Source organism: Lathyrus oleraceus, chromosome 3 (assembly GCF_024323335.1).
Source record: "Lathyrus oleraceus cultivar Zhongwan6 chromosome 3, CAAS_Psat_ZW6_1.0, whole genome shotgun sequence".
Lineage (NCBI taxonomy): Eukaryota > Viridiplantae > Streptophyta > Magnoliopsida > Fabales > Fabaceae > Lathyrus > Lathyrus oleraceus.
The window spans coordinates 108,496,656-108,568,744 of NC_066581.1; the positions used below are offsets into that span (position 1 = coordinate 108,496,656).

The 72,089-nt window shown below is 35.4% G+C and overlaps 1 protein-coding gene and 1 non-coding gene across 4 annotated transcripts; one reads left to right on the forward strand and one right to left on the reverse strand.

Annotated features, from left to right (window-relative positions):
- The first annotated feature begins 23,154 nt into the window (after nucleotides 1-23,154).
- On the forward strand, nucleotides 23,155-34,208 carry LOC127125672 (BTB/POZ domain-containing protein FBL11). 3 transcript variants are annotated; one of them, XM_051054468.1, is made up of 20 exons: nucleotides 23,155-23,480; nucleotides 24,682-24,732; nucleotides 24,839-24,959; nucleotides 25,148-25,289; nucleotides 25,419-25,468; nucleotides 25,665-25,753; nucleotides 25,834-25,957; nucleotides 26,875-26,911; nucleotides 27,007-27,161; nucleotides 27,484-27,772; nucleotides 27,878-28,042; nucleotides 28,159-28,440; nucleotides 29,078-29,223; nucleotides 29,668-30,015; nucleotides 31,517-31,760; nucleotides 32,113-32,168; nucleotides 32,615-32,695; nucleotides 33,445-33,489; nucleotides 33,589-33,657; nucleotides 33,797-34,208. In XM_051054468.1, the coding sequence occupies exons 1-20, from the start codon at nucleotides 23,296-23,298 to the stop codon at nucleotides 33,974-33,976; spliced, it is 2,859 nt and encodes a 952-aa protein (XP_050910425.1). In that variant the 5' UTR covers nucleotides 23,155-23,295; the 3' UTR covers nucleotides 33,977-34,208. The 3 variants fall into 3 exon arrangements, with proteins under 3 accessions (XP_050910425.1, XP_050910423.1, XP_050910424.1); XM_051054466.1 differs by having other exon boundaries at nucleotides 27,484-28,042; XM_051054467.1 differs by having other exon boundaries at nucleotides 25,852-25,957; nucleotides 27,010-27,161; nucleotides 27,484-28,042.
- Nucleotides 34,209-43,355: 9,147 nt separating this feature from the next.
- Nucleotides 43,356-43,439, reverse strand: TRNAL-CAA (transfer RNA leucine (anticodon CAA)). The gene has a single exon. It is a non-coding gene; the product is annotated as a tRNA-Leu (tRNA).
- Nucleotides 43,440-72,089: the final 28,650 nt, after the last annotated feature.

A 72,089-nucleotide genomic window follows, 5' to 3' on the forward strand; every position in this document is an offset into this window, starting at 1 on the left:
TAAAGAAATAAAACAGTAAAATTATTACACATCGGGGGAGTGGGGTACATTTTGTCAGATGGGGATTCAAAGTCTTGGAATAGTTAAATCGGGCCCAAATAACAAACAATACGATGTATGAGTGTAAGTGCAAGAGAACTGTCTCATTGTAAGAAAGCCCAAGAGTAAGCTATGTGAGGTTGATGGCGATGCTTAAAAGCAATCGACTTACAAGGGTATGGAAATGGGCTCGACATTGAATCGAGAATTAAGTGATATTTATCATTATCTTTTTTTTTAATGTTTTTTCTTTTTATCAATGAAATTGAGATGATTTATCATGATTGAAACATACCTCATACATAAAATAAATAATTTGTACAAACAAAGTAGCAAGCACGAGTATAATAATTCATATAAATCCCAAAGAAAAAATAATCACCTAAGTTATATTAAAAATAAAATAAAATAAATAAATAATAGAAACATGTTAGTTAAGTAGTAAGACTATATAATTAAATGTGAGTTATTAGTAAAAATAATAGTAATAATAATAACTTAATTGGCGAACGAGACTCCAGCTAAATCAAACAAAACTCAGTTTTTTTTTAAAAAAAGAAGAAAAGAAAACAAATCAAATAGACCAACATAAACCAAAGGGAAACTCCACAAACAGGTGGGCCTTGAAAACCCACGAGGCCCATTAGGGTAGAATCCAGGCGGGTCAACCAAACCCCACCCTGATCCAATATTCTCCCCAGCAATCTGTAGGAGCACGTGGGGAAAAGGAAAGCTTTATGGCTAACGGTCACATGGGGACCGAAAATACAATAATGCAGAGGGAGAAAACGAGGTGGTAGCTGGCCTTGGAAAAATGGCAACATCATTAATGGCCTTAAAGCCTTGATAAGATCCAAATAAAGCACCAACGGATGGCGAGAATTGCTCACCTCCGCATCAAACTCTCCCTCTCTGCTAGAGACATTTGTCTCCTCCCTCACTCAAAATAAAATCAACTCACAGAGAAAACTTAAGCCATTACTCCTAACTCATACAAAATTCAGCAAGAGAAGTGAATCAAGCGTGGAAAAACATTACACATGCATTCGGACTTGAAAAATGAAAACGAAGAAGGGGCGAGAAAGCTACCGGATCGGGATACTTCGGAGACAAATGAACAGGTATATGATCTCCTACGCTTCTAGTTTCTTCGAGTCACCAACTGTAAGCTCCTCAGAATCACCGCCACTTTCGCTGGTCGTGACGTTGCGGCGATAAAAACTTTTCTTCCTCGTGATTGAACAGTAGCGGTCGAATTCCCTTCGTGTTCAGTGGTGACGGCTTTCTCTCTTCTCTTTTTCTAGGGTTTTTCGCCGTTATCTCACCTCCTTTTATATTCAGCTTGCTAGGGTTTCAGATTGGCTTACGGTAATCAAAAGGGTATGCTCTTGGGAGTGTTTTAAGGTGCTCAGTTTGTTTGCCTCAATTTGGTACTCAATCTGAAAAGGTAATACGATCCTACGCTTTCTTGCTTTGAATTCATCTTGATTCTCTTTTGGGGTATTTGTTGAATTTTTACCGCCTTGCTAATTTACTTATTTTTACTGTAGTGAAAATCGGAACATTCATGAGTGGTTTGATGCTTTGTAGGATCCTGAGTCATTGTTTCTTCATTGGCTTCAAGTGGGATCGATACGGTGATAGAACCTGATAAACCAAACATTGCAATTTCATTACTCGGTCATCGGTTGTCCAAGGCCTAGAAGAATATAGAGAAAGAGAGCAAAGCTTGTTGCGGTTGCTCTATCGGTTGGTACAACAACGGCATTAAAATCAGGTGATGAACCAAAAAAAAAAATTAAGTCAATTATTTCCTTCAAGCGATTTAGCTCTTTTTAATTCTTCTTTAGCTTCTGCAGGGTGGCTTCAGTTTGTTCTGTAACCAGGTCAAATGCATTTTTTCTCAGGCTCAACAGCAGGCTCCTTGGAGTTCACTGAACCAATAATATTGCCACTATAACCGTTAGCATTTTTTAATTGATTCGAACTAGAGATAAGTGAGTTGGAAGTCAGAGGGGCAGAAGGAGTGACGGCCTCAACACTGTGACCAGCTTTGTTTTCAAGATTAACCATCTTGCTCTTTTTTACATTTCACAGTTGATTATTGGACTGATGCGAATTTTATTCTGATTGTTCGGAGACGAAACATGTAGGTTGGTGCTACTGCAAGGTTTGCTCGCAGATTGGTTCAGGTTTGTTGCCAAGTCACAAGAAAATATGTTGCCATGAATCACCTCTCGCATATGGAAGTCGAAACCAAATGTTGGAGGATGCACTTCGCAAACCTACTTCTTCAGCATATGGTATCTCTAACGCATTCGTCTGGTTGGCCTAGCATGTTTAATGGAAAGTGAACTATGCCTGACCACACGAAGAAAAAGCTACTACATAAATGCTAGATGGAGCATTTCCTTTATTTGCTTATGTAATTAAACTTCCGTAACTGCACCCTTCAGCTTTAGGAATCACTTCTGGGTTATACCGCTGCGTGGCAAGGATAATTGAGAACCGCGTGAGTTTGAAATTTTTCTTCTCTTGCAGTTTCCTTGATTTTTGACAATACTTTGAAGAGATGGAATCGAACTCAACATATCTGATGTTGTTTGCTTATGAGATTTTTTTATCGTGTTCAGGTATACCATCCTCACTAATGGTAAAAATAATTGCACATTCCAGGCCTTGGGACACGGCGGTCGTAAAGTTTTTAAAAGATTCAGATGATGAACAAGTTGTCATTTGGATGTCTTTTTGAGCTACAAATCCTGATATGGAAACCAAAACTTCTGCTGCAATTCTGTTTTTTGGTTGTTGATGTGGTTCTTTGGAGTGGTGGTTGAGGTTTGTTATGAATTCGGTTTGGAGGGTTCGCTGTGGGGGTTTATTCTGAGTTCGTTTCTCTGGTTTTCTGTTACAGGTTATGGAAAGGGAGTTGGAAACCGGTTCCTTCAGTTGGTTCTGTGATGGTTCTTTTGCTCCATTCATGTTAACATTTTATGGTGATACTTCTCACGCCGCAGCTCCGTCGTTTTGACCAACTTCACTTTTATGACAATGACCTACAACTTGGTAGTATATACGGCCTAACAACTTGGTATCAAGGGAAATTCAGAACCAATCATATACATCGATAACGAATTCCATACCATCCATGATGATTGTGGTAAGATGGTACCGTTGTGTTAGCCATATCAAGTGCATTTAGCACCTCCTTTGCCATGAATTTTCAATCTAAAGTCACTAATCTCCTAAGTTTTTATCTTCCTTTGATGTGTCCATCAAATTCCAAAGTTCTAATACGTTAGTGCAAATATCCTTCAACTTCTGTATTATGACTTTTCTCTTTGATCTCTGTTGTGGATTTTTTCTAGGTGGTTCGAAAGAGCTTCGGTTAGCGGTTGTATTATATGAAGTTTTATGAATTCAGAATTGGGTTCAGCTTGGAAGGTTGCTTGATGAAATATGGTTTAAGGCTGTTATTGTCACGAGCATGATGTTGGATGCTTGCTATGAGAATTGAATGAACATTTGTATGGGATGCCTTTTTATTTCAATGAAAAGAATACTTTAAATTCAAATGACATTTTCCACTAAAACCATGTTTGAATGGCCTTATTTGAATTATGCTCCGTGAATTTGAATGAAACATGGAATCTTAAAGGAATGAGCTAGAAATGACATTAATTAATTAGGAATGAAATGAATCATGAATGTGAATGGAATCATGGCCTAGGAATGCAATAATGGACTAAGGTTCCATGGATCCTAGATGCAAATGAAATCATGAACTAGTAAATCCACAATAAGAAATAGCTGATGCATTATGAAAGTATGAATATGAATGCACCACAAGCAATGAATCAAATGACTATGCCTATAAATGAAAGCATGAATAAACTTGGATGAAACAAAGCATTAGATCAAAGTATCAGGAAACACATATCAAGCCCCTAAACCATGGCCAAGGGATGAATCAACCCTCAATGACCAACTAGTCCAAATATTCATGAATTAGGGTTTCCAAGATCACCCTAAAGCAAGCAAAAAGTCCCCTAAATAAACTCACACCAAAGTGTCCCACAAAACTAGGGTTTTAAGATCAAGTGAAATATTATTATCAAGGAGCACACCCCACCAACATAAGTTAAGGTTTAGGCTTGACACACATGAATACAAGGTCAAGAACTCAACCACAAACTTTTAAATCTATGAGGATACTTGCAACATTTGATATGAATGGATGGTACATATGAAATTGGAAGGAATGTATGCAAATGAACTTTAGGCCAAGTGCCAAATGAAAAATGAAAAATTTTCAGGACCAAAATCGGGGTATGACACTTGGTGATCTCAAACCAACTCACAAGTGTTCCCACCCAAAGGTTAGGAGCCAAGATGCTATGATCCTTGAGGCAGATGCAAATGCAATGTTATGATGCCATGAGGGATCTTAGGGTGGGGTCTTACAGAACAAACACCTACAACAACAGCAATACCAACAACAATCATCATCAACAAAACTTTGAGAGAAAGAAGGTCTCTTTTGACCCGATTCCTATGTCTTATGCAAAATCGTATCCATCTTTAGTTCTCAAGAACCTAGTTCAACCAAGAAACCCGCCACAAATTCCAGAACCACTTCCATGGTGGTACAAGCCTAAGCTCCGTTGTGCTTTTCATCAAGGGAACCCAGACATGATATCGAGAATTGTTATCCGCTCAAGTATGAGGTTCAAAAGCTGATGAAGAGTGGAATGGTGTCCTTTGAGGACCGTGCACCGAACGTGAAAGCAAATCCACTACCCGCTCATGGAAACTCTTTTATGAATATGGTGGATGGTTGTCCTGGCGAATTTAAGGTTTTTTGATGTGCGTTTTATCCTAAGATCCTTGGTGCAGATGCATAAGGACATTTGTATGGTGAGTGATTGTGAGCATGGCCATGATGGTTGTGTTATTTGTAGTGTTAATTTAAGGGGTTACGAAGTTGTGAAAAGGGACATCCAATGACCGATGGATGAAGACATGATTCAAATTATTCAATCTCGTCATGTAGATGACGATGTGAATGTCATAGTGCCAATTTTCAAGCAGCCAGAGAGATTGGTAATCCAGTATGACAGCAGCAACAATAACAATGTCAACAATAGATCAGTATCATCGTTGGTTATACGGTTAGCGGGCCCAGTCTTGTATTCATCAGATAAAGTTGTGCCGTATCAGTATAATGCTACAAAGAAAGAAGGTGGTCAAGAGGTCCCGTTGCCTATGACTAGCTCTGTAGTGAGCATTGTTGATGTTACCAAGGTGACCCGCTGGGGTCGAGTGTTTTGGTCGGTGTTCCCAAAGGATAAAGAAGAATCAGTTGTTGGAAAGAAGGTGGAAGTGTCTGTTGTAGATCCAGTTAGTACTTCAAAGGGTAAGTCTGGTGAATCCAACGATTTGAAGGCTAACGATGATAATGAGGTACTTCGTTTGGTCAAGAGAAGTGAGTTCAATGTGGTGGAGCAGCTGCTCCAAAACTCCTCAAAAATCTCAGTGTTGTCTCTGCTCATGAATTCTGAAGCGCACAAAGAAGCACTGCAGAGAGTTTTGGAACAAGCATTTGTAGAACATGATGTTATAGTGGATCAATTCGATCATATCGTAGCTAACATCACTTCTTGCAATAATCTTAGCTTCTGTGATGAAGAACTCCCTAAGGAGGGTAGAAATCATAATCTGGCTTTGCACATTTCTATGAATTGCAAAGAGGATGCTTTGTCAAATGTGCTTGTTGACACCTGGTCTTTGCTTTACGTACTGCCGAAGTCAACTCTTTCAAAGATATCATATCAAGGAGCGCCTATAAGGTATATCGGTGTAATCGTCAAAGCTTTTGACGGTTTGCGCAAAATAGTTATTAGTGAAGTGGACCTTCCATTTAAGGTAGGTCCGAGTGATTTTCAAATTACTTTTCAAGTAATAGATATCCACCCGGCCTATAGTTGCTTGTTGGGAAGGCCATGGATCCATGAGGCAGGAGTTGTTACCTCCACTTTGCATAAGAAGCTCAAATTTGTGAAGAATGGAAAGCTTGTGATCGTTGGCAGGGAGAAGGCACTGTTGGTTGGCCACCTGTCATCTTTCTCTTATGTTGAAGCTGAAGATGAGGTTGGAACTCCATTCCAAGCCTTGTCTATTGCTGCTGAAAAGAGAGTTGGGGCACCTATGTCCTCATTGAAAGATGCAAGGAAGATTGTAGAAGAAGGCAACGTTGATCAGTGGGGGTGCATGGTAGAGGTCTCTGACAACAAAGGCAGAACCGATTTGGGGTTCCAGCGAGGTTCATTAACCGCAAGGTCTGAAGATATGCAACTTAGCTTCCGTAGCGGAGGGTTCATTCATGGCAATGAACAACACTTAGCTGTTGTGCTAGAGGATGATGAAGAGGAAGACTGTACCAATTTTGTGACGCATGGAAAGGCTTGCAACAATTGGACTGCTGTTGATGTTCCTGTTATTTTGCATCGATCTAAGTAATTGCTTTTATATGTTTTTAAAATCCTTCTCCTATGTGTAAGACCCCAATTTTGACCCTAAGATCCCTCATGTAACTTCATCATAGACATTAGCATAGGATCATACATTGACATCCTCCTTCCCCCTTTTTTCATTGGATTTAATTTTTAAGCTCTATTCATTTGCCATTATTCATGTCATTCTAATTGTTTATGTTAATGTCATTTTCACTTTGTCCACTTGGACCATATTTTGTGATATATTTTGTTTGTTTATATTGTATTTGTTTGTGTGGTCTTTGACCATTAATGTACATAATAAGAACAAAAAACCCTAAAAAAATGTCTTGTGTGGACTGTTGGTTTGATCTGAGACAATTGGACTTAGAATTTAGGAAACATTCCCTATACAAAGGACTTGGCCAATGCCAACTTTCATGTAATCAAGTGCTTGTGATTTGAAACTTCATCTGATACATCATTCAAGATCCATTTGAGTTCATCTGTAACATGATCATTGTGAAGCTGTTATTTTGAACCTGTTACTTAGTGCATTATGGAATTCATCTGTTACATGGGCAAATTTGAAGAAGATCATGGAGTTGCTAAGCTTGGATGTGGTTATCTTTATTTGATGCCTTGCTCTTCAAGTTGATATTTTATGCATTATTTGTTGCTTGATTCTAATGTCCAATGGAATTTGGGTTTCTATATGACATTCTTGTATATTGGATTGCAACCCATTGGTCAGATCTTTTCAACTCTTGACTTTTAAATTTTTGCTTAGGATTAGTCTCTTCATCTCCATCCCATTTCTTTAATTTCAAAATCTCTCCCTTCTTTCAAAAGTCTTCTTTGCTTGTGTTTGTTGGTTTCTAAACTTTGACCACTTTTGCAAACTAGAAACTTTGGCCTTATGCCATTGTATTTTTAAACTCATTTTCTTAAATCAAACTTGTAGATATACTTAACTATACTTGACTTAAAATTTTCAAAAGTAAAAAAGAACTAACTCATTCAAACCATTTTAGGCCTTTGTGCCTTTCAAACTTAAATTTTTGTTAAAAGCAATACATCCACTTTGAAATTGATACCACAAACTACGAGATTTTGATCCCTCATTTTTATGTTGGTACGTAGGCACAAGTTCGAAGGTCTTGTCAAACACAAAAATTTAATTAATGAATTATTTTCTCATCCCCCCATTCTATTTGCTTGCAAACATCATTTGTACAAAAACACATATACACACAAGAAAGGGCTCCCTAGGAGTACCTAAGACACTTTGGGTGCTAACACCTTCCCTCTGTGTAACCAACCCCCTTACCTGTAATCTCTGGCATTTTATTAGTTTTGATTTGAAAACTTTTTATTTGTGGGTTTTGTTCGTACTTTTCCCTTTTCCCTTGGAAACAATAAAAGCACGGTGGCGACTCTTGTTATTTGACGTCTAGCTTATCCATAGCTTGATGATCATGAATTTACCGCTATAGCAACCAAGGGTCAGTCGATTGACGACAACTGTCCGATTCAGTGGTAGTGGAAAAGTTAGTAGAGGTAGTTGAAAACTCACAACCTAAGAAGTAGCTGTAAATGGCATTTTTTCCGAAGAGTCGTGTCATAGATATGTATCATCATTGTGCAGAACATCATTAGCGATTAGACATTCAACCGGAATTTGAGAAAGTAAAAACGCCAAGTTTCTCGGTCGAAACTAGACTTTTAGGGGGCAATTTGTTAGCCACTAAATTTCAACTATGCCGAAGAAGAAATGTCGAAGTAGGAGGAATGCAGTCGAAGCGGTTTGACAGTCAAGAGGGACCTAAGCCAGGTCGAAAGAAGCTCGATAGGGGGTGATCATATCAAAATCGAAGCAAAACATGCAATGATTGATGCAAATTGGTTATGCAGAATGTGGGGGAAGTTGCAAAGAACGTGGTTTTACAGGCTCATACGTGTGGTGCATCATGAATGGATAACAACGACATAGTAGTTATTTTCTATTACTATTTAAGTAGATTTGATTTCTAGTATTAAGGGATGGCATTTGTAACATTGCAAAAAGGAAAACACTTGAAGTATCAAGCGTCTAAGAGAAAAGAGTTAACTTCCTACAAAAATGTACACTTGCTTCAACATTTATTTTCCAACAATTTAACTTATCAAGTCATTTCATTTGTTTTGTTTATTTACGTCTTTATCTTGCTTTTATCCATTCATTTTCATTGCACCCTTTCTTACAAGCGGTTTTACCGATCGTTTTTCTTGATCCAAACACTTCATCAAAAACACACCATATACTCAACACTCTAGTCTATGACTTTGTAGCTGGTCCTGCAAGTAAATCCCGATAGGATGGCTAGAGATTGTTCGCGCGAAAACCACGTGCGAACAATACCAGGGAACCATGCATGTGCGTGTGGATTTGACTTGAGTCTTTCCACTTATTAGACTGAGGACTATATATTTTACTATAGAACAAAAAACCCTTAAAGCCGCCTAAAGTAAATTGACTAAACATGAGTAAGAATGCTTTGACTATTATGAAATTGAAAGGTTCAATCACACCAAGAAATTTGATGTGTGGGGACAAAGAACGATGACAACCAAAATAAATGGCCTTCATAAAAAATAACTCTCTGATTCATTATTCTTCCGAGAGTTATTACAAAAGATTACAAATAAATTACAAGAAAATAGTCACTAAAGTTCCAAAGAACGAGTCCTATATTATATCTAATTGTTTCCATCTCTCTCTCTCTCTCTCTCTCTCTCTCTCTCTCTCTCTCTCTCTCTCTCTCTCTCTCCTAATCCCCTTAGATACCCTCAAAGATTTACCTCAACCATTTCCTCTCTAAGTTTCTCCTTAATAATATTTCCACATGTTCTCTCTCTGTCTTTATCCATAAAGTTTTAAAAGTTGTGATAAGAAGAATGCAAGAAATACATATTTATAATTGTTGAAATTCAATGGATCCATAAGAAACCCAAAACTCAACCCGTTAATGAATGAATCCATGAACCAAAATGAAGAAGCCTAAAACATACGAACCGAGAGAACCTGGACGTGATGTTCGAAAAACCCAAAATGCTGCGAAGCGATCTGAAATGCCTTATGGCTGATCACAGGAAGCTCCATTATGCGTCAACGAGGTCGAGTGCCTCAGTCCAACAACCGTCGTCACCGCCACTTTTAATCTCTAGATATCATCATGCAACTGCGATGCTAGCCCACCTATCGATTGTCGTCCTCTGCCCTACGACTTTGCTTTCACAACTGGTTTCTGTTTTCTGCGCCCCCGTTTCATGATTCCTCATTCCACCTCCGTCGAACCGCCTACGTGCGGTTACGACGCCAAATAAGGAACTCCTAATTACTTTTATGACTTTTTGATTTCTACAATTTCAAAATATATATTTTTTTATTTCTCCAATTTTAAAATATATTTTTTATCACTTAAGATTTTAAGACACACTTTAAATCAAATAATCAATAAACTCTCTTACCATTTGTATTTGATACTTTTTGCTCCTTAGTACAAGAGACGAGATGATGAATCCTTTATGGATAGTTCAAATACTTAATCATATCAATGTTCTCTCTCCTAAAATATCGAACAAAAATGATTTTGACATCTAAAAAAATACACATTTGTCTTTCATGTGTAAATAATAAGGTTAAATATATGATATCCCTGCACTGTAAGCGATATTTGGTTTACATCCATGTAAAAGAATTTTTTTATCTCTCCCTTATAATGTGAATGTTCCTTCTCTATGGCCCCTGGGTGCCCTATTTCATGATGTGGCTTGTACATGTGTAATTTAATTTAATTTTTTATAAATTTTAAAAAATTTACGTCAGCAAATAATAAGAAATAAATTTAAAAAAATTCACGTGTTTTTTTATTTAAATTCCACGTGGTATTTTTAAATTTTAAAAATTTTTTTAATATAATTTTTTTATTACAAGAGAGGTAAATCAAAAGTCGCTCACATTACATGGGTAAATCAATAATCCTTCAATTATTGATCTTACACTTATTCAAGTGTTTAAGGTACTACTAATTCAACTATTATTTGTTTATTAATTTAGTTTATTAATTATTTTTTACTCGTTTTGATTTGTTAATAATCTAGTGATTAACATGGTTTCGAGTTGGATTCAAACCTCAAATTAACAATTATGTCTTAAAAATAATAATAATAATAATAATGGGGCATTATGATAATTGTGTCATTTGACTTTATTGAATATATGAGTGAAAAAATAATAGACTTGAAATTTAATCTTAGGTAATTGATACTAGTGTTATTTTGTTGTGTTTTGGTAGAGATAGCTAGAATTTTGAGAGAATGAAAAGTAAAAATAAATGTCAAAAAATAAGCTACTATCAATATTTTAAAAACCAGACCGAACCGGACGGTTCAACCGGTTGGATCGGGAACTGGAGATGAATCCGGTTGGATCAACCTTTCAAAATCGTTAGTGGATAAAAACTGAAGTAAAACCGGAAAAACCGGATTGAACCGTCCAAAACCATTCGAATGAAAGAATCGGAGCCGATTTTGTAAAACCGTCCGATTCAAAAAGAAGGCGTCAAATTAACCATTTTTTTTATTTTTTTTAATATGTCAATATCAAAACTTAACATACATTCCCCAACAAAAAAACATTTCATATTTTTTTACAACCATACAAACTTTTAAATTTTGTCACTCCATTATAATTTTTCTTTCAACCATACTCCATCATCATCACGCTGTCTCTTTTAAACATAGTCACGATATTCAACTCAATATTGATTATCGTTCAAGTCAATATTGTTTATTGTTGTCAAGTAATACTTGTTTGTCATAGTTCAACTCAAATTCATTTTTTTTGTCTAATGAAGTGTATTGTATTATTTATTTTTGTTATTCTATCTTAATTATTTAAACTTTATTTTAGTTATTATATTCTATTATTTTGATTTTGTTTTGAATTAATTTAACTTATTTTATTGTAATTCTTTAATTTGGTCAAATTATTTTTAATTAAAGTTTGAAATGAAGTGTATAACTATGTTATGTTATTATATATATTATCAAGGTTGTTGTATTAACTTTTGTAATAAATTATTGAAATATTCATTTTTTATTAAGTTATGAACGTATGATTATGTGTGATACATCTATGAAATTTAGTTTCATATTATTAGTTTATTTAATAAATGGTTCGACCGTAGTTTTAACCGGCTGAACCAATTAAACCTTAAACTGCAAGTTTCACTAGTTCGATCTTCGGTCCGGTTTTTAAAACATTGGCTACTATGTATTATATATTTAAGGTTAAATAAGTTTTTGGTCCCTTTAAATATGATCAATTTCATTTTTAGTCCCTCTGAAAATTTCCTTCAAAGAATGGTCCTCACAATATTTTCCATCCACACTTTTGGTCTCTTCTGCTAACGACCGTTAATAGGAGCTGACGTGACATGCCATGTGGACGTTTTTTTGTGATTGGGCATACACATGGCAGTGCCTGCGTGGAAAGATATTGACGTGACATACCACATGACTAAAGTAAATATTATTCATGAACTCAAAAAAATCCGTAGCTAATCGGTAGCTAAAATCATAGCTAATATGTAGCAAATACAAGAATTAGAAAATTTATCATGTAAGAACCAGAACAATTCCTACCTGTACTGATTATCCATATCAGGACCTTGGCCATACACCTGCCTGAGATTATGACTCAACCAAAAAATATCAAGTAGTTCCCTAAAACTAATTAGTCGTAGATCATACTCAGCTTGCATTATATTACCAAACTAATTAGTTGTTACATTACACAATACTAGTATATTAAAGAGGAAGTTAAAATGAAAGAAAGCATAGAAAAATAAGGTAAGGAGAAAGATAAAGCAAGAGCCGAAAGCAAACATGTTATCTTGTCATTGGCCATGACTTTGTCTTTCAATTCACACTTTTTTCAATGCATTCCTAAAGTAAAGGTAATGCTGCTACGTATAACTAATTTACTATTTCTTGTAAAAATAAGCTATACAATATTGTATTATAGAATCAAAGCTTGCTACATTTCTTATACATGTATAGAGATTCATATACCAAAGTATGCAATGCTGGATTATGTTAAGCTTGTTCACTCCAAAAGGGACCACTCGAGAAATCAAACAAGCATATCAATATTTAAGCAGTATATATCAAATGAAATTGAAATCAATATTTCAAAAGTAGGAACACTCTCAGTACCTCAATAAGCCAGTCAACTAGTATAGCCCTCATCCTCTCATTAAGGTCAACTTGATCTTCCATATAGTTTGGTGAAACACATCCTATGCATTGTAGGAAGAAAATGTCGATCAGTTTTCAATCAATTCTAGTCTGATCAAGAATGAAGTTTGATATCAATATGTATTTTTTAATACAATGAATCCTTTTGACTTATGCCATATGTTACTATTGTTAGGAAGTTTATTATTATTAAAATATTAGCTGTAATTTGTTTGTTTAGCAATTCCTAGTTTTTAGGAAAGACCTATTCTTTAGGAAGAATAAGGTTTGTTTCTTTTTTATTATTACCACGTTTCAAGTTTGTTAGCAGTAGATTCTGTTTTGCTTGTAAGGTTATTTATAAGCCCTATTCTCTTAATGAATAATTATCCCTTCCAGCTATTTGTTATTTTAAAACTAACATTTGATATCAGAGTTGTGCAAGGGGCCAAATTAAAAGTGTGTGAGCAGAATGACAACTTCAGAAAAGTTTGTTCAACCGTCCATTCCCAAGTTCGATGGCCATTATGATTATTGGTCAATGATGATGGAGAACTTTCTAAGGAGTAAGGAAATGTGGAATCTGGTTGATAAAGGAATCCCTGCAGTAGCAACTGGGACATCATCGACAAGCGAGGCGCAGAGAAAGACGGTGGAAAAAGCCAAACTCAAAGATCTAAAGGTCAAGAATTTTCTGTTTCAGGCCATTGACAGAGAAGTTCTTGAAACAATTCTTGACAAGGGAACCTCAAAAGCAATTTGGGACTCAATGAAGCGGAAATATCAAGGGTCTACAAAGGTGAAAAGGGCACAACTGCAAGCATTAAGGAGGGAGTTCGAGTTGCTGGCCATGAAAGAAGGAGAGAAAGTAGACACTTTCTTGGGGCGAACCTTGACCTTAGTGAACAAAATGAAGTCAAACGGTGAGACAATGGAGCAGAGTATGGTGGTGAGTAAGATACTTAGATCTTTAACTATCAAATTTAACTATGTTGTGTGTTCAATAGAGGAATCAAATGATCTAAGTACTTTGAGTATTGATGAATTACATGGAAGTTTACTAGTTCATGAACAAAGAATGCAAGGATACCAAGAGGAGGAACATGTGTTAAAAGTGGCTCATGATGATCGATCAAACAGAGGTAGAGGTCGAGGCATGTTCAGAGGAGGACGTGGTAGAGGTAGAGGGAGACAACCCATAAACAAAGCAGTCATTGAATGTTTCAAATGCCACAAATTAGAACATTTCCAATATGAATGTCCTGACTGGGAAAAGAAAGCTAACTATGCTGAATTAGAAGAAGAGGAACTTTTGTTAATGTCATATGCAGATATTCATCAAGAAAAGAAATAAGAGATATGGTTCCTGGATTTAGGGTGCAGCAACCACATGACGGGAAACAAAGAGTGGTTCTTTGAATTGGAAGAAAATTTCAATCGAACAGTGAAGCTTGGAAATGATACGAGAATAACGGTAGTAGAAAAAGGGAGTATAAAGGTGCAAATAAATGGCATAATCTTGGTAATATCTGATATCGATTATATTCCTGAGCTTAAAAATAATCTATTAAGTATATGGCAGCTTCAAGAGAAAGGATTGACCATTTTAATTCGGGATGGAACTTGTAAAGTGTATCATTCTAAGAGGGGACTGATTATGCAAACTAATATGAGTGGAAACAGAATGTTTTTTGTGTTAGCTTATATGCCACAGAGAAATTCCATGTGTTCGCAAACTGAAGATGTATCAGAGAAAGAGGCGCGCATGTGGCACAATCGATTTGGGCACCTGAATCACAAGGGATTAAGAACATTGGCCTTCAAAAAGATGGTGATTGGCTTACCTGTTCTCAAATCTCCTAATGAGTTATGTACAACCTGCCTAACTGGAAAACAACACAGAGATACAATGCCAAGGAGGAGTTTGTGGAAGGCATCAAAACAGCTCCAGCTAGTACATTCAGATATATGTGGCCCTATCAAGCCAGCATCCCACAGTGGCAAGAGGTACATTCTAAGTTTTATCGATGATTATTCTCGTAAAACTTGGATTTATTTCTTACATGAAAAATCAGAAGCTTTTATTACTTTCAAACATTTTAAAGCTAATATTGAGAAAGAGATAGGTGCATTCATAACTTGTTTGAGGACTGACAGGGGTGGCGAGTTCACCTCAAATGAGTTTGGAGAATTCTGTAAATCACAGGGCATTAGTAGGCAATTGACAGCAACCTATACACCGCAGCAGAACGGAGTTGGCGAGAGAAAGAATCGGACAATTATGAATGATGTCCGATCCATGCTAAATGAAGGAAAAGTTCCCAAAACTTTCTGGTCCGAGGCTGCAAAATGGTGCGTTCATATTCAGAATTGATGCCCGACAACAGCGGTTGAAGATAAGACCCCAAAAGAGGCATGGGGCAATGAAAAACCGGTGGCAAATTACTTTCGAGTTTTCGGATGTGTGGCACATATTCATATACCAGATCAAAATAGGAGCAAATTAGACGACAAAAGCAGAAGATATGTTCTTCTAGGAGTGAGAGATGAATCAAAAGCATGGAGGCTTTATGATCCAATCTCAAAGAAAATTATTGTCAGCAAGGATGTTGTTTTTAAAGAAGAAAAAGGTTGGGATTGGGGCAGATCTGTTGAAGAAATAAAGCAAGATATATTGGAGTGTGAAGATGAAGGAGATACTGTAGCAGATCAAAATGAAGAACTTGGTGAAACAAGCCCAAACAACTTGAGTGGCAGTCCTAGAATTTTCAGTCCTGGAATTTTCAGCAATTCCGACATCTCTAACAGCAGCTCCAACAAATCAAGTAGCCTGACAACTTCACCTCCAAATGAGCCAAGTTCTGATGATAACGAATTAGTTGAAGGGAAGGGCATGCGAGTAAGAAGAGAACCAATATGGATGGCAGATTATGAAACAGGGGAAGGTCTCTCTGATGATGAAAATCTGAATGCAATGATGATGGTAACTGAGAATGACCCTGCAACGTTTGAAGAAGCAGTACAATGCAAAAAATGGAGGGAAGCAATGTCATCAGAAATTGAATCCATTGAGAGGAACCAAACTTGGGAACTTATTGTGATTCCTAAAGATATCAAACCTATTGGAGTCAAGTGGGTATTTAAAACAAAGTTAAATGAAGATAGTACTATGGAGTAGTTCAAAGCGAGGCTCGTAGAAAAAGGGTATGCGCAACGCCATGGTATTGATTATACTGAGGTATTTGCTCCGGTGGCAAGACTCGACACTATCCGTGTAATTATTGCAATAGCTGCACAATATAGTTGGGAGGTCTTTCAACTTGATGTAAAAAGCGCTTTTCTTCATGGTGAGCTGAAAGAAGAAGTCTATGTTGAGCAACCCGAGGGGTATGTAAAGAAAGGAGAAGAAGAGAAAGTCTACAAACTAAATAAGGCATTATATGGGCTCAAACAAGCACCGCGAGCTTGGTACAGCAGAATCGAATCTTATTTCTTACGAGAAGAATTCGAAAGATGTTCTAGCGAGCATACTCTATTTACAAAATCAAAAGGAGGTAAACTCTTAATTATAAGCCTTTATGTTGATGATTTAATTTTTACCGGGAATGATAGAAGCATGTGTGATGAGTTTAAAAATTCAATGATGTTGGAGTTTGATATGTCTGATTTGGGGAAAATGAAGCATTTTCTTGGAGTAGAAGTGAAGCAATGTGCAGGTGGAATATTCATTTGTCAAAGAAGATATGCAAAGGAGGTTTTAGCTAGATTTGGTATGAAGGACAGTAATGCTGTGAAAAATCCCATTGTACCGGGTACAAAATTACGCAAAGACGAGGGAGGTGTTATCGTTGATGAAACTCTGTATAAGCAAGTGGTTGGAAGCCTTATGTATTTGACTATAACTAGACCTAACATGATGTTTGGTGTTAGTTTAATAAGCAGGTTCATGGCTAGGCCTACTATGGCACATTGGCTGGCAGCAAAGAGGATTTTAAGGTACCTAAAAGGTACAATTAATTTGGGTATCTTTTACAGGAAGCAAGAATATAATCTAAAACTGGTGGCCTTCACTGATAGTGATTATGCAGGTGACTTAGACGATCGAAGAAGCACTTCTGAATTTGTGTTTAAATTGGGAGTGAGAGCTATTTCTTGGGCCTCAAAGAAATAGCCGGTTGTCGCTCTCTCCACCACGGAGGCAGAATACATGGCAGCAGCTTTATGTGCGTGTCAATGTGTTTGGCTTAGAAGAGTGTTGGAAAAGATTGAAGTCGAGGAAAAAACAGCAACTATGATCATGTGCGACAATAGTTCTACTATACAACTATCCAAAAATCCAGTGTTTCACGGAAAAAGTAAACATATCGATGTGAAATTCCACTTTCTTAGGGACTTAGTAAACAACGGAGTTATCAAGTTGAGCTATTGTGCTTCTGAGAATCAAACTGCGGACATTATGACGAAGCCATTGAAATTGGAACAATTTGAAAAGCTTCGTGGGATGCTTGGAGTTACGGATATTAATGAAGTAAGCTAAGTTCAGATGAATTAGCTTAAGGGAGGGATTGTTAGGAAGTTTATTATTATTAAAATATTAGCTGTAATTTGTTTGTTTAGAAATTCCTAGTTTTTAGGAAAGACATATTATTTATGAAGAATAGGGTTTGTTTCTTTTTGATTATTACCACGTTTCAAGTTTGTTAGCAGTAAATTTTGTTTTGCTTGTAAGACTATTTATAAGCCCTATTCTCTTAATGAATAATTATCCCTTCCAGCTATTTGTTATTCTAAAACTAACAACTATACATTTTCACCAATCATAGATTGAATCAATTCAGGGTTGGAATTTGCGTAAGCAAAATAAATGCATCACAAAGACAATGGTGCAAATTTTGAAGTATTTGAATGCTTCTTTTGAAACTGTAAACATATTGGATAATGATATGGTGCGCCAGGGACTTAAGGAGTATAACTGTTGGATAATGTTGTTAACATGTGTAACTTGTTTCTCTGTTAGATTACATGTTCATATATTGCTTCCTTGTATTTGATTCATAAAAGTTGAAAAGATAAAAACAAGAAGTTGTTTTGTAGCTTTCATATGTTTACTACATGCTGCAATTATTGACTACATAAGAATCACTTATAAAGTTTATATTTTTTTAACATAAGTTATAAGATCATCAAACTTTATCATTACAACTGCCACTTGATTTCTTGAAAATTATTGTCTTAATCTCACATTGTTTTTTTACTACAGAGGCATATAAGAATGGAGAATTATAGGAACTGGTAGAGAAGCCAATGTCTCATTGAATGGACAATTATAGCGCTAGTTACCGCTGCAAATTTTTCCAAATAAATCATTTTCTGGCTTTTGTAATACCTTCATGTTTTGAATAACTACCACAAGATTATTGGTTCAATTCAATAAAATAAGCATAAAGTTACTCAGCATATCATCATAACATACAAAATCCACGAAAGAACAAAAACTGAAAATTAAATTATGTTCTAAAGAACTCTTGATTCACATAAGTAATTCCTGCATAAAAAAAGTTCAGTGTCACTTTCCTTTACAAAAAATACAACACCGGCTATACAAGATTTAATAAAATGTATATGAACACCAAAGAATATCTGACGATGATGACAATTATCAAATAATACCAAACAAAACAGAGGTCCGAATCAACATGCCTTGTGCACATACAATAGCTTTTGATGCAGAAATATTCGGCTATGGTTTTTGAAGAGATCCGTGCAACATATTCTCCCACTTGCAAATATTTTACAGTCATTAACTCCCTTTGATTAGTTCTCAATTATGATTCTACTCCCATTTAATCATACATGACTACATCCATGTCAGTAAAAATCATGGAATGGTCTGATGATTGTGCATCGATAATGACTATCTCTGATGCAGAGGTACATATGCTAAGTTCCATTGCTTTTTATTTGAGAAAAGTGATTAGATGATGAAGATTGGAGCAAAGATTGTGCATCTAACAATCTCTCCCTTAATACATCATTATATTCATACAAATCTTTGAGATTCTTCTGAACATTAGACATATCCATTTATGAACTTTAAAACATAAAAGAAAAAAGAAGCATAAGCTAGAAATTTATAGTTCTTGAATTTGCTACAAATTAGCTATGATTTTAGCTACATATTAGCTACTAATATTTATGGATTCAAGTATAATGTTGACCTTAGCCACATGGTATTTCATGTCAACATCTTTGCCATGTTGGCACTGCCACGTACAAGCCCAATCATCAAAAAATTCCACGTGACAATGCCACATCAGCTTCTGTTAAAGGATGTTGACATAAGGGACCAAAAATGTGAACGAAAAATATTAGGAGACCATTCTTCAAAGGAAATTTTTTGAGGGATTAAAAGTAAAATTTTTCATATTTAAAGGGACAAAAACTTATTCGACCATATATTTAACATGTAAATATTATAAATAAAAGAAACATTAGTCCAGTGGTTAAGAATCTTACTTAATAAGTTTAGATACTAAGTTTGAATTCCATTGATAGCAAAAACTAGAATTTTTTCAATGTTTTATTATCCAAAATAACAAGATTATATTTTATCCTATGATATGTAACGTGAGCGACTTTTGATTTAATCCCCTCTAATAAAAAAATGGAAAAAATAAAAATAAAACACATGCCATGTGGAATTAAAAAAAAACACGTGAAATTTTTTTAAATTATTTTTTACTATTTGCTAACGTGGATTTTAAAAAAATATTAAAAAATTAAATTAAATTACACATATACAAACCACGTAATCAAATAGTGCATCCAAAGTCATAAAAAGATAAATAATATAAGAGGAACATACCCATATGCGTTTTTTTTTAAAATAACCATTTTTTTCAATTAAAATTCTAAAATAGTTTTTTTTTCAAAATATTTACTGAAATAACCATCTTTCATCAAACATGCGTCAGTTGGACTGGCGCATCTATTTTATCATTAAACAGAGGTGCCAATGATATGGTCGCATGTATGCAGTGAAGCCAATGCAATTAGTGCATGCATAAATACATCATGTGTATGCGTCAATGCATGTGGCGGAGACTCTCTCTCTATATTTTTTTAACTTTATATTTTATAGTTATAAATAATTAAATTTAAAAGGTAAATGACAAATAATTATTAATATTATAATATAAAGTTAAAATACATAACAATTGACCAGAAAATCAATGACTCGCCTGATTGAAACGCCCCCATGTTCCACATTCCGGTGCGTTAGCCTGCCTTTGAGGTATCATACGATTTTCCTGAGGTGTTTGGGGTCTTTGAGTGCTGACATGATGTAATGGTGGCTAGTGTGAAAGTCTGGTGGAAGGTTCAGCTATATTTGACTGATTTGTCATCATTTCTCCCCAATAACTGGGGATGTTGGCGCCAACGGTGCTGCCGTAATTGAGTTCGGTGCCCATGTTGTCGTAGTTGGGTCATTATGGTTGAGATTGATTGTGGATGATATGGTTGCCCGAATTAGGACATTGAATCATTTTGGAAACGAAGCAATGATTCATGTGATGTATTAAAATCAAACAATGATTGAGTGTTTTGGCGACAGGATGTTTGGATGTTCAAAAGTGGGGGGCTACAATGGCATGTGGTTGAATCGAATGAATCATTCGGGCTATAGAAAAATGTGGTGGTTGCGTATGGTTGTTAGTGGTTAGGGTTTGGTTCCTGGTTTTGAGTTTGAGTGTGTGGCATGAATTGCTTGTGAGGTTAGGTGTTTGGTGCTTGGGTGTATATGGTAGGGTGATGGTGTGAGGTTGGTCATTGTGTTTGGGTGGGTTGACATTGTTCTTAGGCGGGGATTTGTTATTGGGTGTTTGATGACGAAGCTCGTTGGTGTAGATCAATAAAATACCTTGGCTCAGACACAAACTGTGGAGTTGTAACCGACATAAACCATGCCATATAATATTGAGTTAGTCTAGCACCGTGTATGACTGGTTTGTTTAAGATGTGTTGTCGTTGATTCCTCCAATGACGACACATCTTTTTTGCGAAGTCTCTCCAGTCAGAATAATCCCATTGCCCATCGACTCTTTGTTGATGCCAATCTTCCAAATACGTCGGAGGTTCTGGAATTTGTTGTTGTATGCCAAACTGCAGTTTACACAGTCTAGTGGTAATGGCATGTTCCACCGACTCTTCTGGGCGTATCAACCATGCATCAAAGGTTTTGCTTTCTGTAAACCGATTATACAAATTGTTGGTATATACTTGTATGGGAAATATAAAGGAACACCACTGATGGCAGTGACACAAGATGACAACAATAACATTTTTCCAATCGCCTTTGCACTAATTGAAGGAGAGACTGTTGGGGAATGAAGTTTTTTCCTAAAAAATCTCCGATTGCACGTTTCTCCTCAGCCTAACTCATGTTTAATCTTAGATAGACACCCTTCAATAGTGAGTGCCTACAAAAACATTGATAATGGTTGGCAGGATCCTCATTCGACGCATGTCTACTACTTTAGACATATCGCTCAAAATTTCATGCGGGAGATCAAAGACAAAACATTGCAGAAGAAGGTTGTCAATGTAGGGTATGCATTAACAAAACTTTCTTTCAAACACTACCGTGGAGACATCAGATTTTCAAACGCAGATGCAGTAAGGTGGATCGACAATACTCCATTGGAGATGTGGACTAGGGCATACGATAATGGTCAACGATGACGCCATATGACAACAAATCTTATGGAATCAATAAACTTTGTCTTCAAAGGCATCTAAAACCTACCTATAATCGCTTTAGTGCAAGCAACCTATTTTAGGCTAGAAGCGCTGTTTGAGATCAGACGTTCCAAATGGAGTTCAGTGTTACAATATGGACAGTTGTTTAGTGATGCTTCAATGAAATTCATTAAAGAGAAAGCTGCCAAAGATAACACACATGTGGTCACAATGTTTGACTGTACCAAGGGTTGGTACAATATTTCTAAGTCAATGGATCACAATGAAGGCATATCGAGAGGACACTATCGAGTGGAACTAGATAGAGGTTGGTGCGACTGCGGAAAGTTCCAAGCCTTTCATATGCCCTGCTCCCCTGTCATATCGTCATGTTCAAAGGTTCGACGAGATCCTTCTAACTTACTATCCGACGTTTACAAAATTAGCTTTTCAATGGTAGCAAAAGAGCATTACTGGTCTGCATATCAAGGGGACATTCTCTAGCACAATGAAATAATACGAAGAAAGAAAAATGGTCGCCCAAACAACACCCGTATTCGAACTGAAATGGATACGACGAACAAAATGGTTAGATTATGTAGTTCATGTCGCCAACCCGACCATAATCGTACTAACTATCCCGGTGTTGGAACAAACACAACAAGATAATTTTAATTGTAACTCTTTTGCTTTACATTAAAAACAACATTCATTTCATATGATAAACAAATCAAATACAATAATTAAACAACAACGCAAGATACTAGAACAAATAAAATAACATCACAAATAAATACAATAAATAAAATAACATCACAAACACAATACATAAACAACATAACTAGGCGATTACAACCATCAAAACAATTTTGTGAGAAGTATACATCATCATGTGAACGCCTCTGTGAGTTTTAATATTGATCCATAAACAAACTTTTCCATTTCAGTTGAACGTCATATCAAGCTATTGAATTCTTCTGATCCTTTCACCATCTGCAATGTCTCCATCTAACCAACAGTTCAAGATCCTACTAAGATGTTCGAACGTATCTACATTCTAAAGTCGGATCTTCATCGGAGGCTGCACTGCTGAAAAGATTAAATCGACATTTCTCTTGTGAATATATGGACACAAGTATGAATATGCAGACATTTTAAAGAAAATTGAAGGAGATTGAAGGAAAATGGAAGGAGAGGGTAAAAAGTTGTATGAAAAATTATGGAAGGAAAATGATGTATTTATAATAGAGTGGTGGAGCAGTAGCAACCTGCATTGACGCATACATAGAAGCACTATGCCTGCACCATTACATGTGGTGCCTTCACAAGACCTACACATGCATGCGCCATTGCATGTGGTGCCTTCACATGCATGCGTCATTGCATGTGGCGCCGATGAATACAATTTTCAATGGATGTGCTTATATCATTGGCGCCTATGTCCAATAAAAAATAAGTGCGTCAGTCCAACAAACGCATGCTTAATGAAATGTGATTATTTTGATAAATATTTTTTTAAAAAAATTATTTTAGAATTTTAATTAAAAAAATAGTTATTTAAAAAAAAAATCCCATATACGGATGTATGTCTGTCATGTAATTCTCTTAATTTTATTTTTTTCTCTGAAATCTATTGGCTGTTGGATTCGAGTTCGGACGGGTAGAGTCAGGCAGGACACGGCTGCGAAGAGCAACAGTGAGTTTAGCAAACTAGGAGCAGCTACTCACCAGTAGTCTGCCCATGGAGGTATCAGTCTCAGATGACGACGATCAAGTTATACTCGTTTGCACTAACCCTAATGATCCAATTCAAACAACACAGATTATCAACCAAGAGATTCTCCTTTCAACCACCGATATCCTCTGTTCCGATTTAACATCATTTCTCACTTTTCGTACTATCAAAATTCAAGCACATCGCAATAGGTTCGTCACTTCCTTCCTTTTCTCTCTATATGTATATTCACTGTGCTTCGTTCTGCCGCCGAAGTTGCCTGTGAATGAGTTAGTTTTGTAGAACTGATTCTTGTAATTAAAAGTTGGATCAACATTTACATTTTAGTAAAATTATAATTTGAAGTCTGAAAATTTTGTAGACAAAATTCTTAACGGCACACAAGTTGGAATTTCTAGTGTTTGGCTTTGAGCTGACAGAAATTGATTTTGAATCAACTTATATTGGTTAAATGTGAGCTGAATGTGAATTAAATGTGTTTGGTTCTGCAGGGAAAATATTGATCATGATTGAATTGATTATGTAAAATTGATTCCGGTTAAAAGTGAATTGAATATAAAAAGATTTAGGGAAAATTCGTGTGAATTTCAGCAAAAATTATGTTTAGACTCAAAAACTACAAATCTTAACATGTGTTTGGTTCTACGGACAAAAAATTGATTTTATGTGAATCGCTTATGTAAAATTGATTCTAGCTAAAAGTGAGTTGAAGGTAAAGTGATTTATGTATGGAGAAATTCTTGCAAAAGTGACTTGAATAGTAACTTTTAATGGAAAAGTCATTTAAACTCAAAAGCTACGAATCTTAGCTTTAAGTCTGGAAAGCAGAATTAATTCTACTCGAGGGCAATTAAACATGTCAAAATCAATTCTACACATCAAGAATCAATTCTAAGTGTGCTTATACCATGAAACCAAACACATACATCGTTTCTAGCAGAATCAATTCTAGAAAGCATAATCAATTCTACTTGTGAACAACCAAACATGTCAAAATCAATTATACACATCGATAATCAATTCCAAGTGCTCCAAATGTGAAACTAAACATACACTTAACCTGTGTTTGGTTCGGCGTTGAGATATATCTTCTCGCGTCCCTAGGCATGAAATATGTGAAAACATAGATAGAAGCTGAAAATGAAAATGCTAGCTTTTGAAAAAACGTGCTACTGGAGGTAAAAAATGCAGATACAAACATGCATTTAATTCTTGAGGCAAAATCAATTATTTTGAATCATCTTTGGAGTCGAAAAAGTACAAATCTTAGCTTAATGAATCAATTTGGAAAGCAAAATCAATTATTCTGAAAAATATTCAAACATGTCAAAATCAATTTTGCACTCTAGAATCAATTTTGACTACTCATTGTTTTTGTTTTGTTTACCACAGGCTCATTGAGCAATCTTTGTATTTTCGAGGCCTCCTCAGCGGAAGCTTCAGGTATGACGACTTGTAGATTTTCTTTCTCTGTTTTTTTTAAACAGTCATTCTGTTCAAAATGAATTCACGAGATTGCATAACATGCTTATTAATATTACTTGTGTAGAGAATCATGCTTGGGCTCTATCACTATCAACTGGAATCTGTCTGTGTTTATGCAAATTCTTAAGCATATGTGTGGCTTTCCATTGGATATTACTACTGAAAATATCCTCCCTCTTTATGAGGTACATGGTTGGTTCACATTTATGTATCCGGCTTTTTCTTTATTCTAATCAAATGCTGTTCGCACATAAGAAGCTGTCACATTGATCTGGAAATTCATAAATTTAGTGTTCTGAATTTTTCTTCTTTTATTTGAGGACATTAAATTCACAATGGGTAATGTGGTTGGTCTTTCTCTGGTATGTCTCAGGGTGCACTTTATTTTGGAGTAGAGACACTTCTCTTAAAGTGTGAGACTTGGTTTTCTGAGGTATTCTCGCCAAAAGGCTTTCGACTAATGCAGATACAAATGGAGGATTTGATCCAAATTTGGAAATTTAGCTTGGATCATGGTACAAGTTTATTATTTTACGTTTTATGTAAAAAAACGATTGTCTTGCAACTTCAGTTGGGATTTTTTGTTAACTTTTGGCTATAACATTACAATGTTCATTCTAACTATATTTTAATTCATTTTGCAGCAAGTGATTTCATTCTTCACTTATGTATCAGCTACCTAGCAAGAAATTTTGTATGTAATCAACCTCTTTCACCAGAGCTTGAACAATGAAACAATTATGAATTTCTGTTTTTTAAACTAGTTGTTAAATTGTTATTCATGCACAACTATCCTTCTCTGTGTATTAATTTTCATGTTGCCAAACAATCTTTTTATTAGAAATAAAATAAAATGTACTTTGTTTATGATTTTTCTCTTTCTTTTATAGATGTGGGCAAAGCAGAACAATTTGTTTGGAAAAATTCCATATAACTTGCTGTTATCTTCAGTAAAGCACCCTCATTTGACCGTTGACAGGTTGACATATTATTTATGAATTGGCTTCATTTAATTCTTTGTATTTTATTTTGTGTATGTTTTAGATTATAATGTTATAGTATCTACTATCTTGACAGTGAGATGCATCTTTCTGATGCACTTCTTCTTTGGCTTGAAAGTAACATGGAAAATTTGGAGAGGCTGAGTGAAGCAGAAGACAACTACAATGGAATTTTAAAACAAGTAAAGTTATATGTCTCGTTACTGATATTGAGTTCTTGAATCCATTGTTTAACCGAGACTTGCTTAGGAGTGAAATACGGGCAGAAAGGATCCTATCCTATCAAGCCTTTTTCTTTTTCTTTTCTTGCACCTGCTAAACATCAGGGTATCACTGCACCACCATATTACTGAAACCTGACTGTCATCAATGATATGTTATTTATGGGCAAGGGGTAGAGATGGAAAGGGAAAAAAAATTAGAAATTGTGAGATGTTATTAACAAATGATGTTATGATAAGAAAATTACAACCATAGTAATTCTTCTATTTGTTCTAATAATCTTGGTCAAATACTAGTGTAGCAGAATTAGAACAAGCATTAGCCCAATAGCAATATTAACATTAAAATGAGATTCTTAAAACATTACGAATCCTAATATTCATCTGTCTGACAGTTACCACAACACAAGACTTTGGTGAAGTCTGTTTTTTCTTGTCACATGGTTGGATATGACAGGAAGTTTCCCTACTTTTAAAATCGCAATCCTCATAAACTTTGCAGTTAACGGAGCTCTTCATGTGCTAATCTTGGTTCCGTTTATGCTATAGACTCTGTTGTGGTAGATGGATACATCACCTAGGCTCTTACAAAAAACGTCCCCAAAGTTTTTTGCTCATTTTGCATAATTATGCTGATAAAATGTTTCAGCATTGTTCCACATGTATTATATTTTGATCCCCATGATTTAAATGTAATTGTGATGTCTATCTATTTTTAGAAACAAATATAGAATAATCAAGCTCTTTTTATTTTGTTCAAATCTTTCCACTAAATTCTGGCTCTGTCCTCATCAATAGCAAGTTTGCTATGTTTTACCAACTTAACGTGTCATTTATAGTTAAAAACTGTATAACCTTTTATTATTGGTTCTTAACAGATTCGTGTGGACCTTTTGCCTTTGTGGTTTGCTGCAGGTATATCATTTTCTAGAGCTTTTACCTGAAGCATTGAAAGTCTTTATTCTTCATCCAGAAATTCCTAGATGATGTAAGGTAATTTTTGTGTTTAGCAGGAAAAAGAAACTCTTTTTATTTTAGGCAGCTGGCTGAGGAAAGCCTTGGTTCAATTTTCAGAGCACTGAATATTCTACCTATAGGTTCACTTGATATTTCCGGATATAGTGACTTGCAACATCTCAGGATTCGAGTTACAGAATATTCAAAGGTACTTTTTAGTTTAACTACTTGGAAGACACTGAATTGATTTATGCATTGTTGTTATGCTTGTTTGATTGATAAGGAGCCTTCAAAGCTTATCAATTAGCATTTAATATTTCTTTCTTTTTGCAGAGAGAATTATTTATTTCCATTCATAAATTAATCATTAAGAACATAAATCTGTGTATGTAGTTAGGTAGAGTGAGAATCCACTTTCTTCAGGAGCAAGTTTAAGTTCTCTCTCTCTCACACACACACACATTCCACATTATAATGTTTCATAAACATTTAATGCTTCTGTGTAAACATTCCAATTCCATTGCATGCAGAAAATAGACCTTTCCAATTGTCCGCAGTTAACATCTGCAATACTGCTTCTGTCACTCATACCTGCTTCATATTTCATGGATCCAATGCAAAGGAAGATTATAGAACAGTTCTGTATTAGTTCTGGACATCCTATAAGAGAGAATTATGAATTCCCACAAAAACTGTTAGATACCTTAATCTTTGAAGCAGTTCAGGAGGTGGATATCTCAAAGTGTCGAAGACTGCTTATTGAACATGCTGTTGATTACTTCAGCCAGTCCTTTCCTTCCTTAAAAATATTAAAAGCAGGTTATCTATTAAATATATGGACTACTGGTTTCCTTCAGTTATTCGAGAAGTGCTCTTTGGTCAGCGAAATTGACTTGACTGTTGATATTACTCCTCTAATTCCAGCATCAGTTACAATTTTATCCTCTAGTCCTGCTGTGATACCACTGGTACCAGAGAAGACCTCAAGTCTTAAATATAAAGCAGTGGAAACCATGTCATTTCATGAATCTAGACCTCTAATTTCTTATGTTACGAAACTCACATTGGAAGGAAGAACTGATGTCAGTGGTAGGTGTTTTCATGGTGAAAGAATTCATGTAACAGTTTCAATCTAAATAATATATTTTTTTTATTATATTTTTCTCTCCTTACAACCAGTAATTTCTTCATATTATCCATGGCAGATTTGAGTCTCCAGTATATCTCCAAATCCTGTGTTTCATTGTGTCACCTGAATATTAAAGGATGTATTCATGTCACTGATATTGGCATATCAGATCTCATCAGCAGATGTAAAAATCTTAATTCGATTGTGGTCTGTGATACTTCATTTGGGATAAATTCAGTTCAAGCTCTTTGCTCAGCTATTTCTGACGATGGCAACTTTCCCTGTTTACACTCTAGAGATAAGCATTTGAATTCTATGGTGTCTAATCTCCAATCTCTGCATATGGGTGGATGCATAGGTAAGTTGTTTTTGCCAAACTTCCGAATGAATGTGTAAAACCCTGCTTCATATAAATTTTTTATAGAAGTTTTTTAATACCTTTAATGACTGTTAATGTATTTAACATTCAGAAGCTATTATGGCATTGCAAAACGTACTTACTTCATTTAGACCATGTTTCGTAAAGATGGTTTAAATAAAACAAAGGAATGATACATGAAAATGGTTTGGCTTACCTAGTTTTGTGTAGTATAGTGAAAAATATAGATTTTGCTGCTGTATATATTTGCTTTTGATAAAATGCGTATTAGTCAAGTAATGATGATGCAGCATGCTACTGTTGCTTTGGATCATCCTTGTGATCTCTTCACACATGTGGCCTTAAAGTATTGATGCTTTGGAGAACAAGAAGTTCAAAACAACTTTTTTGGGTTCAATTTTCAAAACTATGCCTCACTTTTGAAGTGAAAGAAGTCTTGTGAGCAATAACCTATTAAATAATTATTGTTCAACCATAATAAAGGAACAAGTTATTCTTAGGGTTTAGAACTATTTTGGGAAACCCAAGTTTAGTTAATTTGAGAAGGATATCTTAAATTTTTTTATAAACTTAAACTTCTATATTGAAATTATATGATAGCTTAGTTGCTTTGCAGGTATTTCTGAGTTATATCTGCAAGAGCTTATGTCGCAAACACAAGTTTTGAAGAGTCTATGCCTGAGAGGGACATACCTGGTTGACCAGGCACTATATAATTTCAAAGGCTCTTCACTGGAGATGCTTGACGTGTCAGACACCAAGGTTTGTTGTCATATTTGTGAAGTTTGATATGTTTTTGTCTTAATGCTGTTAATAGAAGATGTTAATGGCTTGTTAGTTGTTATTTTGTTGAAATTTTAATATTGGTTAACGTTTTAAGGAAGTGAGGTTGGAATGTTTGATCATCTTCGGTTGGAAGTTGTAAGGTTATAGATGAAAAAAAAAGAGAAACATTGGTAATTTGTCTGGAATGTTTATTTGCTTGATTTTTATTATTTTTTCCCACTAATATACCCTTATTTATTGAATTTCACTCCACTTTAGGGTATTTTAGTAAATAATACTAATTTTACCATTGAAGTCAATCCAATTAATCATTTCTTCAGAGAACCACATACAACCCTAATGTGACATTTATTCTAAGACGAAGGGAGTGTTGTTTTTTTTCTTCTTTTCAATTTTATTAACTTACTTGTCTAATTGCAGATTTCTGAAGCTGCATTAAGTTATGTTATTCATGGAAATCCAAGTTTGAAGACTCTGAAAGCAAGAGGTTGTAAAAATTTGTTAAAAGGAGATAGTTCTATTGAAAAGAGAGAATCTAGGTTTTCCTCCTTGCATGAAGAACTACATGCTGAGCTAGGAAAGAAGTGTAAATTGGAAGAACTTGAATTTGGTTGGGGTTTTTCTTCCTTCTCTCTCAGTGCTTTGGAACCTGCACTGACGTCATTAAAGACTATCAATGTAGGTTTAGGGGGAATGTTAGGTGAAGATGCACTGAGACAACTACCAGCAATCTGTCCGCAGCTAGAAACAATAATCCTTCATTTTCAGGTGATAATTATTTATCCTGTGGATTGGAGGTTCTTATTGGTCTCTAAAGAAATATAAAAAGTCGTTTCTATTAACCATAGTATGGAAGATACTAGAGAAACTCTTATTGGTCTTTCGGTACAGACAGTAGATGAAAGACAAGAAATGGTCAAAAGAATAAAATGATATTGATAGTGATGTGAATGATATGTTGTTCACTATTACAAGCAAATTGGACTGCCGTGGGGCCAGGAATAGATTCACCTTAAAAGCAAATTGGTGCCTCCATTAAGTTTCTCATTTTATCAATAGGTATTGAATAAAATTATATTTTTCTATTAAAAATTAAGTAATGCTCAAACAAAAAAAATGAATCGAAGATTTCTGATATAGGTTGTGTAATTAGCAGCAGATAAAACCCCACTAAAAAAGAGAACCTGAAGAGAATAGTCATGGACATTATGACATTGTTAGAATAGTCCCAAAACTTTCGGAAAAAATAATGATAACATGCTCAGTTCTGGACTGTGTTGAAGTTATAGATTTGTTTTTGGTAAAAAGGGGGGAAATGAAATGCTTACAATAATAAGTTTATATTGATATTGATGTGAATGACATGTGGACCTTATTACAAAATACACAGCACTTATTGTTATTTATACTGATACTAGACTCTTAGTACCATCAACTAACTAGGGAAACCAATCAAATATCAAAGAATATGTTAACCAATCCAAATGGATAATCTAAGTTAGCCTAAATTACTTAAATATACAATGTAAGCAATGTATTTTCCATATATTCAAACACCATTTATTTGTAGTTAAACTTTTCCAGTCAGTTAGTTCACCGCAATTGCAATTCCTCATCTTCAATCCATGAAGTTCCATCATTATTGTTCTTTGGGCTAGTCCCATCACAAATAAGCCTTTCTTTACTAAGGCAAGGCTTCATTAAAGCTTTTCAAAGATATTAGCTAGAAGAGCCATGCAAGAGCTGTTGGCCGGTCATAACCAGTTAGGAACTTTTCCAATCGACTTATTTAGCACAAGTCAAGGCTTATTTATACTGCAGATATCAACTATAGCTAAAGTATTTCTTATTATTCTTGTATCTGTGCATATGAGATGTATGCTTCTATTTTTTTAGCTATTCCTAGGTCTTCTGTTCTTTTGCTTTCTGTTTTTCAGTTCTCAGATGTTCTTATCACATTTCTTAAATTTAGTTTGTTGCTTTCTTTATTCTTATGGTTTTCTACAGGTAACATTTGGCATAATTATTTTCCCAATCAGCCTATTTAACAAGACATGCCGAGGCTTATACTTCTAATAGTCTTATCATTTATAGCTGAAGTGTTTCTTATTAATCGTGTATCTAAGCATATGAGATGTATGCTTCTCTTTTTAAGTTAATGCTTGTTTTTCTGCTCTGTGTGTGATTCTGTTCTTCAGTTCTCAGACACTCTTATCAGATTTCTAAACTTTTGTTTGTTGTGTATCTTTGTTGTTATGGTTTTCTCCAGGTAATATCTGATATCATCGTGACGAAATTAATTATGACCTTGGTGGAGTTACAAGTATTAGCTCTGTGCTATTGTTTTGGTGATATATCGATGTCAAGCTTCAAATTCCCTATGCGAAATCTAAGAAAGTTGAGGCTTGAAAGAGTTACCCCATGGATGAACAATGATGATCTAGTTATTTTATCTCAAAACTGTAGAAATTTGGTAGAGCTTTCATTGCTTGGTTGCCCTCTTCTTAACTCAGGTTAGGATCAAATAGTTGAAAATATGATCAATTGCAATTAACTTAATTAATTGGACGTGAATCTGTAAACAAAGCCTTTAATTTGGTTAAGTTGAACCTTCAGAGATGATCAAAATATCAATAAGCACCAAACAGCCAACGTATGCCATTTTGATAATTGTTTTGTCTTCTACTGCTGCTTAGTACTCCTCGGTAACCAATATTTGCAACAAAGAGAAAAAGTAACAGAGGGTGGGGTGGGGTTGCAATATGGTAATTTTTCTTGTTTAAAATTACCTTACAGGGATTGACTGCTGACCACCTAATCAAAAGCTGAAAATTTACAGTTTGACAATGTAATTTTTCATTGCAGATTCTCAACAGATAATTTCACATGCATGGCCAGGCTTGGTCTCTCTACATCTAGAGGTTTGTTAATCTTTTTCCCATTTCCCCTTGTAAACTATTGGAATTACTGTATGCATGGTTATATCATGTATATAATCATATACTGATATACTGATTCAGACACAAAGGCTGTCGTCTATGTATCACGAATATGCTTCCTTAGGGAGTTTACCCAGAAAGCTGAAACTGAGCAATATCTGTGGCCTGCAGCTGTCATCTTCTGGTCATGAGAAATTTTATAGAATATAGGTTTTTCTACTTGAGGGAATCAAAGATGGGTCCTTCTATGTGATTAATAGCTATTCAATTCTTTGTCATTTCACCATAGCAAATATTAGTAGTTTAGATTACACATATATGCATCATAGTTCTTTCATTGGTAACGTGTGAAGGAGGTAGAAAGATCATGGATAGTGGATTTTTACTTTTGTTTGCAACTGCACTAAACATGGATGCCTATTGTTTAGGAGTGTGGAGAAATAACAGCAAATGGGGTCTCGGCTCTTCTTGACTGCAGAGCTATTGAAGATCTTCTATTGCGTCATAATGTGAGCTTTCTGTCAACCCTTTTTTCTGCAAAGTTTATCTACATTTCATTTTCAACAAATTTTAGAGTTTGCTATATATGCATGTGATGAAAAGTTGCATTCAACAGCTAAAGTATACTTTTTCATATTAGAAGAGTAAAATCTAAATTATGAAAGATGGTCAGTGGTCACATGATAAGTTATTCATATGTTTTCTAGTCAGACTGTTTTTGGGTTGGTTACGTCTTGATAACTAATTTTCTGCTTGTCCTAAATCATCTAGTCATTGTTTAGATTAATATAGCAACAACACCATAAATAATATTCATGAATTATCTCATTTATTTATAAACAAAAAAAAAAGAAAGAAAATCCGGTATTGTTGCTATTCTTCATGTTGTCACGCGTTGATTCCAAGTGCAAGCGATGGTATTTAAGCTCTGTTGTGAATGTACTGATTGGTGTACAAATTATTGTGGCATCTATATTCTTTACTTTATTTTTATTTTAAAGACCTAAATATTTCATTTGATGATTATGTGGGAACTTGATTCTCATGATAAGGATTGATTAAAATAAATCGCTGTCATTTTTCTGTTCTTGGCTTCTTTTGTGTAGTTATTTTGATAGATTCGGGTATCCTTTTATAAAGATAAAGATACAACTTCATAAAATTGAGAAGCTAAAGTTTGATATGTGTATTCCTTTGGATTTTTGAATTATATATTGAAACTATATGATTAACTAATGATTTGACCTTGCTTACACAGGGTCCTGGGCTACAAAGAAACTTCATTTTTCATGCCGCTTCAGAGGTTGCACCTTGCTTGTGTTTCTTTATCTTATTTATTTTTGGTTTTGTTAAATTTTAGGTACTTGACATTTTCTGTTATATCTTCTGTTGTAACTAACAGATGCCATTGCTTCGTAAATTGTCACTGGATATATGTGATGCAAGTGAAGGTGATTTTGACATTCCAAATGTAAGTTAATGCAGCAGTACCATCCCTCTTCCGTATTAAGTATCTCGACATTTTTGCGCTGCCATCCCAATTAACGCCAAACTATTATAAATGTACATGTGCAAGTCTGATAACTATAGTCCACCTTCTCATTTTGCAGTATGCAGATAGATGCTTTTTGAGTATCTTGAAGATAGCAAGATGCAAATCTCAAAGATGCGCTTTTCATCTCCCAGTCCCTTCCCCAGGCAGTCGCAGACGATCAGTGCATGTAGAAACACTCGTGCTCGTGTGGAACAGCAAAAATCTCACCAGAACAGTGGTGAAGGAAAGGCTTTAGTAGATGCTAATTTGTCTGAGCATTCATTAGCTAAACCCAATATAATATTTGAAAAGGCATATACTTGACTTTTAATTAATATGATATTTGGAAACCTTATACAATGCTCTGGTGTTTTTGAATACTTGTTAGTTGTTAGCAAGATTCAAATAAATTTCCCCACAATTACATGTTTTTGAATACTTGTTAGCAAGATTCAAATAAATCCCCCCACTGTGACATTTCGAAATGATGATTGTCGCTGATTGAACAACTCACGATTCTTGTGAGTATTGGAGTAGGAACAGTTATATTCAAATGAACACATAAAATTAAATATAATTGGATATTATTATATATCCTTATTTTAAAATCGTTCAAATTGAATTTCATGTTCATTTAAAAATCAAACTGAATCAGATGGACAATTTGATAGTTTTATTATTTATTATTATTGATATATGATTTGCTAGTTTTTAAATCTATATATTTTCCATATCATTAAACGCTTGATTTGACAGAGTGCACATCTTTTAAAATCCTTGTATTTTCCATATCATTAAACGCGTGATTTGAGAGAGTGCACATCTTTTGTTTGTTCATATTTAAATGATGAATTTTATTTTTAATTCTAAACTTTAGAGACATATTCAAATGGCACTTGATACAAAGTGAAATGCTTATATGTGTCGTCTATTAATATAAATGGAAATTTTTATGCATACTATATATTTTTTAGCTACCACGTAAAAATACTTAAATATCTTTAGATTTTACAGATACATCTTTGAATGCCTTAATTTTTTATTGAACGTTAAATTATTACAGATATTCATCTCCGTTTATTTTACGGAGTTGCATCTCTATAACGTATTAGAACATGTTTTATGTTATGTTTTGTTTACGCGTATTCAGATAAAGATTTATAAGCGCTATGTACCATGTTGTGTGATGAGATTTAAACCATACAATCGATATACAAACAATGATGTACATAAATTCAGATGGTCCAAAAATGTCATATATAAATAAAAGACTAATAAATGACAAAAAAATCGAGAACAATGATAAAGTAGCATGATGTTAAAATAAAATACAATCCATACTACTACTACTACTATATACTAATGCACTACTGTGTATGTTGGACTACATTGCCCCTGCCTGCTCTGCCTCATCGACCATCAATTTCCCCCGTCCTTCGACGATGTCTCGGTACATCAAAACCCTCTGTGCCTCCGTCTTGATGACATTTAGGACTAGCCTCACATCAGACCCACCAGGAACGCTCAATCTCCACAATGCGACGACATCTAGGCAAGACATCCTTAACATGATCTAACTGCGTTTGCTCATCCTCTAGTATCTACTGATGAGCTGGCCTAGGTGGGTCTCCTGGAGCAACCTGCACCATATACAGATGGGACACCCTGAAGAACCACCGGATGTATCCGTCCACGTAGCTTAAGTCGCTCGGGGCTATGATACTATGTGCCTCCTTCTGTGGTTGACCGTAGTATAACCGGTCATGCACAAGTCCTTCAGGCCAAATAAGGACAAAACAACCTGAAACCATTAATCATTCGGTTGAGGCAAGTCACTAATCTTCCGCCAGTGGTTAATAAACTTCAGCGGATCACGGTCCTGAAAAAATGAAAAACAATGTCAAAAATTTGTCAATTAAAAAGAATGAAGACAACTAATGCTACCTCTCAGTCAGAGATATGTTTGGCAGTATGGTCTGGGTATAGAGACAATAATGACAAATCTACAGGGTCTCCTCCAAATGCCTCTGGCTAAGCAGCCGTAACAGCCTCACCCTATGGAGGTTGCACTGGCTCAACAACATCAGCAGTAGGAGGTGGCAGTGGCGCCTCCAGTACCACTAGTGACTCAAGTACCTCAAACGTCTGAATATGTGAAACCTAGCGCCTGCGGGAGGATTGAGGGACAAATGTGTCCGGAGGTGAAACCCGTCTACTACGAAAAGAAGATGGAAAAGCATAAGGAGAAGTACGAGCATCAAAAGTAGATGACTCTGAATGGCCAGAGGGACCAGAGGCATCAGAAGCATGTTGACTCTTCTCCCATTGCACTGATGCGTGTTGTGCAACCCTCCCGTACGTCAATTATTCTTTTATAAAAATGTTTTTTTAAAAATTATTTTTTATAAATTGAAAAACTAATTTTGACATCATATTATATGAATATACATTATTGAAAATTAAAATACAGATGAAATTACAATTTTTTCAAAAAAGATACATCTCACAAATGATTTTTATAAAAAATTATTTGAAATAGTTTTAAATATTTTTAAAATTTTGATATAAAAGAAATTATTATAAAAAATGAAATACTTTAAATAATATTTTAATTTTTTTTGAAAGACACAAATTATAGATATATTAATAAGAAAAGGGCAAAGGCCAATATAAAAAAAACAGTCAAAAAGAGGTACAAGATATACCTAAGTCAGCTAGATATAAAACACAATGAAATAACCAAAAGCAAAAAACACCAAAAAAAACGGGAAAAAACAAAAGCAACTACAACAACCAAAACAGTCAAAATCAGAGTAAGGCTAGAGCTCTCCAAGCCAGGACCAACATCATCAGTAACACCAAATCTGACGAAATATTAAGTGAACACAACCAAAGAGGGGAAAGACACTCATATGACTACTTGTGATATATATATATATATATATATATATATATATATATATATATATATATATATATATATATATAGAGAGAGAGAGAGAGAGAGAGAGAGAGAGAGAGAGAGAGAGAGAGAGAGAGAGAGAGAGAGAGAGAGAGAGAGAGAGAGAGAGAGAGAGAGAGAGAGAGAGAGAGAGAGAGAGAGAGAGAGAGAGAGAGAGAGAGAGAGAGAGAGAGAGAGAGAGAGAGAGAGAGAGAGAGAGAGAGAGAGAGAGAAGAGAGAGAGAGAGAGAGAGAGAGAGAGAGAGAGAATTTGTTATCCCAGGTGCAAAAATGGTGAAATTTTGAGGAATAATCCAAAATTTCCTTGGATTAGATATTGGATAATAGTAATTTTGATCCAGAAGGACAATGAAGTCTTTGATTTTATAACCTAACAAATTGTCATATTCCTTATTTTCCATGTATTATGATCTTCAATATCTTTCAAAGTATGCTTTAAAGCAAACCATATCAAAGAAGATATGTGGTGCTTAATAGGTTGTTTTATCTTTAAGTACACACTTATATAAGTAATGACCCATTATTTGTTAGTTGTGATCATGTTCCATAAGTAGTAAGACATCCCAGCTTAATAATGCTCTTAATTTTCCTCAAACCAAGTCTACCTATAGATATAAGATTACAACCTTTATCCTAGAAGAAAGTGAAAAGTTTTTTTGGGTCAATATCACATGTCCACACAAAACTTCTAACGTAGCTATCCAACCTATTCAAAAGAGTCATTATCCACTCATATATTTTGAGTCTATAAAGTAATATTCCATGGATGGTAGATCTAACTAATTATACACGACCCATCATTGAAAGAAGGTGCTATTTCCAAGTAGATAACTTCGATATTACCTTGTTTGAGATAACTTGAAGATGTTTGACTATGGGCTTGCCTTTTAAAAAATAGGCACTTTAAGGTAGTCAAAAGGGGTTTGACCAATGGTAAAGCCAAACATAATAGCCGAGTCTTGTATGGTTGACTCCTGTCTTATTGCACTTGATAAAGATTGTCTTGAGTTTTGTCCATACTATTGAAGAAGATCATGTATGTTTGTTGCCTTCATCCTAGTGGCTTTGCAAAATTAATGATATCAATAAAAAAGAAAGTATGGCTAGGAATAGTTGTATTACTTTAAGTTATGCAATTAATTTTTACTCGATCTACCAAACTGCCTATTTGTATGTTGAAAGCTTCCATTACAATGCAAAAGACACTACTATGAATAATATATTTAACAATAGTCATAAATGAGACATAATCACACTTGAGGGTCCGTGGTAAAGTTGTATGTGGTTGTAAGTCGAATACTTACAATAATGATCTACAACCCATGGTAATATGCTGGCAAGCGCGCTACATATCACCACACTTGTAATAAACAACCATAGTGAAATGCTTTAAGGTTCTGGGTTCGTTACCTAACAATTCCATTTTGGGGAGGGGGTTTAAATATGAATAACGTGCTTACGTATAACAACGATTGCAATACCCAACCGTGGTGAAATGATTTTTTTAAATATAATTTTATAATTTTACAAAATTGCCTAATTTTTACCTGTATTTTTAATATAATTTTTTGATTTTACATCATTTCCTAAAAGAGAAAAAACAACAACACAAATCAATTATGAACCACATTTATCAAAACAAAAAAAATGCATTAAAAGCCAAAAATTGTATATTGCATCAAAACTAAAATGCTACAAAACAACATACAATTTACATATCACTATCTCAAATAATATCAATAACATGAACAAGGTGCATTGACTCTTTGTATCTTGACTTTTAACGTCGATAGTTTCAAATAATAATACTTGTTAATAACCTTAGAAATTATAACATACAACAACTAATGAATAAACAATAAAAAAATTTACTTGTTAATTTTCCCATATGCGTTCTTCATGATTATTATGTATAACATCCACATAATCTCTATCAATTTCTTCATATGAAGTAGACACTTGTGTTGTGTAAGAAGGAGTCGAAGGAATATCAAAACTTAAATCATGATTTTCATCACTATGCGGAACGTGATTTCCTTGGAGAATAATTGGTCATCTTTTTTCATAAGGGTGAGTCACATAAAACACTTATTTTTCTAGGATAGCCATGATGAATGGTTCAGTCATATAAGTTTCCTTGCCAAGGTCAACCTGTGTGAATCCTAACTCATCAATTTATACAACAATGTTATTTCCAATCCACTTGCATTTAAATAAAGACACTTTGAATAAAACATAATCATGCTCCCAAATCTCATAAATGACCCCAAAGTACACTCTAGATGTAAATATATGATTCTTATCTTTCGAACTAGAGAAATACATGTATTCGGTCTCAACCATAACCCCACTATTTTGTATTGTACTACGACTGTCTTTTGATTTTGTATAAAAGAAAAAATTACTAATGTTGTATGCAGTCCAAGTTATCACATTAAATTTTGGCAAGTATGACAATCATTTAATTGTCTTGGATGCACTATCGTCATTAGAAATTCTTTCACTAAATCAACTTATGAAATTATTGTTATGCTCTTTCAACAACCACTTGTCACTCATTCGGGGATATTTTTCCTCGATAACTCTTTTGCGAGTAGATAAGTAAGGTTTAGCTTCGTCAACATTATTCAATATATAAAAATATACTTGAAGAACTATATCTCGAGACATTGAAATAACATTTAAATCATGAGTACCTCTACCTCCATATCTATCAGCATGACGAGACTTTGGAATTCTCATAGACTCTACTTTTAACAAATAGTTTGAACAAAACTCAACAACTTCTTCTGCTATGTACCTTTCAATGATCGAAGCTTCCGATTGATGATGATTATTCGTATATCCTTTAAATATATTCATGTATCTCTCTATTGGATACATCCACCTTAAATAAACTAGACCATAATATATGATTTCTCTGACAAGATGAACAATTAAGTGAACCATAATGTCAAAAAATGATGAAGGGATAAACATCTCTAATTGACACAAGATTATTGCGACCTCATCTTCTAACTCACATAATTTTTTGAAATCAAGAACTTTATTACATATAAAAATGAAGAATAAACACAATCTGGTTATAGTTACTCTTGCATTTTTTGGTAGGATGTCACAGATAGCCAATGGTAGAAGTTGTTGCATCAAGACATGACAATCATGAGTTTTAAGCCAATTAACTTGAGATCTTTCATTGATACAAGTTTCTTGATGTTTGATTAGTAACCTTGAGGAACTTTGATGTCAACCAACCACTCACATAAACTTTTCTTTTCCTTTTTAGATAGAGTGTGACATGCCAAAGGAAATAAACTCTTTTTCCTCTTTCTTCTGGAGCTAACTTTTGTCGTATACCCATATCCACCATATCTGAACGAGAATTATTACTATCTTTAGTCTTGCATATAATGTTTAAAAGTGTTCCTATCAAACTATCACACATATTTTTCTCCACATGTATCATATCAAGACAATGTCGTACATCGAGGCTAGACCAATATGGGAGATCAAAGAACAACGACCTACTTTTCCAAATATTTCTCTCAACGGGGAATTTTTTATTCTTTCCAAAGACAACAGTAAGGTGTTCTTGTCGTTGATAAACTTCATCGCTCGTTAAAGGTTTAGGAGCTATTTCAAACTCATGCTCTCTGTTAAAAGCCTTTTGCGATCTACAATAAGGATGATTGGGTCTTAGAAATTTACAATTCCTAAGGTAAACAGTCTTTTCTCCAAACTGAAATTGGTAAAAATATGTATTAGATTCATATATAGGACACACTTTATGTATCTTGACACTATATCCAACCAAGTTACCATATGCATGAAAGTTGTTGATTGTGAAAAATAACACGACACACATCTTAAATTTTTCACCTCAATAAGCATCATCAACGTCAACACCTTCGCCCCATAAAAATCTTAAATCTTCAATTAATGGACTTAGATAAAGATCTATGTTGTTTCCGATTTGTTTAGGTCCAAAAATAATCATAGATAACAAGATATACTTGCATTTCATGCACAACCAAGGAGATAGGTTATAAGTCGTGAGTAGAATATGCCACAAAGTATGGCTAGTACTCAAATTACCAAAGAGGTTAATTCCATCAGTGGCAATCCCAATACTAAGGTTTCTTTGCTCAAGGCCCAAATTCAGAAACAACGAATCGATTTCCTTCCATTGTAAAGAATTAACTACATGGAGAATGTTTCCATCATATTTCTTTCATTTGCATGCCATCTAATATTATTTGCGTCATCCACATTAGTAAAAAGTCTACTGAATATTGGAATCATTGGCAAGTACCATAACACTTTAGCTGGAGGACGCTTCTTGTTAACATCGTCACAATCATCACCACTATTGTCCTTCACTTTATAGTGCGACTCACCATATTCTGGATATTGATCCAATTTTTCATACTCTTTCCGATATAATATGCAATCATTATGGCATGCATATATTTTGATATACTCTAAACCCATTAGACACAATATCTTCTTGACCTCATTACAATGATCTGACAAATTATTATCTTCTGGTAGCATTTGTTTTAGCAATTCAAGCAATTCCGTGAAACTTTTATCCGTCCACCCACTTTTTGCTTTCAGATTAAATAATTTTAACACCACAGATAATCATGTAAAATTTGTGCACCCCTTGTATAAAGATGCATCCTTATGACTACATAAAATATCATAAATACGAGCTTTCCTACAAGAATATTCTCCAATATCACATATCATATCTTCTAATGGATCATCCATATCTTCATCAACTTCATGTATTTTTGACGTTGCATTTTAATTTATATTGACTTCATCATACCACACCCATATTGTATAATTTTGAAAAATTCAATCACAACAAAGGTGATATAATAATTCTTTCTTTAGAATTTTTTTGATATTCCTTCATACAACACAAGGACAATAAAAGAGTCCATTATTGTTGGGAAGATTTTGTTCCATGTATTCAAGGAATTTAAGAACTCCTTTCTCATTCATCACACCTAGTCTATCAACTTTCATCCAACTACGTTCCATAATAATTTTTAAAATTTATCTCAAAAGCTTGTAAAATCATTTAACAATACAACAACACAATAAGTTATAAAACAATATTCATATTCATATCATTGAATCACAACTATATACATACATATATATATATATATATATATATATATATATATATATATATATATATATATATATATATATATATATATATATATATATATATATATATATATATACACACACACACACACACACACACATGTAACATTTCAACAACATAGAAACAATCTCAATATCACTCAATCACAATAACACAAATGGCACACTAATGCTACACACATTCTCACGCACTAATATCGTTATAAATCAACATTAACACAACATTTTCACATACATACAATCTACATTCACACAACCTTCTAGAAGTTCATACACACACTACATATGAATATGGTTTTCTAATCAATTTTTATTCACAACAAATAACATTTAACAACACCAAAACCTAAAATTCAACATGAATGGTTATAAAGGTGATGAAATAAATAACGTACCGTAAACTGAAGAATAGGTTGTGACCAAGAAACCTTTGTGTAAAATCTTCGTGTACCTGAAGGATTTCGCGAAAACTCAACCTTCGTGTGTGCAACAACATTAAGCTAAAGAAGATGAATGGTGATAAAGGTGATGAAGTTTGGAAGTTTCGCTATCGCTTCCGTCTGTGTTCTTCGCTAGGGAACTTGCGTCTTGAAGGAAATAAACTAAATCTGATAGGATTTAATTTTAAAGAAACACATTTCACCACGGTTGAAAAGATCAACCGTTGTAAAACATATTAATTTTAGATGACAAATAACCACGGGTGACAAATACGACCATTGTGAAATTATTTTTAATTTTTATATATATATATATATATATATATATATATATATATATATATATATATATATATATATATATATATATATATATATATAATATATATATATATATATATATATATATATATATATATATAAATTAATGGGCACACTCTTCATTATATATAAATAATGGAAAAATATTGGTGTTAATAATCGAAGCCTGTAAACCTTAATATATAACCATGATTGTTATTAAGGACCGTTATGATAGATCTTTCAATAAAATAAAGGCGTCTAAAAGAGAGATGTTATTTTGATTGATTGATTAACCGAGGTAAAAACATGTTACGATAGATATATTTTATAGTAGTGAGAAAATAGGAGATAAATGGTCTCTCTATCTCATAACTTCTAAAAATTAAAAAACATATAACTTTTCTATTGATGAGTTATTTTATAGATGTTTAGATGTATGTGACTAATAATTGTAGTTACAATTACTAGATATTTTAAACAAAAATACAATATCTAAATACATATCACACAAATAATTTAAATCAAAATCAAAATTCATCAAACAAGCATAACTTTACATGTTAGCGAATAAGCAAAGCAGACAAACAATATTAATAATAAAAATAAAAATTGTCTAAATAGATGAAAATGTCAGAAGTGGGATTTGAATCTCATAACTTATGAAAATTAAAAAACATATAATCTTTCCATTGATGAGTTATATTATAGATACATATCACCAAAAATTGTCAAAAAAATTGAAAATGTCAGAAGTGGGATTTGAACCCACGCCCCCTTTCAAAGACCAGAACTTGAGTCTGGCGCCTTAGACCACTCGGCCATCCTAACTTATGATGCCAATTTTGTTACAAACAATAATATATATTATTAACACCTTATACCACTATTAGAAATATAAATTAGATATGATTTTCATTAATTATCATGAAGAGTAATAAATAATAAAAGATAATTAGGGCAAAAAATCATAATGTTGCACTAAACTAAACTAATATTGAATGCATGGATAAAGGGAAGACTATAAATTCTCTGACCCTCTAATGTTGAATCTGTTAACATCAAGAGATCTTGTTGTTCAACGGAGTTAAACCAAATGTGTCTATGTGTGTGAAGATAGTTTCTCAATATTCTTGTTTTATATTTTTAGTAATGTTCCTATTTCACGAGTCCAAAAATACTAAGTTTTTCAGCTATGTTGTTGTTTCGTGAATATAAAATCACAATGACAAACTTAGTTTTGGTTGAGACTAGTTATATCTAAGTATAACTATTATTATTCTACTTATTTACTCTATTATTTATGATATGTTAATTCTCCCAATTCAGAAGTAGTGTAAGGAAGTTACATAACCATGATGAAATGCTCTTTAGCCAATGTCCATAAACTGTTTGATAAAACTCCCCAACTAGACCTCTTTTATTTGTATAAAGAAAACCTTAATTTTTGATTTGTTCAATGATTTCTACTCATATATAAGGTTTGCATTATTTATTTTGAGGTTTCCATTGGTTCCCTTATGGGAAGGATGAGAGCAATAATGTTTCTCTAATGACTTCTCTCGTCACACCTATGTGGTGATGAGTGAAAAGATGCAATATATAAATCCATTGAGTGTTATCATGATTTATTTATGTATTTGTAAGAGTATTTAAGGGAGGAAGGGTAAAGGTTCAGTTGAAGGTGTATAAGTATTCATGCCATGAACCAGGTGTGTCATCATCCTTAGAGTTTTGTTAGTGTTTCTCATGTTACATGGGAGGCCGAAAGTCGTATCATATGTATTTAAAAACCATATACAACGAAATAAAATACCCTTTACGCAAATGAGGTGATTGTTATAGGGACAAGGTTGCTAGAGAGTCTTCACAATACCTATATTCACTATAAAGAATATACCTCTTAGTTGTCTATTTGCTTTCTCTGAAGCATTGAAAGCTGCTTTGTATAAAGTGGATAATGAGTAAGGATTTATATGTGCTTGGGTATGAATATTATTTCTTCTTTATTGCATTTTAAAGGTGTTCAATGAATATAAGGGATCATAGGCCTGAGGATCAAAATTCTTTGCAACAACATCATATTTTGAGGTGCTTGGTAACTTGGAGTGGAACAAATAGTCTTGCCAAGTCAGTAGATAGTGTGTTGGGTAACCATGAGCAAGATAATTTGGGTCTTATGGGAATTCATATGAGGAGGATGCTAAAAAATGAGTGATGACATTAAACAATATCTTTGTAAGTTATGAATAAGCCTAAGAGAAGGGGGAAGGGGATTAGGACTTTAAAAACTTTATCCTGTTTTAATGGATAATGGTTTTTTATTTTCTAATTTGGTTAGGAGAAGAAAATAGTAAAGTAAAAAAAATAAAGAACATCAAAAATTATCCTGGTTCCCCTCATAATCCGAGAGTACTCTAGTCCCCTTACAGTATGTAAGAGATTTTGTTATAGTTAGATCTTTCCAAACAAGCATTTAACCAAGTTATCAGGAACAATCCTCTTGAAACTTGTTTCACAAGAAAAGAAAACAATCCTCCCTTTTCTTGAACCTTATCTCCAATAATCTTAGATGATAAGTAACCACACATAATATCAAACAATCCTTGATACTTAGGAATTTACAATAATAATTTGTATAAGAAGTAAATTTGTATAATGGACAAGATTTAATCAAATGATTAAAATCTTTTGCTATTTCAAAATATGAAGATTCAAGAACAAATTTTCTCTAAGTACTCAGGTATTTTGTTGAATATGATATGAAAATGTATTTCAAAAAGTATCTTATGTAAAGGTTCTGTTGAAAATTATGTAGAGAGATTTTATGATTAATTTGAAAGAGGTAGTTGTAAAATGAAATTTTGAAATATATTTATAGTGATGAAAGAACCCATTAATAAAACATGACAATGGTTGGAAAATATTTATGAAATATAATGAAATTATAATTAGGAGATGCCATGAAAAGGAGTGACTGAAGTAGTTAACACAATTCATCATTTTTTAAAACTTGTTCAAGTGCAATCGATTGCAAGGGCTAAAATTTTGAAAAAATGCAATGTGCAATCGATTACATGATCATGTTAATCGATTCAAGGGGTTAAAATTATGAATTTCAAAGTTCCACTCAATTGATTGCATAATTATGTTAATTGATTGCATGCTGAATTATTTTAAATTTTTTTCTAAGTCCACAACTTCATACATGCATCAAAATTTATTTTCATCCTATGCAATTAAAACATTTTAAAAACATTTTAACAAAGTATGACATGAATATTTTGAAGTGCATGACAAGTAAAATTGAGCCCTTTAAGATTGCATATGATATGAATTTTCATATATCTTGATTGATCATAAACAATTTTTCCTCTTCTTCTTTGATAAAAATACTTGAGTTTGAGACCATTGTCTTCATCAAAATTTGTTAGAAGATTGTCTTCACAATCTCCTCCTTTTTGATAATGACAACCATATGTGTAAAGAAGAATAATTTTGATCACAATGCTCCTCCTTTCTCTTAAAATTATATTCTTGGATAACTCTCCCTAAATTTGACAAATCATACTAACTTTGATACTTTTTAAAAAAGTTAGATTGCAAGCATAACACATATATAATATATTCTCCCCTTTGTCATAATCAAAAAGAAGAGAAAAATATAATTGAAAGTAAAAAATAGGGAAAGGATATAATGATCTAGAAGTAAAATTTTAGAAACATAACCAATGTCTGAAATAACACAGAAATAAACCATAAAAATTTAAAAGAACATAGTCTTATAACATAATAAGAATAAAAACTAAACTTTAACAAAAACATAAACTTAACAAATCATAAACTTAAACATAATAATAATAATAATAATAAATAATAATAATAATCACGTGACAGAAAAAAAACAAAAAAGTAATTAAGAACTCATACAATTGTAATCGATTGACGACATATTATAATCAATTGCAGCTTAATTAAATTGCATATTACGCTTCAGGTGCAATTGATTGAAGAAGGGGTGCAATCGATTGCATCTCAATAAAAAAGGAAATATTATATCAGGTGTAATCGATTGAAACTTAATAAAAAAAGAACATGCTTCAGATGTAGTCGATTGAAATAATGTTGTAATTGATTGAAACTTAATAAAAAAGGAATATGCTTCAGGTGTAATCTATTGAAGGATAGGTGCAATTGATTATGCCAAATCTGAAAATCGCATTTACTCATTTCAATCGATTGTAATATATACATAATCGATTGATCCTGAAAAAAATATTGAAAATTATTTTAAATAATTATTCAATTAAGAAAAGGAAATCACAAAGATCATATAACCAAATCTTATAAAATCATATAATAAAATATTATATAATAAAATCAAAGTAATAAAAAAATGAATAAAATATAATCAAGTATAGTATAATCAAATTATATGAATGAAAATCAATAAAATCAATATAAACAAGTATATTTCTACAGATAAATAAATTTTAATGAAGAATAATGCATGTACCTTATATGAGATTTTGTGAATGTATTCGGATGAAATTTCCAAGGTTCTTGACGTGATTAAATATCACTTTCGCTTAGAATACTAAGATCTCTTCTAATTTTACAAAATGCATCTCTTGGAAGCGACTTTGTAAAGATGTCTGCTAGTTGATTTTGAGTATCAATGAAGGAAATTTAAATATCGCCTTTTATAACATGATTCTTTAAGAAGTGATGACGTATATCAATGTGCTTGGTTCTAGAATGCATGATTGGATTTTTTGAAATATCGATTGCACTATGTAAGACCCTAAGATCCCTCATGACATCATGTTATTGCACAAGTGCATTGTCTCAAGGATCATAACATGTTTGGCTCCTTAACCCTAGGGTTGGGACTTGTTTGAGTGTCTTGAGATCACCAATCATGCTTGTATTGTATATTATTTCTTTTCTTATTTGATTACTAACCAAAAGCACAAAAATATGTCACTAACTTTTTTTGTTTTGAAGCTCAAGTGATCATGTGCTCCAATGCTCTTAGGAGGCTCCTAAGCCCAATGCAATGGCTAGATGAAGATGAGAAAAAGCATGACAATGGTCCACATAGCTCCTAATCATCATATATGTCTCCCAAGTATCTCAATTTGCCAATTTGATCAAGATAACCCAAAGGGCTTGAGGATTGTTTCCTAAGGAAACCCTAATTTCACTATTCTTTGATTGTGCCTTGCCCATGAAGCAACCTCAACCTCTGATCAAATTTAATCAGGGGAAGTTATTTTATTTATCATTTTATTCATATGTGAGCCTATTTGAGGATCCTCAATCATTCATTCATCAAGATTGGAAGTTTGGCCTTGAAAAGTTAACCAGTCAAGTCATCTAACTAAGTTGAGGTTCAATGGGATATAACTTTTGATGTGTTTGTCAAATGAAGATTACCCCAAGAGTAAAAATGTTTCTAGGAGCCATATGAACAACTTTCATGTTCATCAAAAATCCATTTGAAACTTGGAAGGTCATCATTCATATCAAAACATTATAGGTCAATTTGACTGAAACCCTAATTTTGGGTCAACTTACCAAGGGCATAACTTCCTTAATTTTTATTATTTTGAGGTGAGACAGAATGAATTGGAAATATTGAGATGTATACTTCAAATGTTATATTGGACAAAATTTCATAATCCTAAAATAAATACATGTGATAATGCAAGACATTATAGGTCATCTTGGACCTAATTCATTGAATTTGAAAAAGTACCCAACTTCAAAAGCCCATACCTTTGTCATAGAAAATCTAAATGATGCAAACTTTGAGTCTATATTGACCATCTTGAAAATATCTATAACTTTTATGTTGGAGGTTTTCTCATTTGAATCTTGTATCATGAAGACAGAAGGGCTTGATTAAGCTTGTTTTTGGTGAACTTTTTCAAAATGATTTGAACATGTTTTGTACTTGGATTTTCCCAGCCAGTTTTGATCAATTTGCAAATGCCAAATTATTTTTTTCCCAACATGACTTTTGTTCCTTATTTCAAAGGCTTTCCAACCATTACTCACAATAGTCCATGGGGTTTACCATTGGTGAGTTTCGAATTCATTTCCATTTATGTGCATTTTGGTATTTTATGATGAAACTTGAATATGCAAGTTGTTTCCCTCCAAAGTGCACGTCCAAATCACTTTCATGTGGTATCAACAAGATTTTTCATTCATCATTGGGCCTTCCACACGCTTGCACAGACCCATGCAAACAAAATTCAAATTGCCATGCACATGAAAGAAGCGTGGGATTCAGCCACATTCAGTTATAAATAGAGGCGCCATGAGCTTCATTCATCAACCTTTTGGAGATCCCAAGTGCTGTAGAAGTAAAACCATATCCATAGCAAAGGAATTAATCACTTTTTCTTCCATTTTCGAGCTTGAAATTCATCATCATTAGCTGAGTTTTAAAGCTAAATCCCTTAGCCTATCACTTCCATTACACTCAAGGATCAAAGAGGAGCAAAGATCTTGGGGAATTCATGGCCAGGAGTTCATAAATTCAGAGGTATAATCTCAAACTTTTTGGATCTAGAACTCTTAATTCAATGTAGTATCCTTGTGTTTCTGTGGTTTTCTGAAGTCCTCAAACTTGAGGCAAGCCATTGGTGCTTTCAATTCTTTATTTCATGAACTTTCAGTATGAACACCATGATCTTCTCCTTCACATTTATCTCAATATAGGAAAAGTGAGGGAGATCCAATGGTACATTGGTGATCTCCATCACACGAGCTTCATTTCCATGTTCTTGTTTTTCATTTTCATTAAAATTTATTTCTCTGCAACTGGTGGCCGAAAGTTGTTGTCTCGCCGGAGAAGATGGTGGTTTCCACCACCATCACCACGTGTGCACTTTTATGGCCTTTGGATCTTGTGTTCAGGATCTAATCTCACACATCCATTCCAATTACTTCATTTAATGCTTTGTGTAGCGCGTTTGACTCGAGTGCATTGTGTTCCCTCGGATCTGGACCATCCATTGATGCCACGTCAATTAATGAATTGCATCATGTGGCTGTGCATTTTCCGTTTATTCTATTTTCTTTTTATTTTTTGTTAACTCCTTTTATTTTCAAAAATTCATGAAAAATTCATTTGAAGTCAGAAAAATATGAGACCAATTCCAAACTATTTCTTGAAAAATCTAGTTTCATATTATGATTTTTAATTATTTTTGTGACTTCATTTGATATTTTTTATGAATTACTTGGTTTTTAATGTTTTTAATTCATTTTAAAATACTTTTTTACTTCTAAAAAATCCAAAAATATTTTCGTAGCATCTATGGATCATGATAAATCAATGAAAAATAGTCTCAACAATTTCTTGATTGTTTTGAGATTATTTGAGATTTTAATTCATATTATGCTATTTTTAATTGTTTTTAATTACTTTCTGATTTCAAAAATTTGTGAGAAAATTAGTCAAAGCTTGTTTGACTATGTTGAACCTATGAGAATTTAATTGGACTTTTTGAAGTTGATTTGAATTGAATTTGAGTTTCAACCTTATTTGTTTATTTTTTATTTTCATTTTTTTTTAATTCAAAAAAATACCAAAAAAATATGATTGACCTCTTGACTTGTTATCTTCATTTCTTTGTTGTTTGGTGTTGATTGAGTTTGATTTGAATCAACTTTGGTCAATTGGATTTGGTTGTTGTCTTCTTTTTCCATCCCTTTCTTTCCATCAATGGCCAATGAGTTAAAGTCTTGAAGTTGGTCTTGACAAATGAGGAGTTTAATCTTCTTTGATCCAAACCAAACTCAACTTGATCCATGATCAAGTGAATTGTTTTGTGTCCAAGATAGGTTGCTTCTTGGTCAAGCAAATAACCTAAAGTCAATACAAGGCCCTTCCCCTTTTGTTTTGGCATGGCAAGTTTATGGAGCTTGGCTTACTAGTCATGACCTCTAACTTATGTTCTTTGCCTATATTCTTATTGACCGACCTCAGATAGGTGTGACTACTATATTAGTCCACTTACGATTGCTTAACATAGCGCTACATTGTCTTATGACAAACTAACATAACTCCACAAATTACTAACTTTAATTTGAGCTTTTAACTTTTTGCCATTTACTTTTAATGTCATTTATTTCTTGCTCATTATTCATATTGATTTTCTCTTTGCTCATTTGAGCACATATTTTATGTTTATGTCATTTTTCTTTTGCTCATTTGAGCCCATTATTGTATATTAATATATTGCTATCTTGTGTTGTTTTGTGTTTGTTTGAACCAAATGAAAAAGGAGAAAGGAATTAGAATTAGGACTTACCCATACTTAAAGGAGTTCAAGAGCAACTAGGCCACATGCCTTTAGAATGCAAAATTTGTTGAAGAGCAACTAGACCTCATGCCTTTAGAATGCTAAAACTCAAAGTTGACTTCAAAGGACTTCTCCTCCAAACTTATTCTTTGTCCATTCCCTTTATTGTGTTGTGAGCTTTTTGATGTTTGTTTTTGTGTGATAGGGATCCCGTCTTGAGATTGTGAAAAGAGGACCATTGTCATGAGTAGCCAAGTTAAGAGCCATGCCAAGTGGAGATCCTAGGAGCTTGAATTCAATTATTGATTGCTTGTTTGTGTGCTAAGCCCAAAGGAAAGGAGCATCTTGAATCATCTCTATGACTTCAAGAAAAGGAACTCCAAGGGTTTATCTTTCCCCTCTTATCTTTGTATGCTTTAGGAATAACCCTTATATTCTTCTCTCCACTCTAACCAAACCAAAAACCATTTTCAAAACTTTGACTTTGTTTCAAATTAGAAACCTAGGCCTTAAGCCTTTGACTTTTCAAAACCATTTTTATTAATACTCATTGTAAATAAACTCTAATCCAACTTTGACTTCATTTTTGTAAATAAACCTAACTTGTAAGTATAACTCATTGCAAGTTGTTTTGTGGTTCCAATGGCCACGTTGTTAAAACATTTTCAAAAACATTAGTCATAGGTTTGAGTTATCATAGTGGTTGATGTAAATCTCACCTCATCCTTAGTGATTGGATTATAAGCCTTCCATGCTTATTATAGGGTTAACCCCTCACTGGCATGTTGAAGCCTTCCTCACATGGTGGATTGTTGGTTTAGGTTGAGTTTTCTCCCTTTGATAACAAAAGACCTTAAGGCTTTTGATTAAAATCAATTCACCAATCTTTGAGATTTTTACCCCGAACTACGAGGTTTTGATCCTCCTCTGTGATGGTACGTAGGCAATGGGTTCATCCATTCAAACAACAAAATTTGTAAATATAATCTATTCTCTTCTCACCCCTCCAATCTTTTGTACAAATCTTTTTCACAAATACCAACCTACAACACATATTTGCAAAAAGGGTTCCCTTAGAGTACTAAGGATGTTTTAGATGCGTAAAACCTTCCCATTTCATAACCAACCCCCTTACCCAGATCTCTGACATTTTTATTAGTTTTTGATTCGAAAAACTTCTTACTTGGCTTTTGTTCGCTTTTTAGCCTTTCCTTTGGACAAATAAAAGTGCGGTGGCGACTCGAATTGTATGTTGACTTTTGGTTTAGTCAATAAACCTAAAGGTAACGAAAACCCCGCTACAGAAAAGTGGCGACTCTGCTGGGGATCTAAGCCCCGTGGGTTTAGCCTACTTTTTACTTGTATGTGTTGTATGTTTATATTTATTTGTGACATATTTTTGTGCAAATTTGGGATGAATGTGTTGTTTGTAATGTATGAATTACTTGATATATTAATTGCTTGTATGCTTGGTGGTTTCTTGTGAGATGAGTTCTATACCCGAACTCGAGTGCACTTATGATAGGAGAATGACATAGTCTTGTTGACTTGTGTGGAGTTATTCCTTAGAAAGTTAACTTGCAAGTCCATTCACTTGGTGGAGGTCTTGTTGGGATCAATAATGTCACACGAGTAGTCGTGGTTAGGCATTACTCTTTCCAATATAAACCTTAGAAACCAAGGACCTTAGATACCTAGCCCATCTTGGCCTATTTTAGGAAGTAGTGCGAAGGTCGTTCAAGTGTAAGACTTGATGCGATTGTTACGCGATACTACACTCATAAGAGTCTCTCTTGAGAATATTTTTGGAGGACGAGTGGTCGTTCTATCCGATAATATCCAAAAGATGGGATGATGACTATGAGAACCTTTTAGAACATGATTGTCAGGTTTAACCATAATACACTCCCGTTGGGTGGTTCTTAACCGAGACCCCATGCTCGTGACTTACAACAAACCCGTGATTCGCGGTTGATCCGTTCTCGTATATCCTCAATATCAATGGAACTTGGGTGTTGATCAGGTGTAAACCATAATCCACCAAAATGGATGATTGATATTGACGATGACTTGAGTCATCCCGTGACCTTTGTGTGGTGTGACTTGCTTGATCCTTGAGTGTGTTTGTTGCATCCATGCATCCATGCATTCATCCGCATTCATGTCATCAACTATAAAGATTTTACAAGGAACTTAAGAGGCCTATTTGCAAATTTTCAGACATGGATAAGCAAAGAAGGAATACGAAGAAGTACAGTTTCAGACAATCCGATTTGAAAGAGTTAAGGCGTCTGACATCTTATGTATTAGAGCCCTTGGAGTTCAAAGCTCGCCATGGGAAGCTTCTAGCTATTCTTTCTACCAAGGTGGATGAGGGTCTGATGAGTGTGTTGGTGCAGTTCTACGATCCTTTGTATCGATGCTTCACTTTTCCAGATTTCCAGCTTTTGCCTACCTTAGAGGAGTATGCTTATCATGTGGGAATACCTATTCTTGACCGTTTGCCGTCAGTGGTTTGGAGAAGATTCTGTCTTCTCAAGAGATTGCTGACATGCTTCATGTGGAAGTATCCGACATTGTTGCCAATATGACTACCAAGGGTGGAATTCAAGGTCTCCCATCTGATTTTCTAATTGCCAAAGCTACTTTGTTTGGGAAGGCCATGAGTAAGGAAGCTTTTGAAGCCATATTTGTACTCCTCATCTATGGGCTAGTGTTATTTCCCAACATCGACAACTTTATGGATGTGAACGCTATTAGGATTTTCTCTTCTCTTAATCCCGTTCCGACTCTGTTGGGTGACACTTATTTCTCTTTGCATATGAGGAATGCAAAGGGTGGAGGTTCTATCGTATGCTGTCTGCCTCTGTTGTACAAGTGGTTTATTTCGCACTTGCCTCAGACGCTTGCCTTCAAGGAGAACAAGGGATGTCTACAGTGGTCCACGAGACTTATGTCTCTCACTAATGATGATATCTCTTGGTATAATCGTGTTTATGATGGCGTTCAAATTATTGATTCTTGTGGTGAGTTCTCCAATGTACCTCTTCTTGGTACATGTGGTGGAATTAACTACAACCCTGCTTTGGCTCGCCGTCAGCTTGGGTTCCCCTTAAAGGATAAACCTAACAACATTTCGTTGGAAGGTTTATTCTTTCAAGAGGGTAAAGATCCCCAAAACTTGAAGGCTAGGATGGTCTGCGCCTGGCGCAAGGTTCATATGAAAGGGAGGAATGAGATTGGTCTGAAGAACTGTGTTGCTTTGGAACCTTACACCTCTTGGGTAAGGAAGAGAGCTCTCGAATACCGCATGCCTTACGAGTATCCGAGACCTACCCCTATGGTTATGGTTGGGCCTTCAACCCTCCCTAATCAAGGAGTAAAGGAGTTGAGAGACGAAGACCGTTCGCGTGCTTGGGTTCGTGAGCGTGAGGAGCTTCTTTAGCAACTCAAGGATAAGGATGCAGTGATACAGTTTTTAGAGCATCAGGTTATTGATGAACCCGATGATGTGGTTACTTCTCTCCTTCCTCACTCATCTAGGTTTTGGAAGAATAGGTATGATATGGGTATACGGATCTTCATGGTCCATTCCGGTGAATGGATTTGCATAGAGAAGTTGGTGAGATGGGTATACGGATCTTCATGGTCCATTCCGGTGATCTCATAGAATTTGATGAGATGGGTATACGGATCTTCATGGTCCATTCCGGTGAATGGATTTGCATAGAGAAGTTGGAGGATTCCGGTCTTCATCTCCGTATTCCTTCCTCCACGGGCAAATTGAGCATTTCTTCTTGGACTATTAGCGGAAATTTCGGTACGATTGTCATCCGCCATGTTTCCGTCACAAGCCTCTACAACCACTTCTTCAATTTAAACAAGTGCGGAAGTAGATGTTTCTTCTCTCCGGTTCCTCTCTTCGGCTAGTTTCCTTCTTGTTCGTGTTTTGCTATTGAGCTTCCGAAGTGTTCTTTCAATTTCGGGATCGAATTGAAATTGCTCCTCGGTAGCTTTTCCTCGCATGCACTAGAATCTACAAAACTAACATACCAAGTGAAACAAAAGAGGGATAATAATACAAGTAACAAAACTTAAAACAATGAATTATTGCAATGCTTGTAATATCGAACACCAATCCCCGGCAACGACGCCAATTTGTTGAAAAGTATATCTTCGGAAAATATTTTTATATCGTATCCACAGAGATTGGTTGATATTACCGCCGTTCTATAATCCGATTTGTTATAAGTTTAGAAAGTAACAAAGCTGTTTTGGTTGGAAAATTATCTTGTGAGTAAATGTCACAAAAAACAGTAAAATGGTTTTAATCAAATGTAAAAGCTTGGCAAGATTGGAGTTCACTATTTCAAATGCTTATGATTCCTTATGATAACTATATAGATTTAAGATTATTGATGATGTTCATGTATCCTCTCAAAGTCATTTATGTCTAAATGATATTGTGATAATCACTATATTGATCCTTAGACGATCTCTCCACCTAACTATCAATATAGCAATCGTTAATGTTTAATACCAAAGAAGAGTAATGAATAAATCTATCTCTACAACTTATTCACTACTTGAAATTCTGTTTTATGTCAAGACTCAAATAATCTCTTTCAACAACTACTCAAATCTGGTTTTCAACTTAGGGCAAAAACAGTATTCAATACATCAACAATCAGTTTCATATATACAAATCAAATGGAATACATAAATAAATGAGAATAGCTACTACCTCCAATCTTGACAAAAGGAGTTTAGCTCCTCATCATCATTGTTACAAAGCAGAATGTTAATGGAAGAAAACTCTGTTTTCCCTCTTCTAAAAATATCTCAATGTATCCATGTGTGAATAATAATGAATATTCTGAATAATGTGTTTTTCTCTCCTAAAAGAGTTGACATTTCCTTAATTGATCATTTTCATCCAAAGCAGAAAAGCTATTCCAAGACAGACACCAAAATGGCAAAACCAGCTGGCATTGGAAACAACACACTTGGCCAAAACAGCTTGCTGGATTCGCAGGGTTCGCTGGGCGAACTTTGTTCGCGGCGCGAACTGAAGCTTTCCATTTAGTTCGCTGGGCGAACTGAAGCTACCTTAGCTTCATGTAATTGTTCTGCCAAGTGTTAATCTTCAAGAATAGGCCTCCAAATTGCATTCAACACTTCTTCCAAATTATGATGATGCATTCCGAAGCTCTCTTGTCCAAAAATTCTACAAAACTAACAAAAATGTGAAATAACTATTCAAAACAAAATAAATTAAACGTAATTGCATTTATACAAATTAATAAGAATAAAAGTGTGTAATCACATCAAAACTTGGTAAAAGGGACCAATAAAATGATATAAAAAGTAGTACTAATTGGTCCCTAACAACTCTCCCCAACTTAGCATTTTGTTTGTCCCTAAACAAAAGTTTCCACCAACACAACCAAAGCAATGACACAAAAGATTGAAACAAGGATTAACCAAGGACATTCAAATGGTTCAAAAGTGTTTGGCACTTTCTCAATCCACCTATCTCAATTCTCGACAAAATATGAATAAGAGAAATGGTTGAGTGCAAAAATCATTCCAAGGAATTCAAAGTCATATATGTCAAAATTGAATTAAACTTACACACACATCATAATAATGATGAATAACATGAAGGGTTACTTTCACTCATCCAAGCAATTAAATCAACAACAACTCAAATCATGCGGTTATCACAACAAATACTAAATCATGTGAAAAATGAGAATCAAGAGGTCTTTCAAAGGTTGTAATGTGGCTTAGGTTACAAGAAAGGATATGATTAAGAGAATTCAACAAAGTTGCCTATCCTAAGGGAGCAATCCCAAACATTCAACTCTACATGATTTCCCTTTCTTTGATCCCTATCTTTTTCTTTTTGTTTTTCTTTTCAAATCCACACAACCATGAGCATTTTCTTTTCTTTTTTCTTTGCTCTATGGTTTCAAGGGTGATTTCTTTTTCTTGTTTCTTTTCATATTTTTACCCTTTCATAAAAACTCACTTTTCCAAGTTTCTAATCAACTTTTCACTTTACTCTCCCCAACTTTAGATTCCAAAACCAAATTTATTCAATAATGCTCCCTACTTAGACATGAGCAAAAGGCAAAATTTTGCAAACAACTCGGTTTGAGGTTTCAATTGATACGAAAGAAATTAGGATTCATTTATTCCAAAATTTTCAATTGATTTTACAATGATCAATCAAATGAATCCTAAAATAAGCTCAAACGGGTTTAACTAAGGATTATTCCTCACAAGGTTAGTTGATTCAAACTTTTTGGTCAAGTGGGTTTTCTCACAAACAATGCCTCTATCATTTTCAAAATTTTCACACAAAAATAGATTGATGCATGATTTAGCATGATAAGAATGAGTTGAAATAATGCTCGGTTTCCCGCTTTTTAGTGTACAATGGAAAGCTTCCTCACAATTGGTTAAGTCCTATTTTGATTCAAAGGTGACATACATTTCAATGAGTTTATGATATGAAATTTGCACACACCATCAACTACTCATGTTAAGTCTAGAAAGCGATAAAGTGTACCTTGAAATGCCAACACTAATTCTTATCATCACCACTCGAAGTGTCCTATGCTTCTTTCTTTGTGAACATTTCTTGGTTGCTTTAAGCTTGACTTAAGAGTAAGAACAATTAAACAAAAATGTTGGTAAACCAATTTGATTGTAACACACTTAAATTTCAAAAAGTATTCATGCAATTATCAAAACAACTAACAAACCAAAGTTCCAAATTCAACAAAAACAGTAATAATACACAGAAAACTCAAAATAAAAACAAACCCTACAATTCAACAAACTCCTCAATCTTCCTTCATTTCATCGCCATAGGTTGCACCACCTCCTGCACCCCCCAAAAAAATTGGCCTGCCCTCAGGCCACTTAGCATAATCAACATAATCCTCCTAGGAAGGGAGTGGAGAGGAATAGTTTTGAAATTTGGAGGTTTGGAAGTGGAGCAGCGAGGTTGTTGAAAGAATCTCCTAAGTTTGTGAAAATAGGAATGAAACGAAAATGACATAAAACAGAACTTAAATGGTTCTGCCACGCTTAGTTCGCTGGGCGAACTGAAGGATTTTTTTTTGTTTTTTTTATATATATATTCAGTTCGCTGGGCGAACTGAAGGAAATTTCAAAAAAAATTGTTGGCAGTGGACATAACTTAAGTGGTTCTGTCACGCACCGTTCGCTGGGCGAACTTTATTCGCGGCGCGAACGGCAAAAAACAGAACCCAATTTTTCAAAATTTAACACAGCAGAAAATCAGTAAAACAGAATTGAGAAAATGTAAAATTCAGACTTACAACGTTGGGTTGCCTCCCAACAAGCGCTTTGTTTAACGTCGTTTCGAGCTCGACGGTTCAACGGTCTTCACGATCCGGCTTTGTTGAGCAACTTCCTCAAGGGATTTGTTGTCTTTAAGAGGTTCTTGATGAACCTTCGATAAAATCTGATACCACCCGTTTTCGGAACTACTCGCACAACACTCACCCATTCACCATCGGAGATAGAACAAATCATCCCGACCTCTACTAGTTTGACAACTTCCTTCTTTTTCAGCACTCGCATCAATTGATTCTCCTCTTTTGTGGACACTGTATTACTAACGACCACCGGTTTAGTACAATCATCACCAAGGAACAAATACTTCAAATTTGGCTCTAGTTTTGGCTCTTCCACTTCCTTTGTCATATCCAAGCCTTTGTTTGTCTCTTCATGATAAACAAGTTCTCCACGAGATTCTAGTTCATGCAACATTGCTTCCATCTCCTTTCCTTCATTTTTGGTCGAAACTTTGTAGACTCCAATAAGAGATTTCTCTGATTGATTAGAAAGATGAACCTGGTCTGCGATCTCAACTAGTCCCTCCTTGGTGGCATCGATTCGGAAGGAGTCATGCTTAACATTAGGATGCTTTTTGGCTTCAAAAAGATTGAAGGCTACCTCTTAATCTTGCACCTTCACTTTCATTAGTCCATCATCAATATCAATCATCATTCGGGTCGTTTTCATAAATGGTCTTCCAAGAATTATAGGAACCTCACGATCCTCATCCATGTCTACTATCACAAAATCTACCGGGAACAAGAATTTGTCCACCTTCACTAACATGTCTTGAGCAACTCCATATGGTGCAGTAGTAGACTTATCAGCTAGTTGTAAAGTCGTCCTCATAGATTTGATCTCAACATTTCCCAATCTTTTAACAATGGATAGGGGAATTAAATTGATGCTAGATCCCAAGTCAATCAAGCCATTACCCATGTAGGTGTCTCCAATGGTTACCGGTAGAATGACTCGGCCCAGATCGGATTCCTTTCTTGGGAGAGTCTTTTGAATGATGGCACTACAACGTGCATCGAGCAAGATTGTCTCGTCTTCCACATGTCTTCTTTTCTTTGTGAGAATATCCTTCATGAACTTTGCATACCGCGGCATTTGTTCTAATGCATCGGTAAATGGAATTTTGATTTGAAGTTGTTTGAATATGTCCATAAACCGTGCATAGTGTCTAGCATTATCCTTCTTTGATAGTGCGTGCGGATAGGGTAGATGTTGAATTGGAATGACATTCACTCCTTTGTCTCTTGTTTTCTTTTTTCTTGGTTTAATTTCCTTCTTCATTTCCTCTTCACACTGCTGTTTTTCCATCAATTGCTGATTCTGCTGTTTTCGCGGCGCGAAGGAAGATCGCGGCGCGAACTGAGCAGTTTCTGCCACTTTCTCCTTCCCATAAGCCACATCCTCATTTTCCAGCACAACATCCATATCATTCTCAACTATAATTTCCTCACTTTTTTTACTTGTCAACTCTCTACCGCTTCTAGTAAAAATTGCTTTACAATGCTCCTTTGGATTAGTTTGAGTGTTAGCGGAGAAAGAAGATCCTGCAGTTTGTTCCGACAGTTGTTTCGCAAGTTGACCTATTTGATTTTCCAAATTCTTGATTGCTGCCTCGTTGCTCTTCTGATTTGCCATGGAGGCTTGCATGAATTGTTGGAGAGTGTCTTCTAGCTTTGAATTTCCTCCTTGCGATTGTTGTCCTTGAGAATTTGGGTGTTGATAAGGACTTTGCTGCTGAAAATTTTGGTTGTTGAACCTTGATGGTTGATAACCTTGATTGTTCCTTTGATAGCCTTGATTTTGATTGTTCACATAGCTTACTTCTTCTAGTGGAGGGCAAAAACCAGTAGGATGATCTCCTTGACATAATTCACAACATGCTACTTGATGTCGAACTTGAGACCCTTGAATTTCCTTCATTTGCTGTGGAAGCTTGGCCATTTGTTGAGTAAGAAACTCCACTTGTTGAGAGAGTAGCTTGTTTTGAGCAAGAATGACATCATTGGTATTTAACTCAAGAACTCCCGGTTTCCGTTGTGAAGGGCTACGGTCATGTTGACTTTGACGATCATTAAGTGCCATCCGATCAATAATGACTTTAGCTTCTTCAGCATTCTTTGACATAAGAGAGCCACCCGCGGTAGCATCCAAAAGTGTTTTGTGAGTTGATTGGAGCCCATTTAGAAAAATATGGATTTGAGTGAGCTCATCAAAACCATGACCCTTGCATTTTCTCAACATTGACTTGAATCTTTCCCAAGCCTCATTTAAAGACTCGTTGCTTCCTTGAGTGAATACCGCAATAGCCGTTTTGGCTTCCATGAATCGGGATTGAGGGAAATATCTTTCTAAGAACTTTTCTTCTAGCAAATTCCAATCCGTCATCACTCTTGTTGCTTGATCAAGGTACCACTCTTTTGCCTTTCCCACTAAGGAGTGTGGGAACATCCTTTTGAATAATGCCTCTTCACCCGTTTCATCAATTCCCGTAGAACCCGCGATCTCATAGAATTTGATGAGATGGGTATACGGATCTTCATGGTCCATTCCGGTGAATGGATTTGCATAGAGAAGTTGGAGGATTCCGGTCTTCATCTCAGTATTCCTTCCTCCACGGGCAAATTGAGCATTTCTTCTTGGACTATTAGCGGACATTTCGGTACGATTGTCATCCGCCATGTTTCCGTCACAAGCCTCTACAACCACTTCTTCAATTTGATCAAGTGCGGAAGTAGATGCTTCTTCTCTCCGGTTCCTCTCTTCGGCTAGTTTCCTTCTTCTTCATGTTTTTCTATTGAGCTTCCGAAGTGTTCTTTCAATTTCGGGATCGAATTGAAATTGCTCCTCGGTAGCTTTTCCTCGCATGCACTAGAATCTACAAAACTAACAGACCAAGTGAAACAAAAGAGGGATAATAATACAAGTAACAAAACTTAAAACAATGAATTATTGCAATGCTTGTAATATCGAACACCAATCCCCGGCAACGGCGCCAATTTGTTGAAAAGTATATCTTCGGCAAATATTTTTATATCCTATCCACAGAGATTGGTTGATATTACCGCTGTTCTATAATCCGATTTGTTATAAGTTTAGAAAGTAACAAAGTTGTTTTGGTTGGAAAATTATCTTGTGAGTAAATGTCACAAAAAGCAGTAAAATGGTTTTAATCAAATGTAAAAGCTTTGCAAGATTGGAGTTCACTATTTCAAATGCTTATGATTCCTTATGATAACTATATAGATTTAAGATTATTGATGATGTTCAAGTATCCTCTCAAAGTCATTTATGTCTAAATGATATTGTGATAATCACTATATTGATCCTTAGACGATCTCTCCACCTAACTATCAATATAGCAATCGTTAATGTTTAATACCAAAGAAGAGTAATGAATAAATCTATCTCTACAACTTATTCACTACTTGAAATTCTGTTTTATGTCAAGACTCAAATAATCTCTTTCGACAACTACTCAAATCTGGTTTTCAACTTAGGGCAAAAACAGTATTCAATACATCAACAATAAGTTTCATATATACAAATCAAATGGAATACATAAACAAATGAGAGTAACTACTACCTCCAATCTTGACAAAAGGAGTTTAGCTCCTCATCATCATTGTTTCAAAGCAGAATGTTAATGGAAGAAAACTCTGTTTTCCCTCTTCTAAAAATATCTCAATGTATCCATGTGTGAATAATAATGAATATTCTGAATAATGTGTTTTTCTCTCCTAAAAGAGTTGACATTTCCTTAATTGATCATTTTCATCCAAAGCAGAAAAGCTATTCCAAGACAGACACCAAAATGGCTAAACCAGCTGGCATTGGAAACAACACACTTGGTCAAAACAGCTTGCTGGATTCGCAGGGTTCGCTGGGAGAACTTTGTTCGCGGCGCGAACTGAAGCTTTCCATTCAGTTCGCTGGGCGAACTCTGTTCGCAGGGCGAACTGAAGCTACCTCAGCTTCATGTAATTGTTTTTCCAAGTGTTAATCTTCAAGAATAGGCCTCCAAATTACATTCAACACTGCTTCCAAATTATGATTATGCATTCCGAAGCTCTCTTGTCCAAAAATTCTATAAAACTAACAAAAATGTGAAATAACTATTCAAAACAAAATAAATTAAACGTAATTGCATTTATACAAAATAATAAGAATAAAAGTGTGTAGTTACATCAAAACTTGGTAAAAGGGACCAATAAAATGATATAAAAAGTAGTACTAATTGGTCCCTAACACTATGCTGAACTTTATCCTTCCTTAATCGATAGGAAGTTGATAACTCCACGAGATCCTCCTCCTGTGCCAGCCAATCCCCAATGGTGGTACAAGCCCGAACTTCACTGTGTGTATCATTCCGGTGCGCCCGGACATGACATGGAGAATTGTTTTCCTTTGAAGACCAAAGTGCAAGACCTTGTAAGGAGTGGGATACTATTCTTTGAGGATGTAGGCCCAAATGTGAAGAAGAACCCATTGCCAGAGCATGGGAAGGCAGCTGTCAATATGGTTCAGGGGTGCCCTGGCAAATACAAAGTCCTTTATGTGAATGACATAAGGCAGTCCTTGGTAGAGATGCATAAGCTGTTGTGTGAGCACTGTAACACCCCGATAAAATATGATAATTATTTAAATTAAATTTAATAATATATTTATTAATTTAATTAAATAATTGGAATATTATTGGAATTATTATTATTATTGGAATAATATAAATTGGAATAATAAGTTGGAATATATATAAAGAGAGTTCCATTTGGTAAAGAAAGGTTTTTTCACGTGAAAAGGGAAAGCGACAGAAAAGTGGAGAAATGGCAAAAAGGAAGAGCAGGAGAAGAAGGTTGAAGAAGGAAGAGCTTGAAGCTAAAGGATTGCCGGATTAACTCAGGTAAGGGGGGTTTATCGTCGTTTAATGGGTATTATGGGTTAACATGTAATGGGTAGTGATAAGCCATTGATTTGACCCTAATTGGGATGTTGAATGCTGAAAAATTGAGATGAATAAGTTATGTTAAAGCTGTAATTGAATCTGTAATTGGATGAGTCTTGACTTTCCGAACGTGTAGCTTTTTACGGAATTGGAATCGGAGGTCCGGAAGTCCTCCAACGGCGGAAAATGCGGAGAATTCTGCATTCTGCTTCGTGTTAGCGCAGGAACAACTTTCTGTCTTGCGTTAACCGGTTAACCCAGGGTGTTAACCGGTTAACACTGTTATGAATTGTGAAATATTGCTGTCTATCTTGCGTTAACCGGTTAACCCAGGGTGTTAACCGGTTAACACTGTTGTGAATTGCCAGGAAGCGTGTTCTGTGTTGCGTTAACCGGTTAACCCAGGGCGTTAACCGGTTAACACTGTGTGAAAAGTGAAAAATTTATATTTAAATGTGGTGTGCATGTTTGATGTTTGGCCTATATTGGCGTATAATATAATAGGGATCATTTCCCGTTGTTTTGAGCGGTAGGGGTATTAGTAGAGCGTGCTAATACTGCGATTGATTATGTGGCATGATATGATTATGTGATAAATATGTGGATGATGTATGATTGTATGCATAATGCTGTGGATGTATCTATTATGTATGCAATTGTGAATGGACTGTTTATGGCTTAGAGTGTGAGCATATGTCCATTGTGGATGATTGTTGGTGTTTGCATGACTAAGTGAGTTAGCTTGCATATTGTGGCCTTTATGGTGGTAGCTAATTCCCATGGTGAGGAATTAGTGATGAATTATTGTGGATTGTTGTTGATGTGTGCATGCTAGGTGATTTAGCGTGCATAGCATAGCCCTTGGGGTGGTAGCTAATTCCCATGGTGAGGAATTAGTGATGTGAGTCACTAGGTCTCAAATGAGTGGGACTAGTGAGCTTGGTAGCCGTATCTGGATTTGATCGGTGAGGTTGAACTATATGTTCACGAATAGTCGGTACCGCATGCATGGAGTCTCATTGCATAATGTATGTATTGTGTATAATATGAATGGATGTGTTCCAATATTATACGTGTGTTTTGATGTTTATGTTGAGCATGATTATGAGTATGAGTTGATGTTGCCGTTACTGAATGTGTGATATGATTAGGGTGATGAGATGTGTTCATTTACTTAGCATTACATGATATTTTATAATGCTTATTATATCGATTGAGGAACTCACCCTTACAACTATGTTTCAGGTAACGAGCAGTGATTGAGTAGAAGCTAGTGCTTGGAGTCTAGTGTAGTTCCTTAGTGGGTCATGCTCTGGTAGATGTAACATCGGGACGGGATGTTTACTTTGTTTTCAATTGTGGTTGTTGAACAAGTTTTACATGTGATGTGTTACATGTTTTGTTCATTGTTGGATTTTATTCCGCTGCGTATTATGCAATGTTTTATTTTGATAAACAAATGAGTATGACCAGTTATTTGGAAAATGGTGTGAAGTGTCAAGTGTGACACCCTTAATTGCATATTTACTCTGAATTATGTTTTGTTGTTTTAATTAAATATTGGGGTATTTTAGAAGGGTGTTACATTAGTGGTATCAGAGCATAGTCGGTCGAGTCGAGTCGTAATTATTCTGTTTCCCCTGTACGGGATAGGTGTTGTGTAACCCTATCAGTACTTATTGTTCTAGCTTGTTGGGTTTTCAGAATAGAGATGGCTGGAAGAGGTAGAGACGATGCTGCGATTGCTGAGGCTCTGGGTATGCTAGCTGGAGTACTTGGAGGGAATCCGAATGTTGTGGGATTGGGAGCTGCTCGTCAACTGAGTGAGTTCCAGAAGAACAATCCTCCAATGTTCAAGGGAGCATACGATCCAGATGGTGCTCAGAAGTGGTTGAAGGAGATCGAGAGGATCTTCCGAGTGACTGAGTGTGCCGATAACCAGAAGGTCAGGTTCGGTACGCATATGCTGTCAGAGGAAGCAGATGATTGGTGGGTTGCTACCCGCACTGAGTTGGAAGCTGCTGGGGGCGCTGAGATCACTTGGGCGGTGTTCAGAGAGAGATTCCTGAGGAAGTACTTTCCAGAGGATGTCAGGGGAAGGAAAGAGATAGAGTTCTTAGAATTGAAGCAGGGCAACCGGTCTGTTACTGAGTATGCTGCTAAGTTCACAGAGCTGTCAAAGTATTACACTCCCTATGATGAGGCTACTGGGGAATTTTCGAAATGTGTGAAGTTTGAGAACGGGTTGCGTCCCGAGATCAAGCAGGCTATTGGGTATCAGCGGATCAGAGTGTTTTCTGACCTGGTTGACTGTTGCAGGATTTTTGAACAAGATACCAAGGCCAGAGCGGAGAGCTATCAGCAGAGGGTTGATAGGAAAGGCAAGAATCAGAATGATCGTGGGAAACCGTATGCAGCTGGCAAAGGTTTCCAGAGACAGAGTGGGATGAAGAGACCTAGTGGGGGAGACTCCAGTGCCCCTGCTAAGTGTTATAGATGTGGTCAGGCTGGACATCGTTTCCATGAGTGTACCAGTACTGAGAAGAAGTGTTTCAAGTGTGGAAAAGGTGGTCACTTGGCTGCAGAGTGCCGGTTGAAGACTGTGACATGTTTCGACTGTGGAGAGGTGGGTCATATTAGCCCACAGTGTCCTAAGCCGAAGAAAGAGAACCAGTCGGGAGGCAAGGTCTTTGCTTTATCGGGTTCTGAGACTTCTGCAGATGATCGTTTGATCCGAGGTACGTGTTATATTAATGGCTTTCCTCTTATAGCTGTTATTGACATAGGTGCGACTCATTCCTTTATATCTTTGGATTGTGCCGTGAAACTCAAATTAGAGATATCTGAGATGCATGGGAGTATGGTGATTGATACTCCTGCGAAGGGTTCAGTTACTACTACTTCAGTTTGTTTAGATTGTCCTTTGAGTATTTTTGGTAGAGACTTTGGGATGGACCTCGTGTGCCTTCCACTAGTGCAGATTGATGTTATCTTGGGTATGAACTGGTTGGTGTTTAATCGAGTTTATATCAACTGTTTTGATAAGACTGTGATCTTTCCTGAGATTGAGGAAGGAAAGAGTTTGTTTCTATCGGCAAGGCAGGTGAATGAGGCAGTAGCAGATGGGGCAGAGTTGTTTATGCTGTTAGCGACTTTGGAGGCTAAAGATAAACTGGTGATTTGCGATCTAGCCGTGGTGTGTGATTTTCCTGATGTGTTTCCAGAAGAAGTGAATGAATTACCGCCAGAGCGTGAAGTTGAGTTCTCGATTGATTTGGTACCTGGTACTAGGCCGATATCGATGGCTCCGTACCGTATGTCTGCTGTTGAGTTAACTGAATTGAAGAGTCAGCTGGAAGATCTGTTGGATAAGAAATTTATTCGTCCGAGTGTGTCACCGTGGGGCGCACCAGTGTTATTGGTTAAGAAGAAAGAAGGTACTATGAGGTTGTGTGTGGACTACAACAACTGAATAAAGTGACGATCAAGAATCGGTATCCTTTGCCGAGGATTGATGATTTGATGGATCAGTTGGTTGGTGCGAGTGTGTTCAGCAAAATAGATTTGAGATCGGGGTATCATCAGATACGTGTGAAAACTGAGGATATTCAGAAGACTGCTTTCAGAACAAGGTATGGACATTATGAGTATTCTGTAATGCCTTTTGGTGTGACTAATGCGCCTGGGGTATTTATGGAGTATATGAATAGGATTTTCCATCCGTACCTAGACAAGTTTGTTGTGGTGTTTATTGACGATATTTTGGTGTATTCGAAATCTGAAGAAGAGCATGCTGAACATTTGAGAGTGGTTTTGGGAGTTCTGCGGGAAAAGAAGTTATTTGCTAAACTGTCTAAGTGTGAATTTTGGTTAGAAGAGGTTAGTTTCCTTGGTCATGTGATTTCAAGAGGTGGTGTTACTGTTGATCCTTCTAAGATAGAAGCGGTATCTAAGTGGGAAGCTCCGAAGTCAGTTTCTGAGATAAGGAGTTTTCTTGGACTTGCAGGTTATTATAGGAAATTCATTGAGGGATTTTCTAAGTTGGCATTACCGTTGACGATGTTGACTAGAAAGGGGCAAGTGTTTGTTTGGGACTCAAAGTGTGAAGAAGGTTTCCAAGAGTTAAAGAGAAGGTTAACTACTGCTCCTATTCTGATATTACCAAGTCCGTCGGAACCATTTGAGGTTTACTGTGATGCTTCATTGTTGGGTTTGGGTCGTGTTTTGATGCAGAGTAAGCAGGTTGTAGCTTATGCTTCGAGACAACTGAAGGGTCATGAGAGGAACTATCCGACACACGATTTAGAGTTGGCAGCTGTGGTATTTGTTCTGAAGTTATGGAGGCATTACTTGTACGGGTCAAGATTTGAGGTTTTCAGTGACCATAAAAGTTTAAAGTATTTGTTTGATCAGAAAGAGCTGAATATGAGACAGAGGAGATGGTTAGAATTTCTGAAGGATTATGACTTTGGTTTGAATTACCATCCGGGTAAAGCAAACGTAGTGGCTGATGCATTGAGTCAGAAATCATTGCATATGTCTATGTTAATGGTTAAGGAATTGGATTTAATTGAGCAATTTAGAGACTTGAGTTTGGTGTGTGAGAGTACTCACAATAGTGTTAAATTGGGAATGTTGAAGTTAACGAGTGGTATTCTGGATGAGATTAGAGAGGGTCAGAAATCCGATGTGCTTTTGGTTGATAAGTTGACTCTAGTGAATCAAGATCAAGGTGGTGAATTCAGAGTTGATGAGAATGGTGTTTTGAAATTTGGTAATCGGGTGTGTATTCCGGATGTTACCGAACTTAAGAAGAGTATTCTTGAGGAAGGACATCGTAGTGGCCTGAGTATTCATCCTGGGGCTACGAAGATGTATCATGATTTGAAAAAGTTATTTTGGTGGCCGGGAATGAAAAGAGAAATTGCGAGTTTTGTTTATTCCTGTTTGATTTGTCAGAAGTCAAAGATTGAGCATCAGAAGCCGTCTGGGCTAATGCAACCGTTGGCTATTCCAGAGTGGAAGTGGGATAGTATCAGTATGGATTTTGTTGCTGGTTTACCGAGGACAATTAAGAATTTTGAAGCTATTTGGGTGATTGTTGACAGATTGACAAAATCGGCTCATTTCATTCCGATCAGAATGGATTATCCGTTAGAGAGATTAGCTGAGTTGTATATTGAGAAAATTGTAAGTTTGCATGGTATTCCGTCGAGTATTGTTTCGGACAGAGATCCTAGATTTACATCGAAGTTCTGGGAAGGTTTGCAGAGGGCTTTGGGAACTAAGCTGAGATTGAGTTCTGCATATCATCCGCAGACTGATGGTCAGACTGAGAGGACGATTCAGTCACTGGAGGATCTTTTGAGGGCTTGTGTTTTGGAAAAGGGAGGTGCTTGGGATTGTTATTTACCTTTGATTGAGTTTACCTACAACAATAGTTTTCATTCGAGCATTGGTATGGCACCGTTTGAAGCTTTGTATGGTAGGAGATGTCGGACGCCTTTATGTTGGTATGAGTCCGGTGAGAGTGTTGTGGTTGGACCGGAGATTGTTCAACAAACTACGGAAAGGATTAAGATGATTCAGGAGAAGATGAGGATTGCTCAGAGTCGTCAGAAGAGTTATCACGACAAGAGGAGGAAGTCACTTGAGTTCCAAGAGGGAGATCATGTGTTTCTTCGTGTTACTCCGATAACTGGGGTTGGTCGAGCTTTGAAGTCGGAGAATTTGACACCTCGATTTATTGGTCCTTATCAGATTTTGGAGAGGATAGGGGAGGTAGCCTATCGTATCGCTTTACCGCCGTCACTTGCGAATTTGCATGAGGTTTTTCATGTGTCTCAGTTGAAGAGGTACATTCCTGATCCGTCGCATGTGGTCCAAGTAGATGATGTACAGGTGAGAGATAACCTGACTGTTGAAACATCACCTATGAGGATCGAGGATCGAGAGTTGAAGCAGTTGCGGGGTAAAGAGATTGCTTTGGTAAAGGTAGCTTGGGGAGGACCAGCAGGTGGCAATGTGACTTGGGAACTTGAGAGTCAGATGAAGGAGTCTTATCCTGAGTTATTCGCTTGAGGTATGTTTTCGAGGACGAAAACTCTTTTAGTGGGGGAGAGTTGTAACACCCCGATAAAATATGATAATTATTTAAATTAAATTTAATAATATATTTATTAATTTAATTAAATAATTGGAATATTATTGGAATTATTATTATTATTGGAATAATATAAATTGGAATAATAAGTTGGAATATATATAAAGAGAGTTCCATTTGGTAAAGAAAGGTTTTTTCACGTGAAAAGGGAAAGCGACAGAAAAGTGGAGAAAGGGCAAAAAGGAAGAGCAGGAGAAGAAGGTTGAAGAAGGAAGAGCTTGAAGCTAAAGGATTGCCGGATTAACTCAGGTAAGGGGGGTTTATCGTCGTTTAATGGGTATTATGGGTTAACATGTAATGGGTAGTGATAAGCCATTGATTTGACCCTAATTGGGATGTTGAATGCTGAAAAATTGAGATGAATAAGTTATGTTAAAGCTGTAATTGAATCTGTAATTGGATGAGTCTTGATTTTCCGAACGTGTAGCTTTTTACGGAATTGGAATCGGAGGTCCGGAAGTCCTCCAACGGCGGAAAATGCGGAGAATTCTGCATTCTGCTTCGTGTTAGCGCAGGAACAACTTTCTGTCTTGCGTTAACCGGTTAACCCAGGGTGTTAACCGGTTAACACTGTTATGAATTGTGAAATATTGTTGTCTGTCTTACGTTAACCGGTTAACCCAGGGTGTTAACCGGTTAACACTGTTGTGAATTGCCAGGAAGCGTGTTCTGTGTTGCGTTAACCGGTTAACCCAGGGCGTTAACCGGTTAACACTGTGTGAAAAGTGAAAAATTTATATTTAAATGTGGTGTGCATGTTTGATGTTTGGCCTATATTGGCGTATAATATAATAGGGATCATTTCCCGTTGTTTTGAGCGGTAGGGGTATTAGTAGAGCGTGCTAATACTGCGATTGATTATGTGGCATGATATGATTATGTGATAAATATGTGGATGATGTATGATTGTATGCATAATGCTGTGGATGTATCTATTATGTATGCAATTGTGAATGGACTGTTTATGGCTTAGAGTGTGAGCATATGTCCATTGTGGATGATTGTTGGTGTTTGCATGACTAAGTGAGTTAGCTTGCATATTGTGGCCTTTATGGTGGTAGCTAATTCCCATGGTGAGGAATTAGTGATGAATTATTGTGGATTGTTGTTGATGTGTGCATGCTAGGTGATTTAGCGTGCATAGCATAGCCCTTGGGGTGGTAGCTAATTCCCATGGTGAGGAATTAGTGATGTGAGTCACTAGGTCTCAAATGAGTAGGACTAGTGAGCTTGGTAGCCGTATCTGGATTTGATCGGTGAGGTTGAACTATATGTTCACGAATAGTCGGTACCGCATGCATGGAGTCTCATTGCATAATGTATGTATTGTGTATAATATGAATGGATGTGTTCCAATATTATACGTGTGTTTTGATGTTTATGTTGAGCATGATTATGAGTATGAGTTGATGTTGCCGTTACTGAATGTGTGATATGATTAGGGTGATGAGATGTGTTCATTTACTTAGCATTACATGATATTTTATAATGCTTATTATATCGATTGAGGAACTCACCCTTACAACTATGTTTCAGGTAACGAGCAGTGATTGAGTAGAAGCTAGTGCTTGGAGTCTAGTGTAGTTCCTTAGTGGGTCATGCTCTGGTAGATGTAACATCGGGACGGGATGTTTACTTTGTTTTCAATTGTGGTTGTTGAACAAGTTTTACATGTGATGTGTTACATGTTTTGTTCATTGTTGGATTTTATTCCGCTGCGTATTATGCAATGTTTTATTTTGATAAACAAATGAGTATGACCAGTTATTTGGAAAATGGTGTGAAGTGTCAAGTGTGACACCCTTAATTGCATATTTACTCTGAATTATGTTTTGTTGTTTTAATTAAATATTGGGGTATAAGCTGTTGTGTGAGCACAATCATTATGAACATGATCATGATAGGTGTCAGGTGTGCACTATCAATGAAAGAGGATATCGTCAAGTAAGAAGGGACATCCAAGAGATGATAGACCAAGGGATGATCGAGATACTTCAGAATTGTAATGAGGACGAAGTTGATGTTATCACTCCAGTGTTCAGAATTCCTGATCCTGTTGTCATTAAGTATGATGGCAGCAAGAAGAAGGTGGTGCCAACTCTTGTGATCAAGCCAGCGGGCCCTGTCCCGTATGTGTTAGATAAATCGGTCCTATACCGATATAATGCTGATATGCTGGAAGATGGGAAGGAGGTGTCGTTGCCCTCAACCTCTGTCGTAAGCATTTCCGACGTTAGTGGAGTGACCTGTAGTGGTCGTGTTTTCTCGGCTCAGCCGAAATCCCATGAAGACGTAGTGAAGAAGGATGTTGTCGGTCCTGCTGGTCCTGTGGGGACTTCTCTTCAAATTATTCTACTCCTGTTGTGAAGGGTGTTGACCCTGTTGTTGCCAAATCTGCTAAAGCTCCTATCCTGGTTGGCCAGTCTGGCATGTTGAGAGAGGATGGTGATGAGATGCTGAGGCTCATCAAAAGGAGTGAGTATAATGTTATGGAGCAGTTGCTTCAAACTCCATCAAAGATATTTGTCATATCTTTGCTGATGAATTCAGAGCCACACCGTGAAGCTTTGTAAAGGGTGTTGGACGTGGCATACGTGGATCACGATGTCACGATTGAGCAGTTTGATAGCATTGTTGCAAATATAACTGCCTGCAACAATTTA

Coding starts and splice junctions, on each gene's coding strand:
- LOC127125672 (XM_051054466.1), top strand. CDS start 23,296: ATGGAGGTATCAGTCTCAGATGACGACGATCAAGTTATACTCGTTTGC. Junction 24,733..24,838: donor CTCCTCAGCGGAAGCTTCAG/GTATGACGACTT, acceptor TTACTTGTGTAG/AGAATCATGCTTGGGCTCTA. Junction 25,754..25,833: donor CCTCATTTGACCGTTGACAG/GTTGACATATTA, acceptor ATAATGTTATAG/TATCTACTATCTTGACAGTG.